The sequence below is a fragment of the Elephas maximus genome, chromosome 3 (assembly GCF_024166365.1).
Source record: "Elephas maximus indicus isolate mEleMax1 chromosome 3, mEleMax1 primary haplotype, whole genome shotgun sequence".
In the NCBI taxonomy this organism is placed as follows: Eukaryota; Metazoa; Chordata; class Mammalia; order Proboscidea; family Elephantidae; genus Elephas; species Elephas maximus.
In genome coordinates this window covers 138,137,791-138,209,879 of record NC_064821.1, presented here as the reverse complement: position 1 = coordinate 138,209,879, position 72,089 = coordinate 138,137,791, and the positions used below count along the sequence as shown (strand labels likewise).

Sequence of the window (72,089 nt, the reverse complement as noted above, 5' to 3'; positions counted from 1 at the left end):
GGATATCCAGTTATGCCAGCACCATTTGTTAAAAAGGCTATCTTTTCCCCAGTTAATTGACACTGGTCCTTTGTCAAATATCAGCTGCTCATACGTGGATGGATCTATGTCTGGGTTCTCAATTCTGTTCCATTGGTCTATGTGTCTGTTGTTGTACCAATACCAGCCTGTTTTGACTACTGTGGCTGTATAGTAGGTTCTGAAGTCAGGTAGGGTGAGGCCTCCCACTTTCTTCTTCTTTTTCAGTAGTGCTTTGCTTATCCGGGGCTTCTTTCCCTTCCATATGAAATTGGTGATTTGTTTCTCTATCCCCTTAAAATATGACATTGGAATTTGGATCGGAAGTGCGTTAAATGTATAGATGGCTTTTGGTAGAATAGACATTTTTACTATGTTAAGTCTTCCTATCCATGAGCAGGGTATGTTTTTCCACTTAAGTATGTCCTTTTGAATTTCTTGTAGTAGAGCTTTGTAGTTTTCTTTGTATAGGTCTTTTACATCCTTGGTAAGATTTATTCCTAAGTATCTTATCTTCTTGGGGGCTACTGTGAATGGTATTGATTTGGTTATTTCCTCTTCGGTGTTCTTTTTGTTGATGTAGAGGAATCCAAGTGATTTTTGTATGTTTATTTTATAAACTGAGACTCTGCCGAACTCTTCTATTAGTTTCAGTAGTTTTCTGGAGGATTCCTTAGGGTTTTCTGTGTATAAGATCATGTCATCTGCAAATAGTGATAACTTTACTTCTTCCTTGCCAATCCGGATACCTTTTATTTCTTTGTCTAGCCTAATTGCCCTGGCTAGGACTTCTAGCACAATGTTGAATAAGAGCGGTGATAAAGGGCATCCTTGTCTGGTTCCCGTTCTCAAGGGAAATGCTTTCAGGTTCTCTCCATTTAGAGTGATGTTGGCTGTTGGCTTTGCATAGATGCCCTTTATTATGTTGAGGAATTTTCCTTCAATTCCTATTTTGGTAAGAGTTTTTATCATGAATGGGTGTTGGACTTTGTCAAATGCCTTTTCTGCATCAATTGATAAGATCATGTGGTTTTTGTCTTTTGTTTTATTTATGTGATGGATTACATTAATGGTTTTTCTGATATTAAACCAGCCTTGCATACCTGGTATAAATCCCACTTGATCAGGGTGAATTATTTTTTTGATGTGTTGTTGGATTCTATTGGCTAGAATTTTGTTGAGGATTTTTGCATCAATGTTCATGAGGGATATAGGTCTATAATTTTCTTTTTTTGTAATGTCTTTACCTGGTTTTGGTATCAGGGAGATGGTGGGTTCATAGAATGAGTTGGGTAGTATTCCGTCATTTTCTATGCTTTGGAATACCTTTAGTAGTAGTGGTGTTAACTCTTCTCTGAAAGTTTGGTAGAACTCTGCAGTGAAGCCGTCCGGGCCAGGGCTTTTTTTTTGTTGGGAGTTTTTTGATTACCGTTTCAATCTCTTTTTTTGTTATGGGTCTATTTAGTTGTTCTACTTCTGAATGTGTTAGTTTAGGTAGGTAGTGTTTTTCCAGGAATTCATCCATTTCTTCTAGGTTTTCAAATTTGTTAGAGTACAATTTTTCATAATAATCTGAAATGATTCTTTTAATTTCATTTGGTTCTGTTGTGATGTGGTCCTTCTCATTTCTTATTCGGGTTATTTGTTTCCTTTCCTGTATTTCTTTAGTCAGTCTAGCCAATGGTTTATCAATTGTGTTAATTTTTTCAAAGAACCAGCTTTTGGCTTTGTTAATTCTTTCAATTGTTTTTCTGTTCTCTAATTCATTTAGTTCAGCTCTAATTTTTATTATTTGTTTTCTTCTGGTGCCTGATGGATTCTTTTGTTGCTCAGTTTCTATTTGTTCAAGTTGTAGGGACAGTTCTCTGATTTTGGCTCTTTCTTCTTTTTGTATGTGTGCATTTATTGATATAAATTGGCCTCTGAGCACTACTTTTGCTGTGTCCCAGAGGTTTTGATAGGAAGTATTTTCATTCTCGTTGCTTTCTATGAATTTCCTTATTCCCTCCTTTATGTCTTCTATAACCCAGTCTTTTTTCAGGAGGGTATTGTTCATTTTCCAAGTATTTGATTTCTTTTCCCTAGTTTTTCTGTTATTGATCTCTAGTTTTATTGCCTTGTGGTCTGAGAAGATGCTTTGTAATATTTCGATGTTTTGGACTCTGCAAAGGTTTGTTTTATGACCTAATATGTGGTCTATTCTAGAGAATGTTCCATGTGCGCTAGAAAAAAAAGTATATTTTGCAGCAGTTGGGTGGAGAGTTCTGTATAAGTCAATGAGGTCAAGTTGGTTGATTGTTGTAATTAGATCTTCCGTGTCTCTGTTGAGCTTCTTACTGGATGTCCTGTCCTTCTCCGAAAGTGGTGTGTTGAAGTCTCCTACTATAATTGTGGAGGTATCTATCTCGCTTTTCAATTCTGTTAAAATTTGATTTATGTATCTTGCAGCCCTGTCATTGGGTGCGTAAATATTTAATATGGTTATGTCTTCCTGATCAATTGTCCCTTTTATCATTATATAGTGTCCTTCTTTATCCTTTGTGGTGGATTTAAGTCTAAAGTCTATTTTGTCAGAAATTAATATTGCTACTCCTCTTCTTTTTTGCTTATTGTTTGCTTGATATACTTTTTTCCATCCTTTGAGTTTTAGTTTGTTTGTGTCTCTAAGTCTAAGGTGTGTCTCTTGTAGGCAGCATATAGATGGATCGTGTTTCTTTATCCAGTCTGTGACTCTCTGTCTCTTTATTGGTGCGTTTAGTCCATTTACATTCAGGATAATTATAGATAAATAAGTTTTTAGTGCTGTCATTTTGATGCCTTTTTATGTGTGTTGTTGACAATTTCATTTTTCCGCATACTTTTTTGTGCTGAGGCATTTTTCTTAGTAAATTGTGAGATCCTCATTTTCATAGTGCTTGACTTTATGTTAGTTGAGTCGTTACATTTTTCTTGGTTTTTATCTTGAGTGATAGAGTTGTTATACCTTTTTGTGGTTACCTTATTATTTACCCCTATTTTTCTAAGTAAAAACCTAACTTGTATTGTTCTATATCGCCTTGTATCACTCTCCATATGGCAGTTCAATGCCTCCTGTATTTAGTCCCTCTTTTTGATTATTGTGATCTTTTACCTATTGACTTCCATGATTCCCTGTTATGTGTATTTTTTTTTTTAATTAATCTTAATTTGTTTGTTTTTGTGATTTCCCTATTTGAGTTGATATCAGGACGTTCTGTTTTGTGACCTTGTGTTGTGCTGATATCTGATATTATTGGTTCTCTGACCAAACAATATCCTTTAGTATTTCTTGTAGCTTTGGTTTGGTTTTTGCAAATTCTCTAAACTTGTGTTTGTCTGTAAATATCTTAATTTCGCCTTCATATTTCAGAGAGAGTTTTGCTGGATATATGATCCTTGGCTGGCAGTTTTTCTCCTTCAGTGCTCTATATATGTCATCCCATTGCCTTCTTGCCTGCATGGTTTCTGCTGAGTAGTCAGAACATATTCTTATTGATTCTCCCTTGAAGGAAACCTTTCTTTTCTCCCTGGCTGCTTTTAAAATTTTCTGTTTATCTTTGGTTTTGGTGAGTTTGATGATAATATGTCTTGGTGTTTTTCTTTTTGGATCAATCTTAAATGGGGTTCGATGAGCATCTTGGATAGATATCCTTTCGTCTTTCATGATGTCAGGGAAGTTTTGTGTCAGGAGTTCTTCAACTATTTTCTCTGTGTTTTCTGTCCCCCCTCCCTGTTCTGGGACTCCAGTCACCCGCAGGTTATCCTTCTTGATAGAGTCCCACATAATTCTTAGGGTTTCTTCATTTTTTTAAATTCTTTTATCTGATTTTTTTTCAGCTATGTTGGAGTTGATTCCCTGGTCCTCCAGATGTCCCAGTCTGCATTCTAATTGCTCGAGTCTGCTCCTCTGACTTCCTAGTGCGTTGTCTAATTCTGTTATTTTATTGTTAATCTTTTGGATTTCTACATGTTGTCTCTCTATGGATTCTTGCAACTTATTAATTTTTCCAGTATGTTCTTGAATAATCTTTTTGAGTTCTTCAACAGTTTTATCAGTGTGTTCCTTGGCTTTTTCTGCAGTTATCCTAATTTCATTTGTGATATCATTAAGCATTCTGTAAAGTAGTTTTTTATATTCTGTATCTGATAATTCCAAGATTGTATCTTCATTTGGGAAAGATTTTGATTCTTTTGTTTGGGGGGTTGGAGAAGCTGTCATGGTCTGCTTCTTTAAGTGGTTTGATATGGATTGTTGTCTCCGAGCCATCACTGGGAAACTAGTTTTTCCAGAAAATCCACTAAAAAAAAAAATGCAGTCAGATCCCTATCAGAGTTCTCCCTCTGGCTCAGGCTATTCAGATGTTAATGAAGCTGCCTGGGGAGGGTGGGGGAGGGAACAGAGAGATAGGAGAGTAGCACCTCAGAATATAGCCAGAGTTGCTTGTCTTGCTTGTAATGACTATTATATCTGAGATTCCCACGGGCGCGTCACCTATGTGTGCTGGCTGTGTGGAGATTGCCCCCGGGGGGTCTGGCCCGCTGGAGTCACAGTCAGATCCTCCGCTTCCAGCCCCACGCCCAGGGTCAAGGCTCCCCTACTGGGACGGTGCACTCTCGACTCCAAAATCAGTCGCTGCCTCCTGGGGACTTCTCGTCCCTCCAGCCACGTGGCCGTACCGCCCCCGAGAACCAGTTGGGCCTCCTCCCGGGGTTAGTTCAGATGGGTGGAGCAGCTCCCCGTGCTTGTGCCGTGACCGAGTGTCCCGGCTGGGATGCTGTTCTCCCCTCTCCAATACCAGTCGCTGCCTCCCGGGGACTTCTCCTACCAGCTGCGTCCCACGCCGCCCGCGCGACCCGGCTGGGCCCCTTCCCAGGGTTAGTTCAGGGGGGTGGAGCAACTCTCCGTGTTTATGCCGTACCTGCGTCCAGTCCAAATCCCTGCAGGACGTTTCCCCCCCTCGGACGTTGCTCTTTCTGCTCCAAGACCAGTCACTGCCTCCCGGGGACTTCTCCTACCGGCTGCGTCCCACGCCGCCTGTGGAACCGGCTGGTCCCCCTCCCGGGGTTAGTTCAGGGGGGTGGAGCAGCTCTCTGTGCTTGTGCCGTACCTGACTGGTACGCTGGCTCCAGGCTCTGGAAACAATCGCTGCTTCCCCGTATTAGTTCGTTCTCCATCTCTAAATCTGTGTTTGTTGTTCAGGGTTCGTAGATTGTTATGTATGTGATCGATTCACTTGTTTTTCCGTGTCTTTGTTGTAAGAGGGATCCAAGGTAGCGTCTGCCTAGTCCGCCATCTTGGCTCCGCCTGCCTTTGGTAATGTTTTGTATTCTGTTTATGCCCTGTATTAGGGCTCCTAAGGTTGTCCCTATTTTTTCTTCCATGATCTTTATCGTTTTAGTCTTTATGTTTAGGTCTTTGATCCACTTGGAGTTAGTTTTTGTGTATGGTGTGAGGTATGGGTCCTGTTTCATTTTTTTGCAAATGGATATCCAGTTATGCCAGAACCATTTGTTAAAAAAAACTATCTTTTCCCCAATTAACTGACACTGGGCCTTTGTCAAATATCAGCTGCTCATACGTGGATGGATTTATATCTGGGTTCTCAATTCTGTTCCACTGGTCTATGTGTCTGTTGTTGTACCAGTACCAGGCTGTTTTGACTACTGTGGCTGTATAATAGGTTCTGAAATCAGGTAGAGTGAGGCCTCCCACTTTCTTCTTCTTTTTCAGTAATGCTTTGCTTATCTGAGGCTTCTTTCCCTTCCGTATGAAGTTGGTGATTTGTTTCTCTATCACATTAAACAATGTCATTGGAATTTGGATCGGAAGTGCATTGTATGTATAGATGGCTTTTGGTAGAATAGACATTTTTACTATGTTAAGTCTTCCTATCCATGAGCAAGGTATGTTTTTCCACTTAAGTATGTCTTTTTGAATTTCTTGTAGTAGAGCTTTGTAGTTTTCTTTGTATAGGTCTTTTACATCCTTGGTAAGATTTATTCCTAAGTATTTTATCTTCTTGGTGGCTACTGTGAATGGTATTGATTTGGTTATTTCCTCTTTGATGTTCTTTTTGTTGATGTAGAGGAATCCAAGTGATTTTTGTATGTTTATTTTATAACCTGAGACTCTTCCAAACTCTTCTCTTAGTTTCAGTAGTTTTCTGGAAGATTCCTTAGGGTTGTCTATGTATAAGATCATGTCATCTGCAAATAGAGATAATTTTACTTCCTCTTTGCCAATCCGGATGCCCTTTATTTCTTTGTCTAGCCTAATTGCTCTGGCTAGGACTTCCAGCACAATGTTGAATAAGAGCGGTGATAAAGGGCATCCTTGTCTGGTTCCCGTTCTCAAGGGAAATGCTTTCAGGCTCGCTCCATTTAGAGTGATGTTGGCTGTTGGCTTTGCATAGATGCCCTTTATTATGTTGAGGAATTTTCCTTCAATTCCTATTTTGGTAAGAGTTTTTATCATAAATGGGTGTTGGACTTTGTCAAATGCCTTTTCTGCATCAATTGATAAGATCATGTGGTTTTTGTCTTTTGTTTTATTTATATGGTGGATTACATTAATGGTTTTTCTAATATTAAACCAGCCTTGCATACCTGGTATAAATCCCACTTGGTCGTGGTGAATTATTTTTTTGATATGTTGTTGAATTCTATTGGCTAGAATTTTGTTGAGGATTTTTGCATCTATGTTCATGAGGGATATAGGTCTATAATTTTCTTTTTTTGTGATGTCTTTACCTGGTTTTGGTATCAGGGAGATGGTGGCTTCATAGAATGAGTTAGGTAGTATTCCGTCATTTTCTATGCTTTGAAATACCTTTAGTAGTAGTGGTGTTAACTCTTCCCTGAAAGTTTGGTAGAACTCTGCAGTAAAGCCATCCGGGCCAGGGCTTTTTTTTGTTGGGAGTTTTTGGATACCGTTTCAATCTCTTTTTTTGTTATGGGTCTATTTAGTTGTTCTACTTCTGATTGTGTTAGTTTAGGTAGGTAGTGTTTTTCCAGGAATTCATCCATTTCTTCTAGGTTTGCAAATTTGTTAGAGTGCAATTTTTTGTAATAATCTGATATGATTCTTTTAATTTTAGTTGGGTCTGTTGTGATGTGGCCCTTCTCGTTTCTTATTCAGGTTATTTGTTTCCTTTCCTGTATTTCTTTAGTCAGTCTAGCCAATGGTTTATCAATTTTGTTAATTTTTTTGAAGATCCAGCTTTTGGCTTTGTTAATTCTTTCAATTGTTTTTCTGTTCTCTAATTCATTTAGTTCAGCTCTAATTTTTATTATTTGTTTTCTTCTGGTGCCTGATGGATTCTTTTGTTGCTCACTTTCTATTTGTTCAAGTTTTAGGGACATTTCTCTGATTTTGGCTCTTTCTTCTTTTTGTATGTGCGCATTTATCGATACAAATTGGCCTCTGAGCACTGCTTTTGCTGTGTCCCAGAGGTTTTGATAGGAAGTATTTTCATTCTCGTTGCATTCTATGAATTTCCTTATTCCCTCCTTAATATCTTCTATAACCCAATACACTTTACTTTTAAGAGCAGTTTTAGGTTTACAGAAAAATTGTAATTGTACAGAAAGCACAGAATTTCCATAAGTCTCCCCACCCACATACACACAGTGTCTGTTATTATTAACATTTTTAATTAGTTTGGTGCATTTGTTACAATCGATGAACCAACATTGATATATTAACTCAAGTCCATAGTTTACATTAGGGTTCACTCTTTTTGTTGTACAGTTTTATGAGTTTTCACAAATGTATAATGTCATATATCCACCATTACAATATTATATGGAATAATTTCATTGCTCCAAAAATGCCCTGAATGTCACCTATTCATCCCTCTTCCCCTCCTGTTGAGCCTTTGGCAACCACTGATCTTTTTACTGTCTGTATTGTCTTATTTTTCTAAAAAGTCATATAGAATCATACAGTATGTAGCTTTTTTTCACTTAGCAATATGCATTTAAAGTTCCCCCAAACCTTTTTGTAGCTTGACAGCCCATTTATTTTCACTGATGAATAATACTTCATTGTATGAATGTATCACAGTTTCTTTCTGTGGTACATAGGGTCACTATAAGTCAGAACCGACTCCACAGCACCTAACAACAACATCACAGTTTGTTTATCCATTTGCCTATTGAAAGACATCTTGGTTACTTTTATTTTTGAAGGAGAAACTCTGTGACAATAATAGAGGCTACTTTAGGGATAGCCTGGTGTCAGGGATACCAAGTGGGAGCTATTGCAATTGTCTAGATGATCTGCTCCAGTAAAGATTACAGCCCAAGAAACCCTATGGGGGTTTGTCTACTTTGTCACATGGGCTGGCTATGAATCAAAATCAACTTGACATTACACAACAGCCAACAACAGGCAAGATATAATGGGTATTTGAATTAAGGCAATGGGAGTAGAAATAAAAGAACATGTTAAAGAGGTATTTGTTAGGTTTTGATTAGTCATAAATTTAATGACCTATGGTGCAATCTCTTAGGTGTCTCATTCCACTAATGATAAAATTCAGTATTCTTATGGCATATAAAGCCCTTAATTGCATCAGAGCATGGCATGCCTGCTCACCAACCTCATCTCCTACCAGTGTACCCCCATGCCCCTCTTCTACTGAGCAGTAACTGCAGTGACCTCATCTTCAAACACAATGCCATGGCCTCCTCAGAGTTTGCATTTACCATCCCCCCAGACCGAAATGCCCATTAGCCATATCTTCTCATGGCTGATTCCTTCTCATCATTGAAGTCTCAGTTCAAATTTCAACTCTTTTAAAAACTCTGTCCTAACTATATCCCTGCCTATCCACTGTGTATCACATTATCTCCTACCCCCTCCCCTGACACACACACAAAAACCAAACCCATTGCTGTTGAGTCGATTCTGACTCATAGCGACCCTATAGAACAGAGTAGAACTGAACTGCCCCATATGGTTTCCAAAGAGCCTCTGGTGGATTCAAACTGCTGACCTTTTGGTTTGCAGCAGAGCTCTTAACCACTGTGCCTGCAGGGTTTCCTAGTGCTGCCAAGACAAAAATGCCACAAGTGGATGGCTTTAAAGAACAGAAAATTTTCTTTTTTCAAATTTCTACAGGCTAAAAGTCCAAATCGGGGCCTTGGTTATGTCAGTCCCTTCTGTGAGCTTCTTTCCTAGTTTTTGATGTCTGCTAGTGATCTTTCACTTTCCTTGACTTGTAGATGATTCTCATATGGTGTCGCCTTCTGCCATGCATGTGTCTTTGTGTCCATTCTGCTCTTTTTACAATTCAGAAATGATTAGATTTAGAACCCACTCTATTCAAGTATGATCTAATTAACACAAAAAAAGAGCCATATTTCCAAACAAGATCATATTTACAGGTATGAGGCCAGGATTTCAATACATATTTTTTGGGACATAATTCAGTCCATAACACCCTTCTATTTTTTTGTTTACTTATTTATTGTCTGTCACTGTCATTGCAATGTAAATTTTATAGGAGTACTTTGGCCTCTTATTCCCCAGTATGATCCTAGTGTCCACAGTGCCAGGTACAGATATTTGTTGAATGAATAAATGGGGTTATGCTTATATCATATTTGAATGCTTCAGAAAGGTAAAGATCCTGAATGAGAAATCATCATAACACATGACCATAAAAATTTATAATTACATATGTATCACCTAATAATATATGTTACATTGTTTTAGAGTAATTTATAGGACTCTGTAAGAGTAACTCAAAGTAATATCTGAGAGGGTATATATCGTCAACTCCTTTATTATCACATTGCATTTCTCACTACTTAACATGTTTTTGCATCATTCATTCATTGAGAATCTTCAGCACTTATCGAGAGCCTTCGGGGCATATAAAGACGATGGCGTGCACAATTCTATAGGTACAAAATAAGATGCATGAGAAAAGTACTGTGAAAGTACAGAAATGGAAAAAATAATCTGTGCTTGAATGAAGAGTTGGGGAATAGGAAAATATTTCAGAAGGATTTGACATTTCACCTTGGTCTTAAAGAATACCAGAAGAATATGAACTAGAAAGAGAAGAAAGCTTTCCAACCTGAGAGAGAGGCAAGAGGTATAGAAGTTGAGGAAATCATCTGTGATGACTAAAAGTGTAGGGTATATTGGAGTGTGGTGGAAGATGATGTTGGGAAAATATGTTGAGATAATGAAAGGGCTTGAATGCCATGCCAAGAACTTTATCCTATAAGTAATTAAGAAAGCAGTGAAGGATTTTATTTAGGAATATGGCATGACCATATCTGTGATTTAAAAGATAATTCTTGTAGCACTGATGATGAGAGAACGAGCCCACAGGTAGGAAGATTAGTTGAAAGATCACTGAAAATTTTTAGACAAGAAATGAGAAAGTCCTAAATTAAGTCAGTGGAAGTATGGATAGGAAGGAAATGGCTAATTTTACTATTCGAATTGATGGGTCTTGGGGCCCACTGGCGAGTGTAGGAAAAGAGGAGATGGAGCTGACTCTGAGTTTCTGGTTGAAAGTCTTGCAGATGGGGTTGTAATTGATCCACTGTGACCTGCAACTGATTGGCCCTCCAGGTTTACCTCATTTTCTTCATTGACCTTTCTCCCAACCTTAGCTCCAGGACAAAGGTTTTCTACTTTGGACTCATTAAGACATCTGTTCATTCACCAGGTATAGAACCTGCTAGCTAATCAGTCTGCATGAGCAACCTTTCCTTTCCTGTGAGTCAGCAGCTGAGTATCTTACAGATTGGTTCAGTACGCTCGCAAACTCTGTCAAAACCCTTACAGGATACCTGGAGAGCTATTCCTCTGCTTGTAGATTTGCTCATCCACTAACAATGTGCTGTAATATTTTTTCTTATTAGCCCCTTGTATCCACTTATATCAATCCACTGATGATATCAACTCCATCCTCTATGGTCTCTAAAGGTTTGTTCTTAGTCCTCGTGTGAGATGTAGTTTTCTGACTGTAGATTCAGTACTGGAATGAGTACTGTGGGGAGAAAGACAGTGCATGAGGGGCAATTTCTTACTTTTCAGAGCCTACAATCTGTATAAAGAGATGAGACTTTTCATTCTTTCCTCTCTTCCTTGGTCCCTCTCTTCCTTCCTTCCTCAATTAAACTAAATTAAATTAAATACAACTACTGCGCCGGCAAGGAGTCAGGATGGCACAAACCATTAAGCACTTGACTACTAACCAAAAGGTTGATGGTTTGAACTCACTCAGAGGTGCCTAAGAAGAAAGGACTGGCAATCTGCTTCTAAAAAGTCAAAGCCTTGAAAGCCCTATGGAGCAGTTCTTTGCAACACACAGTGTTGCCGTGAGTTAGAATCAACTCAATGGCGACTGGTTTGATTTTTTTTTTAACTGTGCAGGCAGCAACAATACAAAGACAAATAAGATAGAAAGGCTTCTGATCAAACAACAGTCGATAATAAAGTGACGAACGTACAGCGCTAAGGGCTAGATGCAACAGAGAAGTAAGGGAAATGAGAACTTCAGAAGGGGATCGACAGATATTAAAAGCAAGATCATGTTCTAGGAGAGGAAAGCCACACAAAGAAAGGCATATAAGGAATAAACAGTAATAACAGTTTTTAATGAACAGTTGTGTTAGGCTTTTTTTTAAAATCCATTATCTCATTTAATTAACACTTTTTAAGTCAGTCAACACATATTAAGTATCAGGCACTGTATTAGGCTCAGAGATATAGTACTGAATAAAATAGATAAATTCCCAGTCCTAATGGAGTTAAAAGTTTATCAGGGACAAGATGTACTGTTATTATTTGCATTTTAAACATGAAGAAATGGAAGCAAACAGAGATTGAATAATTTTGCCCAACGTCATACAATGAGTAAATGGCAGAGCCAAGATTATTCTAAATTTAAACTACCAATTTATTTGGAAATATTTATGAAATTTCTATGGAGTCTACACATAGATGAAATTAGTGGAGGTGTTTTGAAATGCATTGTTAAACATGCAGGATGAACACTTAGGAAAGAATGTTATGGCCCTAAGGAGCCATCATGGGTTTGCTAAGAACAGTCATGCCAAACATACTCCTTTTGCTAAACTGGCTTACTAGATCATTGCAACTATGCCATATAAAACCCATGTGACCTTGGGCAAGTTGCTTAACATCTTTGAGCTGCAGGTTCTTTATTTGTTAACTGGTAATAAAAATCCTTTCCTTCTTACCTCAGCTTGATGAATTGAGGATTAAATGAAACAAGGTATATAAAAGCACATAATAAATTTAAGATATATATTTACACATTTAAGAAGTTAGCAGCAGTCGGCTTAGGAACTCTGATAAGCATAGAGTTTCTTGATTTTAGGAGAGTAACTAGTACAGAAAAATCAGAATATCCACATGAACAAGTTGAAAAGTGTGGGCTAGATGTTGATACAGTTAGCTGAATTCAGAGTTGATTTTTCAGGATATGAGAAAACTGGAATCATGCCAAAATGAATAGAGTTTTCTAGGGGTATGTGGTAGGGCTCCCTTTGACCCAGTCTTATTCATGAATGGTTAAATAAAAGTCATACAAAGCTGGTTTGTCAAGTTATAGTCAGTGAAACAGAGGTTATAGTTGATAACATGTTATTAAATGTTAGACATAAACATGGAAGTATAGAATTTCAGGATCAAAAATAACAAAATAGAACTGAATTTTGTTTTAAAAATAACACAGTGGTAGGTAGCATCAAGGCAGCTTTCCTTGACAGGAGATCCATGGAAAAGTTATTGGAGTTGTGGTTGTCCATGAGATCTGTGTGAACTCGGTGTGACGTTGCTGCTGAAACAGCTAATCAAATATTATTCTAAATCAGTAAAAAGAGATCATAGGGGTCAACCATCCCCCTGATGGGGGATGTCCACATCTAAAGTAGAAAGTTCAGTTCTGGTGTCTTAAGTGTAGAGGATCACACCCCCACTAGAATGCCACTCATGGTATTGCCCAAACTGTCACACAAGAAGTAGATAAAGATGTCTGTAAGAAAAATTACTGAAAACCTACTTCAAAAATTTGAAAGACCATGAAACAACAAATAGGTTTGCCCTTTCTTGATCCAGGATGCAGAAACAACAGCAAAGGTAAAAAAATTGGTGAGACAAATTTGGACTTAAACCACAGAAAGAATTTTCAATTGGTTGTACTCAGGGTCAGATTAAGGCATATTAGGGTCCTAAATACTGATAATCTGCGGTGTCCCCTCCTCTGTTTACTTACACTTTTGAATGGGATATGTGAGTTAGATATATATATATATATATATATCTCCCCACAACTGGACCAATAAGCAACATGATGATAAAAGGAGAAAAGAGTGAAGTTGTCAAAGACTTCATTTTACTTGGATTCACAATCAGTATCCACCGAAGCAGCAGTCAAGAAATCAAACAACGCATTGCATTGGGCAAATCTGGTCCAAAAGGCCTCTTTAGTGTGTTAAAAAACAAAGATGTCACTTTCAGGACTAAGGTGATTCTAACCCAACCCATGGTGTTTTCAATCACCTCATATGCATGTGAAAGCTGAACAATGAATAAGGAAGGATCAGTGCTTTTGAATTATGGTGTTGGCAAAGAATATTGAATATACCATGGACTGCCAGAAGAATGAACAGATCTGTCTTGGAAGAAGCATAACCAGAATGCTCCTTAGAAGCAAGGATGGCCAGACTTTGTCTCACGTATTTTGGACATGTTGTCAGGAGGAATCAGTCCCTAGAGAAGGAAATCATGCTTGTTAAAGTAGAGGGTCAGCACAAATGAGGAAGACCCTCGAGGAGATAGATTGACACAGTGGCTGCAGCAATGGTCTCAATCATGACAATGATCATGAGGATGGAGCAGCACAGGGCAGTGTTCTGTTCAGTTTTAAGAACCGACTCAAGGGCACCTAACAACAACAGCAATATATATACATGTCTGTGTGTCATAGCAATCCACAATGTAACGTCAACTGTGACTATGATAATAGTGATTGAATGAAAAAGTGGCCTATGCTGTTTTAGTGAAATTAGATGAACTGGATTATAAAATTTTTAGTGGATGCCCAGTACTAAGATTTTTGCTATGTAGCACATTTTCTACAAAAAGAATATTCCACAATAAAGAAAATGAGTCAGTGAATTAGTTGTTTCAACAATCAATGCAAAATTCTGTTGATCTTCCATAATGAAAAATTGACTTTCATCAGTTTTGCTTTAGGTGGCTTATACTTCAGTTTTGATGTTTGTTTCAGAATAAATGCTATACTTATAAGTGAACAAATGAAAAGATATCATGAAATAAAATTTAATCAACAGAAAACAAATTACTGTTTTATTTTTAGATATTTCTTTCATCTCTAGCATGTTATAATGAAAAACATTTCTTTCTATTCTTTGCTCTTACAAATTCTTCAATGATTTCGTCACAATTAAGCTGCTAAACAGTATCCACTTCCATAAGTAATAAGGATAATGAATTGAGTCTTTCTCGAATCATTGTTGTGTGCTTGCTTTTCCTTGTGTCCTGTCTGCTTGGCATCTATGGGTCTTTACTTTGGACAACTGGCGTTCCTTCTTTTTTTTTTTTTTTTTTGATGCCTTAAGCACATGCTTACATTGCTTACTGGGTAATTCATCCCTGGTTATGCTGCAAACAACATCGTGTCCACAATAAATGCCCTTTCACTAAGAGTGTTCAGACAAAGTTAAAATAGATGACCACTTTTCAGAGATGATTAAATGAATTTCTGCATAGGTGAAAAGTTAGATGATATGTTCTATAAGGATTCTTTCAAGGTTGAGTTCAACACGGTTTTCTTTTTTGCATTTTCTCTTGGTGAAGTAAGTTGCACAAAATGCTGATTGAAATAATAATAGAATTATGGGGAATGGGAGTTGTTGGAAGAATGTTGAATATTCTCAGTGTATTGTAAAAAATCTTTTTTTCTTCTTCCTAAAAACAAGGCAAATTTCACTTGACATTACGGAAGTTATTTTGAATTGATTTAAGCCAAGAATCAAGCTATTTACTTCATTTTAGGAGCACAGTAAAACAGAACCAGCACTATAGTCCATACACCATTTTGAAATAGTTAATTGTCATATTGCCCATTGAGGAAAGGATAAAAAACGTCTAGTTGTCAGGCTTCCTGTAAGACGTTTTATTCTGCAAATAATAATGCTTAGCACACATGGGGCACTTTATATTGGCCAAGTGCTTTTTTAAGAGTTACTACTTTGTCCTCACAACAACCATGGGAGAGAAATAAACCTACATCTCCATTTAGCAGATGAAAAAAATAAGGCCACACACATGCAGAGTCATCAAGTCTATTGTTTGTTAAGAGACCACATTTTACTGGGCTGACTTGATATTATATTTCCAGACAGTGAATCCAAGTAGTTGATGCAATTCATTCATTAACATGGTCCTAAATATCAAGTTGCTTCTTTTTTCTTGGTTTCACTCTTTGAGCTTAGCTGACAATTTCATAGTTATTATGTTGTTGTTGTTGAGTGCCGTTGAGTCAATTCTGACTCATAGTGACCCTATAGGACAGTGTAGAACTGTCCCATAGGGTTTCCTAGGCTGTAATCTTTATGAAAGCAAACTGCCACATCTTTCTCCCTTAGAGTGGCTGGTGGGCTTGAACCGCTGACCTTTCTGTTAGCAGCAGAGCACTTAACCATTGTGGCGCCAGGGCTCCTTCATAGTTACTATAGTAATGATGTATGTTTTCTTAATTTGTAAATCATTTCTGCAGTCTATAAAGAAGTTTAAATTATTAAATCTTATTTAACAGGCAAAATTTAAATATATGTTCTTAACTATACTACATGCTACAAACATTTGTTTTTATAAATCCAAAGAAAAAAGTCCATGGAAACCTATTGTTTGTCATTGACTGAATAAAGCCGAAGTTCAGGCTACATAGTTCTTATAATCTATTACTTGGCACACAGAATTATTCTAAATTACTGCATTAGCACTGACTCACCCAGAATAGCATCTGCTGGACGATCACCAGCAGAATCCCGGGGACTGAATGTAGTCATTACAATGACAATAAACACCAAATTGGCAACCTCTGGGGCTGGCATTTTTATTGAACACATTTTATTTTTTCAAAACTTCGGCAAAATCTACACCAAAGATCTCAACTTAAAAAGATTTTACATGTCACTATTGCTTGCTTCCTTTTACTATCTATAAACCAATAACCACATAGCATTTATATTTGCAAATGATTTAATTTTAGGTTGCTTGAGAAGAATTTGTTAATTTTGTTGTATCATTATTATGAAACTTGAATTGGAAATTACTGGGGCTAAACCATTATTATTTAAAAAATATAAACAATGATCTTACTCCCAGAAACATGGTTGCTAAATCCAAAGCAATGAAGATTATGCAATTATTTGGAGAAGTTTGGCAACCAAGATAATGAAAAATTCAAGCCTCATATTTTTTGTTTTTGACATCTCTTTTAACTGAATTATTGAACTGTTGCATCTCCTCTTACTTTTCTCTCCAGCTAATCTTAATTATTTTATATATTATAAACCCTATGGAGCAGATCTACTCTGTCCTATAGGGTTGCTATGAGTAGGAATCAACTTGGTAGCAATGGGTTTTATGGGTTTATATATTCTGGATATAATATATGGGGATGCCTCTCTCCCTGTCTCTCTATCTCTGTCTATCTCTCTTTCTCTAGCTAGCTAGCTAACTGTCTAAGGAGCCCTGATGTCACAGTGGTTCAAGTACTCAGCTGCTAACCAAAAAAGGTCAGTGGTTCTAACCCGCCAGCCACTCCACGGGGGAAAGATGTGGCAGTCTGTGTTGGAATTGGCTTGATGGCAGTGGGTATGTATCTACCTAATCTCCCTAAGTGATGCGTTGTCTAATTGTGCTTGTTTTTGAGATTTATAAAAAATAGTATAATTTTCAGCCTTTTGCAACTTGCTTTCTTTTGCTTTTAACGTCACGATCCTTAGATTCATCAATATACTTGTAGTTCATTCATTTTCACTTCGTGGTTCTTGTGTGAATCAACCACGATGCATTTACCTATTCTCTTGTTGACAGGCACTTGGGTTGATTCTGGTTTGTTTTGATATTATAAACAAGGTTGTAATATACATTATTTTACATGTCTCCTGGTGCCCATGTTCAAGAGTTTCTCTAAGGCATAGATTAGGAGTAGAATAGCAGGGCCTAAAGAATGCTAAATTATTTTTCTAAAATGGTTGTATCAGTTTACACTCTTACTGATTGGGTAACTGTTAACTTTGTCCCACATCCTTACCAACTCTGACTTTTTTTTTTTCTGGTCAAATGGAAATCAAATTACATCATTTTGCATTCTTAATTTGTCTTTCATTGATTACTAATGTGAATGATCATCTCTTCAAATATTGATTCATCATTTTTGTGTTCTTTATTGTGAAATACCTATTTGTGTGTTTTGTCCATTTTTCTATTAGCTTATTTGTCCTTTATTGATTTGTTGGACTTAAAAAATATATAATGGATAGTAATTTTTATAAAAAAAATTTTTTTTATATATGTTACCAATGCTTTTTCTAAGTATTTCCTTTATAAATATATATATAACTTTTTTTTAAAATAATTTTTATTGTGCTTTAAGTGAAAGTTTACAAATCAAGTTAGTTATATATAGCTTTTTTTAATGAAATCTTTCACTAGCCACTTCTTAATAGCAACGGAGGTAAATTTATTAGCTTTGCCTTCTATAGTTAGTCATTTTTATTCTTGCTTAAGAAATCCTTCTCTACTGAGGTGATAAGGATATCCTCTTATATTTCCTTTAAAATTTTAAGGTTTTACTTTTCACATATATGTCTTTAATCTTCCTAGAATATAGTTTTGTGTATGATTTACAGTTCCATTTTTATGTTTTCCAGATGGATAATCAATTTTCCTAATCCCATTTGCTGACTTGTTTGTTCTTTCTTCAGTAAACTGCAATGCCACTGTTACATATGAGCTCTGTTTCTGGGGCTTTATTATGACTCTTTAATCGTTTTTTTCTGTATTTTTGCAAATACATCACTGTTTTCATTACTATAGCTGAATAACAGCTCTTGATTTATGGTAGGAACACCCCATCTACCTTGTTTTTAATTTTTTGGAAATATCTTGGCTGTTCTCATCACTTTACCCAAATACATTTTAGAATCAATTTGCCAAATTTCTCAAATATTCAATTTGGATTTTGAGTAGAATTTCATTGAATCTGAGATCAATTTGGAGGAAAACTGTAAACTTAACTAAATGAAGTTATCTTATCTACAAACAGGGTATCTTTCTCAAATTATTTAGGAATTTAAAAAATATATTTCAATTCCCTCTGGAATCATTTCTTTCTGCCATGAAGATTACTCTTTTTGTAGTAAGATGAGGTCTAAATTAATTGTTCGTCTTAAAATGTCTTTAGCTTTAATTTTTGAGGACTGTTTTCCTTGGGTAATGAAGTTATTTTCTTTTGACATTTTGAAAAATTATTCCATTGTCTTCTGGCACTGACTTTTTCTGTGGGGGTTAGCTGTCAGTCTTATTAAGGAGGGTCTTTTTTTTTCCCCACCTCTGGCTGGTTATACTACTATGTGGTATACTTAGGTGTTGTATTTTTGAATATTTATCTTGCTTAAAGTTTGTAGTGCTTTTTGAAAATATGGCCTAATGTCACTCAACAATTTTGAAAAATTATGCCATTATCTCCTTAAATAATACTTCTTTGTTCTTTCCTTATCTCTTTTGGGACTTAAGTTACACATGTATTAAATCTTTAATTTTGTATTTTTCTTACATTCTTTCCTGTTTTTCACCTCATCACTTTTCCTTTGTATGCTTCATTATGTATATTTTCTACTGATCTACATTCCAGATCACTAATTTTCTCTTTAGCTGTGTTTATCTTGTTGTTAAACCCAGCTGTGGAGTTCTTAATTTTGGTATTTATATTTTTAGTTCTATGATTTCTATTTTTTTATAGTTTTCAGTTCTCTGCTAAAATTCCCAACCTTGTCTTTTATTTCCTTGAACATATTAAGCATACTTTTAATTTCATAGCTAATAACTCCATTATCTGAATTCATGGTGGATCTGTTTTTATGTTCTGCTATTTCTCTTAGGTTTTCATTATATTTTCTTGCTTACTTATATTCCTGGTTATTTTTTGTTGAGTGCTAAACACCCTATAAGAAAACCAAAAACCCATTGCCGTCGAGTCAATTATGACTCATAGCGACCCTATAGGACAGAGTAGAACTGCCCCATATGGTTTCCAAGGAGTGCCTCATGGGTTAGAACTGCCAAACTTTTGGTTAGCAGCCAAACTCTTAACCAAAAGTTTCAGTGATAATTTGAGGCTTAGAGTGACGTTATCTTTCTCCAGAAGGAATTTATGCTTATTTCTGACAGGTGATTAAGGGCACTAATAATCAAAGCTTGATTTAATCCAAATAAATCTTTACGTCCTTTTAGGCTGGTTTATATTTTCTTTACCCTTATTCCAAAGCTTAAGAGATATACTAGAGCTTTCCGCCTTGGTGGGCTCTGAATTTGAATTTCTGTTCCCCTGCCCTCATGAGTTTATTAAAAGCTTTGCTTAGTGTCTCAGCTCTCACCTCTTTCTTCTGAAATATTTAGAATCCTATAGAGAAAGCTAGCTTCAAATGTAGGTTGATTTCTCTGGTGTTTTTCTTCTGAATTTTGGCTTATAATTTGTTACTTCCTTTTTAAATTTCCAGTGCATTCAAACAGATTTTCAAAAGCATTTTGCCCACTTTATTAATTGTTATAAGCCGGAAGGTTTATTAAAATATCCACTCTACCACTATTGGAAGCAGAACTTCCTCCCTCAGATTTCTAAAAATCCAATAAGTGTGTGTGTGTATTACCTCAAAAGATTTTATTTATTTTTTATCCAAATATGATTGGTCACATTTGATCCTTTATATTTTGCATTTAATAACCAATATTTTTTAAATTCTAAAGGTTTAGATGTATAAACCTGTGATTTGTTTCTGTTCAATTTCACAAATGGTGGAGGATTTTTTCATGTGTTTAGTATTTACTATTGAGTTCATGTTTCAATGAACTTTTTGCTGTGGGAATCTTGAGGGCCTAAAGTAGGGATATTTTCCTCCAGAAATAATACGTACTTGCTCCTAATGTGTACTACTGGATGCTAACAAGTTTGAAGCATGGTAGTATAATCTAAGCTTCAAGTTTCTCTGGCTGCAGGGATCATGTATATTTGAAATTGTGACCTAAATGATAGATAAATGGGGCTCATTCTCAGGGGAGACTATTATTGTTGTTGTTGTTTTACACATAGTGTCCTAATAAAGACAGATAGGTTTCTGATAGGCTGCCATTGCTAGTAGACAGATGTCTTTAACACCATTTTTATAGCCTCTTTAAACCCCCAAATTAAGGAAGTTCATATCTTATGGGTCTTTGTAGTTGTAGATACATGTCCTAGGTATGCTGGATGAAGAAAACAAACAAAAAAAGTCTACACACTCAAGAACAGATGAAATAGTACATTAAGAGATATAACATTATTCTCTAAACCAGGGACAATGCTTCAGGGATCAGGCAGGTGATGTAATGACATCAAGTTTCTAACAAAAATATAATAAGTAGTGGTGGGTACTTTGTCTGAAAGATTGAAATGCAACTTTTAAAAAGATGGCCGAGAAAATACCTCCAAAAGTACTAGGCCCAGGGGCTGCCAGTTTTTTTTTTTTTTTACCTCTGCCTAAACCCAAGTACCTTGATCACGTTTTGAGCAGAGTTGAATATGTGCTAATATTTCCCGTTATACTTTAACAACATCCAATTTTCTGTTTAGAGTAAGCTATAACAATACAAGGAGTACCTGGGTGGTGCAAACAGTGAACATGCTTGGTCGCTACCTGAAAGGTTGGTGGTTCAAGTCCAGTAGAAGTGCCTTAGAAGAAAGTCCTGGTGATATGTTTCCAAAAAACTAGCCAATGAAAACTCTGTGGAGCACACTTCTACTCTGACATGCAGGGTGTCGCCATGAGTCAAAGTTGACTTGATGGCAACTGGCATAACAATATGACTTGCATATGCTCATGTATCTTAAGCCACATGCTTTGTTCTATGTACTGCATTTTTCTTTTCTTTTTTTTAAGATGCAGAAATATCTTTAGCATGCATTGAAAATAATGGTCACGGAGCTAGGATTTCCTAATCACAGTAAATTGAAGGAGTTTGGATAAAGGATCAGTTCTGTAAATTAGGGATTCTAAAGGCTAAAATTAGCAGTATTCATGATTTAGAGAACAAAAGTTACTATTAAAACATTGTCCATAAAATGCTCCCATCACTAATCCATATTATATGATGATGAGAGAAATGAGGTGAAATAGAAGATTAATGAAAATCAATGGTAATTTCTGTCTTCTTACTAAATAAGAGTCGAATTGTATCATCACTATTAGCATCTAAGTATAAACGGGAATAAGATCAGGTCTACAGGGAAAAGTTGCACTGAATTTTATGGCTCAACATAGGCAAAAATATAGTGCTAATTCCATAGCTTTCCATATTGTTTTTTTCCATATCCAGACTAGATATTCAGCAAACTCTTTCTATATATTAAGAAAAAAATGCTACAGAAATAAATTTCTTATTTAATTTCTACTATTCTTTTAAATGGCATTTTGCAGAATGCATCTGGGTGTACAGCAAATGACCCATGAGCAATAAGCAACTGTTTAAGTAAAATGCACTATGAAAAAGCTTTTACCAAACAGCATTTTAATATTTTAAATAGATTTTCCATTGCAGGCTCTTTGTAACTGGATTAGTTCTCTGATGTGTTCTGACAGAGCTGTGGTTAGGGATACTCCATTAACTTTGTCTGTCATCTTATTTTCCCTAGTATCCGGCAGAACACCCTTATATTTCATAATTTGTATTGCTATCAGTGCTGATTTGTAAATGTGCAAATTATAATTAACAGTGGCTACTACTTCTATTAAATATTAAATCATTCTTGCAGCTTATATTTTCCACAGCAGATGGAGCCCTGTGGTATGCAAATAGGCTTTCCTTACATTGTCAGCAATTTTTACCTATATTTTACCTTAAAGAATACATTTTCCTTGTTTGCTTTATGTTTTCTATAGCATTTAGGCTAATATTTATTTACTGCAGATTCCCTTTCTACCAATAAGAATTTCATGGACTATTACATCCCAGCACTGTGGTTTTGTTTCCTTTCATTAATAGCTCCTTAATCATCTAGCTTGCTTGTAAGTACAAGAGCTTATTATTTGTATCGATGCTGTAGTATTGCATAAGAAGCATTTAGTAATATTTTAATATGTACAGCAGAAGCAAAAACGTTGGGTATACCATCGTAGGTTTTAATTTGAAATCCAATCTATGTGCACATTTTTCCCCCAGAATAAGCAAAAGCACTTAAGGTTTTATATTGTATCTTAAACATCCTATTAAATGTCATCAGCCGATTCAGGAAAATGTATTGCAAAAATATTAGAGAAGTATAAAATGTGTAAATGTAATAGCTGCTTGGGACATGGAGAGGAATGTAAAAGTCCGACATTTATCAGGTAGCCATAAACCACTAAGAAACATTGATAGAAAGCAACATTCTTATGATATATAGTATCTTAAGCATGAACTTTTATTTCTGGTATTTATTGCAGTGCTGTTGTATTAAAAAAAAACACTAATCCAGAATTATTGCAACCTTTCCTCACCATGAATTCCTACAGTATGAATATTTTGGTTGAGGTACAAGTTCTAACTTTCTTAACAATGGAAGGAGATATACTCTTTAAAGCTGGCTGGAATCCGAAGCTTGTGTTTCATTGACAGGTTTTGAAATGGCAAGTTAAGACTGGCGGAGAAACTGTAGAACGCAAAGGCATTAACTGAAAAATTAAGCAAAGAGTAATGAAAACTTCGATGTGTTTGAATCATCATTCACTGAACTGTAACTGCCTTAGCAGCACCAAATGAAATTGTAACAAGTAAGGGTCTTGACACTTCCCTCAATTTCTAAAAGAAGTTTCTGCATGCCACAGAGGATAAACAGCAGTCACATGAAATACTGGATGTCAGTTCTTTGAATTAATTTATTTTATTTTTTTTTCTAGAAAAAAAAACACTCAAAAACCAAACCCACTGCTGTTGAGTCGATTCTGACTCATAGAGACCCTGTAGGACAGAGCAGAACTACCCCAAAAGGTTTCCAAGGCTGTAAAGCTTTATGGGGACAGACTGACACATCTTTCTCCAGTGGAGTGGCTGGTGAGTTTGAACCACTGACCTTTCGGTTAGCAGCCTAGTGCTTTAACCACTGTGCCACCAGGGCTTCTCCATTATACAATAAGACAAACCAGGTTATTATAACAGCCTGCCTTTTGGATCTATAACAATGAAAAATTTTGGTCTGTAGCAGACGATACAATTATAAGCAGGGTCACATTCAAGGTATAGGATCTGTTGGTTTATGAAAAAATTAGAAATGTCTTGCCAATGATGTGATCTCTTCCTACCCTTGCATCCTGAGGGAGGATGAATGATCAGGAATATGCAGGAATAATTGTTTAGGTTTTGCCTTTATGCATGTCATTTGTGGGTCCAAGTGCCAACATGTTAGTGTGTGACTGGCGAAGGATTCTCCAGCTAGCATGTTTCTTTTCCCTTCAAGAGATAAAATATCTGAGATTTTTGTTGTCGTTGTTGATGTTTTGATTTCTAAATGGTACACGTACCAGACAGTAGAAAGCGTATAGGGTATCTCTATTTACCTGTTTACATGCCCTAGAGTCAAAGCAGAGAAGCTTTATAAAACAAAATTTTGGATTAATTGAAAAATATAGCTATGGAATCCACAAGAACAGTCTGAACAACCTCTCTGTGAGCTTTAGAGATTGTGAATTTCCCACCAGATAATGCCTTGGCTTTGGGTGGGAAGCTGTGATGAACGTTTGAGTGAGAAAATATGTGTCTGAGTTAGAGCATCTGCTTTCATTACTTAGTTTTCAAGAGGACATTGCGAGTCAAGGAAATGAGTGGGATTTATCCTGGAAAAGATCCAGAAGAAACTAGATCTTCTTAAGAAGACAAAGGAAGAGCAGCTTTCTGTAGCTCTGAGAGAGGAGCTGTGGGCGAGACTGAGTGGAGCGAGGACCCTGTTGATGGATGGTGAGCTCCACTTACCTGGAGGCAGTGTATACACCCTATGCAGCATCAAGACTCCATCATGGTTCAGTGGTTACCAGTTTAAAAGCCTCCCATTAAAATGTTCCAGGATGAGATGCCCTAAGAGAATGCCTTTGCCTCAGATAGCTGTGCTAATCATGAATTGCCTAGAGATAAGGCCTCCACAGAACATGGGTAAAATCTTTGTACAAGGGGCATAGTGGGAACATAGAGAGCAAAAAGTAATGAGACTCCACGTTTAGGATTTCATATTTAAAATTTAGTAAACAGTCAATAAGGAGACTAAATCTCAGTCGAATAATTTCATTAATGATTCATAAACTATGTTCAGGAAGAGAGGAGGAAATTTATGTACTATTCAAATAGTCTATATAATTTTGGAGCTTGAAAAAATCAAATTTAGAACCTATCATAGTGCTGACGATTAAAGAAAGATAATTTGATAGATAGATGCCTTTGAGTAGACTCTGACTCATGGAGACTTTATGTACAACAGAATAAAGCATTATCAAGTCCTGAGTTATCTTCAGGATGGTCAGTATGATTGAGTCCATTGTTATGCCTATTGTGCCAATTAACCTCTCCAAGCGTCTCCGTAGCCCTTGCTGGCCCTCTGTATCACCAAACATGAAGTACTTCTCCAGCAATTATCCCACTTGATGCTGTATCAAAAGCAAGTGATTTGAACTATGTTCTGATGTGATCCATAACACCTTTATTGGTTCATTTTGGAAGTAATATGCCAGATATTTCTTCCTAGTCTGTCTTAGGGTATGTGTTAATATTTATATTAATATTTATATAAAACTCTGTCACAGCAAAGGAGAAAATCAGGCTAATTTCTATTTTTTTTTTTTATTCATTCAGCGCTAAGGCTAAGGATGGAGAGGTGATGTGGGGTAGAGTGAGAAAAGAGGGAAAAATGGAACACTTTGATGAACCAGATAAAAAACTTGTTTTGTTTTCACTTTGAATGCCAATGTCATGGTCTGGAGGTCCCATATATAGTGGATTTAAATAGTGTCATTCAAAAAGGTATGTCCAAGTCTTAACCTCCAGTGCCTATGAATGTGACCTTATTTGAAAATAGGGTCTTTCCAGATATAATTAAGTTAAGCATCTTGGGATGAGATCATTTTGGGTTTAGAGTGGGCCCTAAATCTAATGACTGGTGTCCTTATAAGAGAAAAAGAGGAGGTTTGACACATAGAGACACAGAGAGAAGGCCAGGTGAAGATGGAGCCAGAGAGTGGAGGAATGCATATACAAGCCAAGGAATGCCAAGGATTTCTGACACCCACCAGAAGAGAGAAAGAAGCAGGGAATGGATTCTCCCAGAGCCTCCAAAAAGAACCAGTTTTGCTGACACCTTGATTTCAAACATATATCCTCCAGAACTGTAAGAGAATACATTTCTGTTGTGTTTATTCATCAAGTGTGTGGTAATTTGCTATGGCGACCCTAGGAAACCAACATACCATGCTGTCAGTAACTTTGCTTACTAAAGCCAGTGTCCGTTCTGGTCATTATTTCCTTCCCTGTGTGACTTTGTATCTTTGGCCGGCAATATGTACAAAACCAGATTTAGGTCTGCTGGCTTTCTAGAAAATCAAAACTCTAATACCCAAGACCTGTCCTCAACATTAACATGAGGCGATATGGTTCTCCTAGAATCTCCTTCGGAGACCCCAATTACAGCTGTCCTCCTCTGACATACCTCAATCCCAGTCTTTCTTTTCTCAGCTTCATTAAAATGTGTAAATTCTATGGCCTATGCCTTCATACCTCCTTGGGTTCATTTCATCTCACCAGATGAATAAAATAAAGTAGTATAATGTTAAAGATTGAATTTTGCCCTAAAATATATGATAGAATTCTAACTCCTGTGCCTGTGGATATAACCCTATTTGGGAATAAGGTATTCTTTGTTATGTTAATGAGATCATATCAGTGTAGGGTGTGTCCTAAACCTAATCACTTCTGAGTAATAAGGAGCAGCATAAACACAAGAGAAGATAGATATCATGCCAGGTGATATCATGCCACCAAGGAATGCTGGAAAAGATAAAGGTATTCCCCCAGAGTCAACAGAGAAAGACAAAGAGACTTTCTCTAAACTGGTGCCCTGAATTAAGACTTCTAACCTCCTAAAAGGTTGACTCTGTGGGAGAAAGGATCTGGTTATCTGCTCCTGTAAAGATTAAAAAACAAAACAAAACAAAACAAATCCGTTGCTGTTGGGTTAATTCCTACTCATAAAGACTCTATAGGACAGAACAGAACTGACCCAAGGAGCAGCTGGTGGATTTTAACTGTTGACCTTTTGGTTAGCAGCTGAGCTCTTAACCGCTGCACCACTGGGGCTCCCCTGTAAAGATTACAGCCTACTTTGGGGCAGTTCTACTCAGTTCTATAGTGTTGCTATGAGTTGGAATCGACTCGACAGCACACAACAACAAAAACAACAAACTGCGAGAAAATAAATTTGTGTTCTTTTAAGATAACCACTTGTGGTATTTGTATTATAGCAGCACTAAGAAATTAAGACTACAGCTTTCAGTATGACTTATACCTCAACATAAAAAAAAAAATTTTCACTAAAATTTTTACAACTGGACTAATAAGCAACATCATGATAAATGGAGAAAAGATTGAATTTGTCAAGGATTTCATTTTACTTGAATCTGCGATCAACCCCCCTGGAAAGAGCAATCAAGAAATCAAATAATGCATTTCACTGGGCGAATCTACTGCAAAAGGCCTCTTTAAAGGGTTAAAAAGCAAAGATGTCACTTTAAGGACTAAGGTGCATCTGACCCAAGCCATGACGTTTTCAATTGCCTCCTATGCATGCAAAAGCTGGGCAATGAATAAGGAAGACCGAAGAAGAACTGATGCCTTTGAATTACGGTGTTGGCAAAAAAGAATATTGACTGTGTCATGGACTGCCAGAAGAACAAATGAACCTGTCTTGGAAGAAGAACAGCCAGAATGCTCCTTAGACACGAGGATGGCGAAACTTCTCCTCAGGTACTTTGAACTTGTTATCAGGAGGGACCAGTCTCTGGAGAAGGACATCATGTTTCGTAAAGTAGAGATCAGGGAAAAAGAAGAAGACCTTCAATGAGATGAATTGACATGGTGGTTGCAACAATAGGCTCAAATATAGCAACTTGTGAGGATGGTGCAGGACCGGGCAGCGTTTCATTCTGTTGTACATAGGGTCACTATGACTCGGAACCCACTCAATGGCACATAACAACAGCAACAAGAAACTAAGACAGATGTTATTCACTGATAAAGGTCTTTGGATAACATTTGTCTTTTGATAGAGACTTCATTCACATGGGTCAAAGGGGAATGTCATAGACTCTGAGGTAAAAGCAGTGGGGTAGGGACATTATTCTCCTCTCATCGCTGGTTTAGTTGCTTCGTCTATGAGAAGATTTGGACTTCTTCCTAAAATCCATGAGGTTGTGTAAGCCTTCAAACCAATGTCGTCTTTTGAAAAAACACTGAAGTAAAAATTAGTCTTTAACCACATCCTCCAAAATAACTCTTGTCCAAGGATCTGCAGGATTACACAAATCTAGTATTAAACTTAATAGAAAGTAAATGGTGAATCTAAGTAAAATTAATCTGAAAGGCATCCAACTTTAAAAAAAAAGGCATGAACTCTCCTCAACTTCTTTTTCTTCATGTTCCTGGTATTTTAGTTTTTTTATAAATTCTGCTTTTGAAGACTCTAAGTATATTTGCTATAGATAAGTATGTTCTCTGAAAAATTTGAGAGAAGCTCCATATAAAATTTTTTTTCTTGCATGATTCAATTGATTTGCAAAATGGTACAGACAGTATTTAAATTTGAAGATTTGTAATGCACATTAGTGTATTAAAGGCTCTGAAAAAGTCCGGTAGTGAAAAAGCCTGTTTGACTTTGTTTAACTCAGCATTTCCGAAGTGTGTAATTCTTCTGCGCATAACATTTTGGGGAACTAGTTTTTCAATTAACACAATCGTAGAGGATGGAGGGGGGGCATGCTGCTATAGACATCTGCCTGTGTGCTAATTACTTTAGTAGAAAACAAGGGAGAAAATCCTGTGCTTCATGCCAGGGTAGCAGTACCAACAAGCATGCCCATTTTTTTCATTCAGTCACTTATTCATTACAAACTTACTCAACATCAACCATGTAAAAAAGACTGATTCAGGAGTTGGGAAGTACAAAAAAAAAAAACCCAAACCCAGACCAGATATAATCCTTGTTTTGAGGAGGTTGTAGGCTTGTTGGGAAACAGGTAATAAAAGCACTGAGACTGTGCATGTGCGGCTGAATCAATGGTCAATGGTGAGAAGCTATTTTCCAGTAGTTGAATCCTGACTTCCTGGGATTTGAAGGTGGTGCTGGATGTTGATAACCACTGTCTCTTCTCAGCCACGTTCTATGCAGATGTCCAAGACACAGTAAACAAGCAAACAAAACACACTGCAAAGATCTTTCTTTTTTTAAAGCTCTGAGCTGGAAGTCACATTTCCCTTCTCTGATACTGAGGAGAGAGCACGGGACTTGGAACCAGAGGTCTTGATCTGAATCCTGCCTCCATGCTTCATAGTCTTGCGATCTTGGATAAATCCCTTAACCTTGCTGAGACTCAGACACTGAGAATCCAGATATTTCTGTTTTCCTGGAGCAATGGGAGGACCTAATTAAAACAATGAGTGTCCAGGACAATTCTGCTCTGTCCTATAGGGTTGCTATGAGTTGGAATTGACTCGACAGCAATGGGCTTTTATGGGTGAGTCCTTTACAAAATGTAAAATTCTGTACAAATGTTAGGCGTTATTTCTATTATTATTGCTTTTATTATTCTTTAACTATGACAAACATTGAATCAATATGCCAGACATTGTCTTAAATGCTTATCATTTGTTTTCTCCCTTTATACAACGACCCTAAGAGTTAGTTACTATAATTACTCTACTTTGCAGATGAAAAAAACAGAGGCTTAGAGGATTTAAATCACAGGTTTAAATCAAACATCTGAGACTCTTCAGTATGCTAGCTTTCTGCCATGTTCGGCAACTTTGGAATCCATTCGTTCACTCAACTAACATTGCTAAGCACATACTATGTGCCATGTATCATTCCAAATTCTGGGTCTATAGCAGTGAACAAAATGGATTAAAATTTCTGTCCTTTGGAAGTTTAAATCCTAGTGAAGAAGAGAGATAATAAAATAATAAGTATGTGGCCGGCAGTTCAAATTCACCGAGAGCTCCTTGGAAACTCTATGGGGCAGTTCTACTCTGACCTATAGTGTCACTATGAGGTGGAATCAACTCGACAGCAAGGGACTTGAGCTTGGATACAAAATGATGAGTGATATGAAGGAGAAATAGAACAGGACTAGGGGTATTCAGAGTGAAGGGTGTTAAGGAGAATTTTAAATAGGCTAGATGAGTTTGGCCAATGGAGATGGTGATTGTTGAGCAAAGATATGAAGGAGATGAGGGAATGAATATTGGGGAGAATAGTATTCTAGTCAGACAGGATAGTGCAAAAGTCCTGAAGTGTGAATGTGCTGGGCCCGTATGAGAAACAGTGTGACCATTGGAGCTGGAGTAAATTTAGTGAGGGGAGGGTAAGAGTTAGGTCAGAAAGGCCAGGTTGGGTAGGGCCTGTAGACCCCAGCCCGGGGTCTGGCTTGTGTACCCTTTGTGAAAAGAGAATCTCATGGGAGGGTTTCAAACAGAAAAGTGTCATGGTCTGACATATTTTTAAAAAAGATCACTCTGGTTATTCTTTTCAGAATGGATTGTAGGAGTTAAGGGTGAAAGCAAGAAGATCAAAAACTGCTCATTCCTGGTACAGAATGAAGTGAATTAGAACATGCTTCCAAATCTCATTTGGTGTACATTAAACTTGGTTAGTTCATTTTCCATATAGCAAAATGAGTAAGCTGGGGAGGCCTGTTTGAACACCTATTTATCTTGGCCAAATACTTTCTCCTAGCATCTTGAAGTCATTTATTTGGCCATGTTGGTGCTATAACCAAAATGAGTTTTTCTATAATAGTGACATAAATCCTGGAATTCCAATAGAACATTGGATTAAATAGGACCTCTTTTTTTTTGGAGGGTGGTGTATTCCAAACACTTCTTATCAAAACCAGTATAATTTTCAGCATAGGCTGGGTAGCGATTTGAAAACACCATCTATTCAGGTTCCATCTGGAGGTAGAATATGGATTAATAGTGGAATATCATTAGAAGTCATATCTTACTATGCAGACATTAGGATTAGAACCATGATCTTTTGAAAGAAATACATAGGAAAGGACACAATGGAAATTTGAATTCTTTCTGAAGACATTTTAATCCTTGGAATTATTATCTAATCCCCAGCTCTCAGCCCCAAACGAAGCTGGATGAGAAATTTGATGCTGTTGTTCCTTTGAGCTGATGGAACAGGAAATCACATAAACTGGTTGTAAGCTCACTTATGGATATTCGAGCAACTTTATGGACCATGCTTGGGTTAATGATAGTGCAGAAATGCTATTAAAGCAGAATACTATCAGTTAATCCACTGGTGGCATGCATTAGTGATACTTGAAAAGTTATACAGTAGTGAGGAATTGCGTGGTTTTTAGTTCATCCCCCGTTAAGATTTGTGGATATTTTATATGAACTTATGATTCTCCCATTCACCCTCAGCAAATGACTCAGATCTCTTTAACCTTCTGAGAGACGTGCTCGAGAAGGCTTGCTGTTAATGGAACATGACTGCCCTGTTTTCTTTCAAAATGCAATGCAGTTACTTTGAAATTACAAGTCTACTCTGACCAGGGAGCACCCTCAGTTGAAATACAGATTGCACAGTTTATTGGAAATGGGAATCATATTTTCTTTATTTACTCAAGGGTTCATTAATACATGATGATTTGGGGATAGAAGTGCAATGAAGAGAAAGCCTGTTCAAGAAAGTATTGGATTAATCTAAGGGTCTTCCCTTCATATTTGATTTATCTTTAGCCGAGAATCGACCAATGCCTCCATAGTGGATATGTTCAGAAAATGACAGTCAATTGCCTGTTTGAAATACTTGACTTTGGCCAAAGGGACAGGTGAGGCAGAAAAGTATCCCATCTCTTGAGACTATGGTCAGGAATTTCACAAGAAATTGAAAATACAAACACTTTGTTAAGCATATGTGTAGTTACCTGAAATTCAGCATCATTTTAAAACCAAGTGCTTGAGAGGGTATAATGTTAGTATTCCATTGCCATCTCTGCCACCACAAATCTACAGCCTACTATTTTCCTACCATACATTTCCTAATGATGCTTCTGTTGATAGAAAGCCCCAGTCATTTTTTATTAATGGATGCTGTGACTTCTTCCCACTTTCTTTCCATTGGCACAGCATTTACTGATTAAGGATGCTGGGTGAGTCAGAATATTCCTTGCATAATGATTGGTTACTTGGAATGGGTACCGGCTCTTTCTTTGTGATAAAGAACAGTGTATATAAATAAGGGTAAGAGATTTTCTTGATGTTCAAGGTCTTTGGTCTCTGAGTTACAGACTATAAATTTCTTAGGCCACATTCTAGAAGCAGAACTTTCACTGATTCACCTAGAAGTTTTATAAAACAAAATTAATGGCAGAAGAATGCACCATTATTATTTCTTTTTGACTGCTCTGAAGATAATTTGATACATGACGTATTGAAGTTTTGAGTTTTTCCAATGATTCATTTTCAGGTAAATGTTTATCACATTTCTGGCTTTGTTTTCCTCTATCATATGTTTCTCCATCTTCCATGGGTAAATCGACATCTTCATCCATATTGCACTTTGAGCGGCTGTGAATTCAGCCTGTATTCTCATTAAATGTTACGAATATGTGATTTTCATTTATGATTTTAGCTGGTGTTTCTGAAATTTCTATGGCAGCATCTGGCCAGGAAAGTGTGTCTGTGAATCAGAATCACCTCACTTAATTTTATTGTTCTTCTGTGTGTTCACTTCTCCAATCCTCTCGTAGCAAACAGGAGGCAATTTGGAGTCCTTTCTATTCTAATTCTCAGAGACCCTACCTTGTGTACAGACTTTTGGTTTGATTTTACTTTTCCTGGTTCACATGGTTCCGGGAACAGTGGAAACAAATCCTGTGCTCCTCCCCATCCTCATAGCCACCATTCGACTCTAAGTGAAAGCCTTGGTTTGATCAGGCTAGCGAAAGAGCCTCCTAAGGGTTTTTCCACTCTTCTCAACTTCTGTCGCTTCCAGTTTCTCAATGCTGCTGTTAGAATGATCTTTTTATAATGCAGATATGATCCTGCCTCTTCCTTCTTAAAACCCTTCTTTTTATCCTTGGAATAAAGATCAAATTCCTGAATATAGTTCACAGAGCTCTCTACATACTACTTGTCTCTTCAGATAATCCTTGCGTCCTCTCCCTCCTCTGTGCTCTAGCCACAGTGATCTGCCTTCAGGTCCCCAAATCATCACTTCCACTCGTCTCCAGGTCTTTATGCACACTCTTCTCTTTGCCTGAATCACCAGTCCATCCACATGCTTCTGAATGTATCTGACTCATCCTTCAAGTCTCACCTTGAACTCCCCGCTTTTGCCAGGCTGCTTCTACTGCCATTCCCTGCCACCCACTTACTCTGTAGTCCCATAGTATCCTACACTTGGCCTTTTCTCATAGTTGGACTTTTAAAATAGCCTCCACACCTGTAACTTTTTATTTAATGTCCATCTTCCCCACTAGATACTGTCTTTGTGAGGCCAATATGCATATCTGTGTTGCTGATTGCTCTATCCCCAGCACCTTGCACAAAGTAGGTATTTGGGCACATAGTAGCCATGTAATACATGTTTATTGACCTCAGTATAGTCTTAATTCCACTGTTTTCAGTCACTCTTTTCCACTCATATCATCAGATGTGCATTTGTCTCTTTCCAAGGTGATCATGCAAGGCTTTTCTTTTGAGGATGCAGTTACTTATCTTCCTTCATCCTTCCTCTTTGGAGACACTTTCTGAAGCTAATTTTTACCCTAAGTGCAAACTCTTTTTTGTAATGACTGAATCACCCATATGTGAGTGGAATTATCACTAGCCCAGGAGTGGAAGGCTTGAGTTTGGGCTCTCCTATGGCATTAGCTGGACTTTTAACCCTAGTCCAATCGCATAATCTCTCTAATCATTATTCCCCTCGGCCAAAACGTGAGCTAGCCATATTAGGCTAAATCTATGGGCTTCTCTGTGATGCTAAGAAGCCTTTTTGTGCCCTTTCAGAATGGGCTAGCCTCCTGTCCTGGAGTACAAAAGAGGAAATGATAGATAGGTGGACAGATAGAAATTCAGCATGTCATCCCAGAGTGAATATTAGATTTTGATTGGGGATGACTAAGGATAGGCTATCTCTTTCCTTCAGCATGTGCCCTCCCTGTCCCCATTCCTCTCTGAGTGACATCATGCCCTAGGTAGCTGTGGCTCAGAGAGAAAGCTGATGATGGGCAAACATTAAACATTCTTCCTGATGTGGATTAGTGACAAGCCAGGAAACTGTACAGCCACACGGTGCAGATTGTGTGTGTGTTGGGGGGGGGGGCATGATTATTATTGCCTGCCATCTAATCATATTGTCTTTATTTATTTAATAGCCATATTTCTTAAGAGTGTGTAATGTATAATAAGTACAAGAGCATAAGATTTCAAATTTGACTGACTGGGGTTCAAGTTATAACTCCATCACTTTGTAGTGTGTGTATGTGTGTATTTGTGTGTGGCAGTGGGGGAGAGACAGAGAGAAGGAGACAGATAGAAGAAGAGAGAGAGGAGAGAGAGAGATTGAAGGCCAATTATTTGATTTTTATGAGTCTCAATTTTCTCCTATGCACTTAACATAGTAGTAACCACTTCATGGTGTCGTTCAAGGGTTTTAAGAAGATAATACTTATAAGACAGGAGCCCTGGTGGGTTAAGCATTTGTCTGCTAACTGAGAGGTTGGTGGCTTAAAGCCACCAGCCCCTCCACAGGGAGAAAGTGTGGCAGTCAGTTTCCATATAGATTACAGCTTTGGAAACTCTATGGGGCAGTTCTACTCTGTCCTATAGGGTCTCTATGAGTCGGAATCAAATTGACTTGATGGCAACAGGTTTCCCATTTCATTCCATGATGCCGTTCTCCTTTGTAGAGGAAATGTTCCTTCCTGCTTAGATCATGTCTATGATCTACAAAAACCTGAACCAAACCCATTGCTGTTGAGTGGATTCTGACTCATAGTCACCCTGTAGGACAGAGTAGAACTGTCTTATTGGCTTACCAAGCAGCTGCTGGTGGATTCAAACTACCGACCTTTTGGTTAGCCACCTGAGCTCTTAACCACTGTGCCACCAGGGCTCTCTACTATGTATAAAAAAAAAATTTTTTTTCTTATATAGGGGCTGCCAATCATTGTTACTCTACAGCAACCCACCTCTACTCTCCCCAAAGCAAGGGGCATGTAGATGAACTAAGCCAGACCAATCAGGGTATAGCACTGGATCTTTGAAATTCAGACTGGGATGAGGCTTTCTGGTGGTGAAGCTGAGAAATGCAACCCTGGGAGCTTCTGGCAACGAGGTTCTGACTGTTCAGGAACTGCTAATTTGCAGTAGAAGAATGGACAGAGGCAAAGGTGAAGAGAGAGGAGGGAACAACCCAGTAGCATCAAATCTTTGGATCTAGTCATTCCCCATTATACCCACATGAGCCGACAAATTTCCCTTGGCCCAGCTAACTCATGTTGCATGCCTATAACACGTATCAGAGAGCTAGGACTAATAGAGTAGGAACCTATAGGTCCTCAGGAAACTTTCGTTCTTACTACGTTCTTACTTTGTGTTTCCTCTTAGAACAGGCCAGGCACCATGAATTGGAAAATCAATTATATTCTGAATTCCAAGTTTTTAATAAATCAGTGATCTTTCCTTTTACTTTTTTCCCCACAGATTTAATTACTAATCCTGACAATATTTTTATATTTTGAGGGCTTAAGAATATAACAGGTGTAGGTACTTAATTATGCTAATATGTACTATTGCCAGAGTGTAAAACTGGCACAATATTTCTAAGTGGTGATTTTGTAATAAGTTTCAGAAACTTTTCTTTTTATCCTTTTACTCACCAATTCCACTTCAAGTATTCTACCCTCAGGAAATGAACCTGGATGTTGAACAATGATATATGCTCAAATTTATTTACTGTAGCTTAATTTGTAAGGGTGAAAAATGAAACAACTCAAGTGAATGTCCAAACCTTGCTGTTGTTGTTAGTTGCCATCAAGTTGATTCTGACTCACGGCAACCCCATATGCTACAGAGTAGAACTGCTCCACTGGGTTCTTTTGGCTGTAATCTTAATGGAAGCAGATTGCCAGTCCTTTTTTTTCTGAAGTAGAATTGGATATGTTCAAACTGCCAACTTTTAGGTTAGCAGTGGAGTGTAAACTATTTGTGCCACCTAGAGACTTTGCCCAAACTTGTGAATTATTTAAATTCCATGCAGCCTCTTAAATAATTTTTTGGTGACATGAGAAAACTCCAATGATGTATTTTTTAGTGAAAAATAAAAAGATCATAAAACAGTATATGCAATACAAATCCTCATTTCCTTCCCTGGGCAACGGGATTGTTGGCGTATAGAAAACATTGTTATTGACTCCTCAGCATTCCTGTCACTATCCTCCTTACCTGACATCATCTGTAAAGCCATGGAATTGTGTGAGATTGATCTCCACCTTGAGCTGTTGTCATTTGTTGCAATCAAGTTGATGCTAACTCATGGCAACCCCATATGCTACAGAGTAGAACTGCTCTATGGAGTTTTCTTGGCTGTAATCTTAATGGAGGACTTGAGTTAATGGGTGGTTCATCACTGGCTCAAGTCAATCAGCATGATCCTCTTCCTGTAGCTATGGTTTAGCTCAGAGGTAGACACATAACCCAAGCCCAGTGGTGCATGGCACTGTGTTGGCCTTCATGTCTGGTTCAGAGTCAGGCATATAATTTCTTTTTGTCCAATCAGAGGGAAGAGAAAGACTTTTGTTCAATGGTTGGGTGGGATTCATCCACTCCGAACATGGACAAGGATGCTTGTAGTCCTAGGTGATATTGAAAGATGTTTTATGACCATAAGGGGAAGCTAGCCTTAGGACGCACTGACATCACAGAAGGCAGAGCTGAGAGGTAGAATGAGACCTTGTATCTGCTGCCATTATCATGTCTTGGAATCAAAACTGTACTAAAACTTGCTCTCATTTTGGGGTGAAATAACACATTATCCAATCCTTTAAGCTAGCTGGTGTTTAGGTTCTTTCACTACATGAAAATAAAACAGAGAAAATTTAAACAAAGTGGTTTTTGTTTTAGTCTTTATCTTTTCCAGTATTTTTAAGATGTTCTGTAGTAACACACATTGCTTTTACATTAGAAAAGATTATTCATTACAAAAAGTTGTTATTAGCTAAAAACTGGCAAAGGGCCATTAGGTCAGCACATCTTGGTCTTCCCCTACTCGCTCTTCCCTTTCTCCTCATCCCTCTTCAGTCCTATCCCCCAAAATCCCTAAGACCCAGAGATGCCAACAAAATGTCAAAATTTTGTCACTCCATTAATTAGGAGATTTGAATTGGGTGAGGCACAACCTACATTCTGTGAAATTGATTGGCAAGTGACTGGCAGAGTTACTCTGTAGCTAAGGGGGCAGTGACAGAGATAGAATCGATACCACCGTTTATCACTGTGTGCCTCCGTCTAAACATATAGAAACCTGGGAGAATTTATAGAGGCACTGGTTATCTTGCATAGACAGGAGATGCTCCAAAGTCAAGATCTAGAACTCTCTTGCCTAATTTGGCAGTGTAATCAGTGTGATCAAAGGAAGAAACTCCATAAGCAATGTGGATCCCAAAAGCCAGAAGTAAATTTACACTAGGCATATATTCACATCTAATGAGTTAGAGTCATGTCACATTGGTTAGGAGGCAGGGATGAGCCTGTTTAATCAGTGAGGTGTTTTCTGAGGGAGGTAGGCCTGAGGCAAATGGTGACTGTGAAGAGAGAAGTAGTCCAGAATTCTAGAGAGATGTCAATTCTAAAGTGGAACTGGAGGGGAGCAAAGGAGACAATAGCCAAGTGACAGCACTTTTAACATGCCATGTGGATGACTATTATAAATACTGCCATGGGGAAGAAGAATCCTGGCAGTATGTGTCTAATGATGGTACCCCATCTCTATTTCCCACCACCCCATTGCTCTCTGATTCTGGATTATATGCGATACGGGGCTGTCATCTACTTAGCCAGCCACCTAACCACTGTGTCCTTGAGTTTCCTCATCTGTACAAGGGCTAAGGGTTAGACCAGAGGACTTCTAAGGAACATCCTAGTTGCCATAGAGTCGGTTGGACTCATGGTGACCCAATGTGTGTCAGAATAGAACTGTGCTCCACAGGGATTTCGATGGCTGATTTTTCAAAAATCGATCTTCAGGCCTTTCTTCCAAGGTACCTCTGAGTGGTCTTGAACTCCTGACCTTTTGGTTAGCAGCCAAGGAAGTTAACTATTTGTGCCACCCAGGGACTCCCTAAGGATCCTGTTGTTGTTTTGGACCATTAAGTTGATTCCGACACATAGCAACCCTGTATAGAGTAGAGCTGCCCCATAGGGTTTCTTTAGAGAAGCAGATAGCCAGGTCTTTTCTCCCAGGGAGCTGCTGGTAAGTTCTAGCCCTAAACCAAACAAACAAACCCATTGCTGTCCACTCCGTTCCGACCCATAGTGACCCTATATTACAGAGCAGAACAGCCACATAGGGTTTCCAATGAGTGGCTGGTAGATTTCAACTACCAACCTCTTGGCACCTGAGCCAAAATACTAGCTTTCCACAATTGGTCCATCCACCTGTCTGTCTGCACAAATCAGCCAATGAGGAGAGCCTTGGAAGTTTAGGCCTTCTGGAGCGCAGTTCTGATTTTCTTTTTGGGGAAAAGGCATGCTCCCAAAGAGGTGCTCTCGGGGAGGCAGGGGGCCTTTGAAGTCAACAGGGCTTTGGTTGCAGCTGCTCTGTGGAGGAAGAAACAAAACAAAACAAAACCTGAGTTTTTAAAGAAGCAAATGGTTGTTTTTTTTAACAAAATTAACTCACAGCTGCAAGCAGCAGAATGAAAGCAAATTTTAAAATAATCAGCTGCTTTGGGGGCCTCCTCCTGCTTCCAGAACAACTTCAGTCCCAACCTCTGCGGGCTGCCTTTCAAGGCCTCAGCCTCAAGTGCCGACTGTCCAGGGGTGAAGCGGAGCCTCAAGCTGCTGGTTTCAGTAAAGAGCCAGAAGGTTTTATGATCTCGGGGACCCTAAAGGCCTCGGCTGTTTGTTTTGTTTTTTCTGTTATAATTAGGACGGATTACATATTTTTGAAAGGCACCTGACAGTGGGTTGTTTTTAAAGGGTCATTTCATTAAACTTTTTTTTTTTTTTATTGTTCAGTGATCTTTTGGATTCCATTTAATCAACTAATTGTTATTTTACAACAGTAATAAAATGTAAGCCCATACAGTCACTGAAAGGTGCTGGGGATGACCAAGGCCAGAAATTATACTAGTGTTTGAATTTCCACCTACACTTGGTACACTGATTTTTAGATGAGGATACTGTATATTTAGAGGGTTGTTTAAAATTCCCTGTTTACTCCATCACTGATGTATTGGCATGTGAATTTCTGCATGTTAGTGAGGTTGCTGAGATGGGCCTTAAAAGAAAAAGATAGAATGAATTTCAATATTTTGAGGAAAGCCTAACTAAAATAATTAACACATTAAAGGGGCCAACTTTATCTAAAAGAATTAAGTTTCTTCATCATGAGGGGCAGAAGGCTGAGAGTTACCTTGATCACTCAGGACTCAGGGACTCACAGTCAAGTGACCTCAGGATGAATCCCTCTGGACCATCTGTTGATGGTGTGACTGTAAGCAGAGATAATAATCCCCACGCTATCTAGTGTCATGAGGACCAAATGGAGGCCTGTTTATGGAAGAGTACCTAGTGTAGTGTTTGCTCTAGTAGGAGTCTAGCTTGGCAAACATTGATTGAACATCTACTATGTGATCAACAAATATTTTCTTTATTTCAAAGCACAGATTTAGCCAACAAATCTCAGGAGACTGAATGAGTTTGACATCTGAGGACTGATGGGACAGACCTAGGACAGATGAAAAGCAGTACTGCTTTACGTTGTGGGTAGAAAAAAAAAGTGTGTGGGGGGGTGCTTTTTACCTGTTTTAATTACCTCGTGCTGCTGTCACAGAAGTTCCACGAGTGGGTGGCTTTAAGACAAGCAATTTATCTTCTCACAGCTCAGGAGGCTAGAAATCTGAATTCAGGATGTGGCTCTAGGGGGAGGTCCTTTTTTATCTATTTCAGCTTCTAGTACCTGCAAACCTTAGAGTTCTGGCCTTCATCATTGTGAGATACTGCCTGTCTTCGCCCTGTGTCTGTGTGCCTGTGTCTAATCTGCTCTTTTTATCACTCAGCAGTGATTAGGTTTAGGCTTTACCCTACACTGGTACAGTAAAACTTGCAAAAACAGGAACCTGTGTAAGCTGGAAACCTGTCAGAGAAGGAAAATGCAAATATTTTCCACTAATAGAGAGCGATAGAAAAATGGTAAGACTGCACCCTGTCAAAGGCAGAAAACGTACAAGACCCAGAAAAACAAGGCAGTCCAGTTGAGTTCCCGCTCTCACAGGTTTCACTGTGTAACCTCAACTGATCGATTGGCTATACTACATTAGGTAGCATTATAGAAGATGGTTAAATTAGATTGGATCCCATTCACAGGACCAACAGGAAGGTGCTTCTCAGTGCAAGGCAAAAGTGTACAGGTTAGTCGGCAACAGAAAGACATGTCACTCATTAGGTCAAAAGACCTAATAGTTTGGAGGAATAAGAAAGACCTTACCAAAACCGAATTTGTGGGGAAATCTAGAATCCTGATTATAGAGAAAGGAGAGTTGGCATGAGGGTAAAAAAAAACAGCAGCAATGCTGCTATTGGGACATACATAGACAGGCATCTAGGAGCCAGTGAGAGTGGCAGGAGGGCTAAATGCCCGTGCTTGAAGAGAGAATGAAAAAGAAAGGGACAGTATCACTTGGAAAAGATGGCAAAATGTAACAAAATAGGTGGTATGAGCTACTTAACTCTTTTTTACCTCCTTTTCCACGTAGAAAGACCAAGGAAACTGAAGAGGTTAAGGCAGCCATTATGTAGGAATAGCTTGGATTCTAACATATATTTTGGTGGGACACAATTCAACCTATAACATATCCCAAGACTGAAAATATTACTAAGTTCAAAAAAGTTTTTATATAAATTAAGGGATGCTCTATAGTTTTGTTTTTTTTTAATAGGAAGACTAGAAAAATATTTTGAAACTGGTCTAACCTCTTGGGATTGCTGTTCTCAAAGTCAACCATGTCTTCTCATCAGAGCCAAAAACCAGTTATGACTGAAAGGTAATTCCTTTATTCTCAGTATAGTTAATAATGATGATAGTATTTTATATTGGGATTTGAAGATTCCCAGAGTGTTTTGGTCATAACCAACCACATCCTGTTAAATCCTAAGCCTGTTTGCTCTAGGGTAGGGCTTTTCTCTAACCTGACGATTTTAACAATAACGATAATAATAAGGCCAAATACGCTTCTAAGTTTTGTACATATAATGACTCATTAATATTCATAACAAACCTTGTGGTAGGTCTTATTCCTAGTCCCCTTTTTAAAATGAGGAAGCTGAGACAAAGAGGATAAATGACTTACCCAGGATCACTCAGCTAGTTAATGGTAGAGTCAGAATTTGAAGACAGGTAGTTGGCTCCATAATCAGCACCCTTAACCCACTTATCTGTACTGCCTATTTTATACAATCATTTTCTTAACTTTGAGTAAAGTGTTGTCTAAGGTCATCTTGAAACATGATATGCCATTTTAAACAGCTAAAATCTGTTTTACATATTATTATAGTTTGGAACAAATATTTGCCTTGAAGTTTGTGGTATTGTTTGTAACTGGCATCTAGAGGAAGGTATATTTAGGAATTTAATATATTCTTCCATAAGCATATGTGCTTTCAGGCACAGTATTTTTTATTCTGATGTAGCTGTTGGTTTCTTTGTAAGTTGAAGTAAAGTCTATCATTTCACAACATGTCAACATGCCAGTCAAAAATCCTTATCCGTGAATATGCCTGTTACATTGTGGGCACTGTACAAGGCGCAACTTCAAGAGAAGAACAAGAATTTTTCTTTGACAAACATTCATTGCTGCGTTCCAAAGGTTTATGGGCTAATGAGTCAGATCACATAAAAACCAAGGGAACAAAGAGAAATTGGAGATTGGCAAAAATATGCTTATATATGCCATCAGTATAATTCATTAAGCCATTCTATCCCTGAGTGTCTTTCAAATCCATCTCCATTACCCAGCCCCTGGCTGTCACTTCCCCAGTTCTGACTCAGATCCTTGTCACCTGCTCCTGCAGCATTGCAAGAGTCTCCTTTTTGGTGTCTTTTCCTTCAGTGTCTTCCTTTCCATGCCATTTTACGCACCCTCTCTAGGGTGACCTTGTTGAAAGAGAGCTGTCCCCCTCACTGTTCTGCTTAGAACCCTCCACCGATTCTCCATCACCACGTAATAAAGGATGAACTCCTTAGGATAACATATAATGCTCCCCACAAATGCCCTGCCTAGTTTTCCAGCCTCTTCTCTGGTGCACTATGCCCTGCATGCTTTGCTCTTTCAAGCATGCATGAAGCTTTTTCTGCTCTCGTCTGCCTGGAAAAATCCAGTGAATTCTTTCAGACTGAATTTAACCATTACCTCATTGGAGAATCCTTCCTTGACCACCTCCCTCCTCAGCCCTTAGTCAGAAACAATTTCCCTCACCTCTGTGTTCCCCTAACATTTTATACAAACCTTTGTTATAGCCCTTTTCTTGGTGTTTGGTAATTCTTTGCCTTCAGGTCAATCTTCCTCACCAGAAGATGGCTCCACAGGGTATTTGCATCCTTGTATTTGCAGGACATTACATGGTGTCTGGCATAGAGTAGATGTGTAATAAATGGTTCTGGACTGAATGAATGAATGAATGAACAAACAGTGGAACAAATCACATTGCTGAAGTGAAAGACAGATTTTGGAAGTTTTTTCTAAGTTTCTTTAATGAATTCACTTAAATGTCATTCCAGTTGGTGTAGAGACTGCAACATGAACTAGATGGCCAAAAATCAGGGCTTTAGTTCCAGACTGTCACTATATTAGTCTCCTAAAAAAAAAATTATTATATTAGTCTCCTAGGGCTGCCATAACAAAGTACCCCAAACCGGGGGGCTGTTAAGAACAGAAGTTTATTGCCTCACAGTTCTGAAGGCTAGAAGTCAGAAATCAAGATGCTGGCCATGTCCATGCCTCCTGAGGGATCTGAAGGAGAATCCGTTCCATGTCTGTCTCCTACTGTTTGGCGATGGCTGGTGATCCTTGGCATTCCTTGGCATCACTCCAAATATCTGCTTCAGTCTTCACATGGCCATTTTTCCTCTGTGTCTCTCTTTCAGTCTCTTTTTCTCTTTTCTAAGAACACCACACATATTGAATTAGGACTCACCCTACTGCGGTCTGATCTCATGTTAACTGATAACATCTTCAGACTCTATTCCCAAACCAGGTCACATTCACAGATACATGGGCTCAGACTTCAAAATACCTTTTTGGGGGACACAGTTCAATGCATAAGAGTCACTAATTAGCCCTGGGACCTCGAACAGACCACTTACCTCTCTGTGCCACAGCATCTTCATCCAGAAGATGAGGACACAGATATCTAAAATTCCTAACATTGCCATTACCAAAACTAAAACCAAATCCATTGCCATCAAGTTGATTCCAGCTCATAGTAACCCTATAGGACAGAGTAGAACAGCCCTATAGGGTTTCCAAGGAATAGCTGCTAGGTTTGAACTGCCAACCTTTTGGTTAGCAGCCAAGCTCTTAACCACTACACCACCAGGTCTGCAAGTTGCCATTAAGATTAAATAAAAATAATTCCCAGTGAAAATGCTTCTGAAAAGTACAAATATAAAACGTTCACCAAAGATTCTCATGACCAGCCCTCTCATGTGTAATTCCATGCCAGAGAGGCATAACATATATATTTCTTCCTGCTTCTTAGTATCTTGTGGGCCTCTGCTTGTCTTCCCTATAATTGTTTTGGGTTGTTTAAAAGGCTCAAGGGGCTTATTTTTAGCAGGTCAGTATGTTCACGAGAAGGCCCTAGAACTGCAAAGAGGTTCTTAGAAAATATAGTACACATTCAGTACAAAAAGAGTGTGCCGGTATTAGACCATCAAAAGTCAAAGGCATAATTTGAAATGATGAACGTATCCATTTTAAGTTACACATTACTTTGCATAGTTAATATCACTGTAATTAGTCATAGTTCCTATAATTTATTGAAAAAGATGCTCATCCCCTCTAGTGTACTACAGTGATGAATGTTGGGAGTGCAACTTTGGGAGACGGAATCAAGAAAATGAGTAACAGTTGGAGAATTAGTATGTAAATCAATAAGACACTCTCTTCTTCGTTTTGAAACCAGGATTTCCTTGACACACAGCAAAACCAGAGAGCTCCCACAAGTTCGAACTGTCTTCATACCCGACAGAACTAGGCAGGCCACATCTACTGTAGGAAATATTTAAAATCCTCTCAAACATTTGAGTAAACCTCTAGTAAATATTTAAACTCTGTATAACTAGTCACAAATAAATTAAGCTGATTTTATGCAGTCTCTCTAATTAGAAGGGCACAGCATTTGTTGAAACGTGATTAGTATTATTCATTAAGCAAAAAATTCTCATTTGTATCTTATTATCACTATTCTGCATAAACCAACACAATTTGTCATGAACTCCCTCATTTGCTGTATCTTCAAAAAGCAGATTATGCTTATTTTTCATTTGGACAGTGGAAAATCAAGCCAGGTGTTTGGCAGCACCAGAGTGTTCAGGTGTAACTGTGCCAGTGATGGCAATTACTAGCAGCGTGGATGAAGAATGAGGCATGGAGAATCTTGGGACTGAGGTGCCTGGAGGCCCATCCCTTCAGAGTGCCCCTGCTGATGAGACAGGTGTTGTACTGGGCTGGTGGGAGCGGAGGGGGAACCAGGAAAGAAACTTTTCTGTAAAGTCAGATCTTTCCCCTTCCATCAGAGTCTGAAAATGCTTGCTTCAATTTCTGCTGCATCCAAGCTGCAGGCATGTGCGATGTGAAACCTCCGCAGCAATACCTTTGTTTAAAAGACTTCCAAAGCATAAAAATTCAGCCCCACGATTTGTCTAGAACTGCCTGTCTGCCTAGACACATAATCACTGTACGTATTTAGCTTTTCAGACTTACAGATATTTCTGCATAAGAGAAAGGCTATGTCATATTACCTGGACAAACAGGGACTGTCTACTGCTTTCCCCCCTCTTCAATTTAGTCTTTTTTTCTTTTAAAATTTTCTTTGTTCTCTAGCTCAGGTTAGAGACTCCATTAGGACTGTGACTGTGGTTGCTTTATGATTCTAGCAGAAATAGGGACGTGAGTGCTGCAGGGTCTATAAAACAGCGCAGTGATGATAGGAAATTATTATTATTATTTTAACATAGCAGTCAGGGGCAGATTAACCAGTAAGCAAGGTATGCACAGGTTAATTATGCTTACTTACTAATCTGTAGGGCACAATTTCACATGGTTGCACCACATCTTTGATGTAAAAAACAGGCAAAATTGTGCCCTACAGATTAGTAAGTAAGCACAAATAAGCCTTTGTGTACCTTGCTTATTGGGTAACCTGTCCCTGGTAACCATGCTTTCAAATATACTACTTCAAATCCTGTCTATTCTTTTTGAATTTTAAAGCTATAAAGGATTGGCTACTATTTGGCCCCCAGGAGTGTTCATTTCTCTTTTTGTCTCTCTCTTCCTCTTTGCTACTTCACTATCACCTCTTGTTTTTGTAAATATTCTGCCTTTCTCAGGTCTTTCTCCCCACTGTTCCTGATGTGGAAACCCTGGTGGCATAGTGGTTAAGTGCTACAGCTGCTAACCAAAGGGCTGGCAGTTTGAATCCACCAGGTGCTCCTTGGAAACTCTACGGGGCAGTTCCACTCTGACCTATAGAGTCTCTATGAGTCGGAATCAACTCGATGGCACTGGGTTTGTTTTTGGTTTATTCTTGATGTGGTTAATTTTCTGAGAGACCAATCAAGTGGAATGGTGTGGAAACAATATCCAGTAAGATGAAAGAGAATGGCAATATTTACCTAAAAATACACAGTGCAGGGGCGGGGTATGATAGTGGTCTTCAAATGTTGACAGGATACTCAGATTAGCACTACGCAGTGGCTATGTGTTGTTGGCTGCCATCAAGTTGGCCCCCGACTCATGGCGACCCCAAGCACAAAGGAATGAAAAACTGCCTGCTCTTGTGCCATCCCCATGATGGGTTGTGGATCAGACCACTGTGACCCATAGAGTTTTCGTCGGCTGATTTTTGGAAGTGGATTGACAGGTTTTTCTTCCTACTCTGTCTTAGTCTGGAAGCTCCACTGAAACCTGTTCAGTATCATAGCAACACACAGGCCTCCACTGACTCATGGGCGGTGGCTGTGTATGACGTGCATTATCTGAAATTGAACTCAGATCTCCTTCATAGAAGGTGGAAATTCTACTACTGAGCCAAGTGATTGCATGATAGCACTAAAGCCAGCAGGAGGAAGAGAGAGTGAGGCAGATTATGGCTCAACCTAAGAGAGCACTGTCTAACAAAGTGTTCCAAACACAGGCTAGGCTGTCTTGTGAAGTAGTGAGCTCCCATCGCTGGAGACAGTATGATAGAGTTTGAACTGGGAACTTTAAGTGGATGAGTTCTAGTTCCCTTCCATCACTAATATTTGATGGTTCTGTTTCTTGAAAAGACTGTGCTCAGCTGTCTCCACGGGGCAAGCTGAGAAGATTCCCATGATGATAGAATATCAAATTTTTCAGGAATTGCAAGCCCCCATTCCTCTCTGTCTCACGTTTTTAAAGCCTGAAAAACAGGCACGTTACCTTTTAACACCTGGGGTGGCTGGTCATACTGAGAGACCAATATAACGCATAGCACTTACAACTCCAGCTTTGGGATACCCTTGTCAAAATTTCAGAGCAAATGATGATTAATAGACTGAGGGATCCTGTTTACTGTGTTGTGGCCAATGTATAGCTAAAAAAAGGTTCTGGCCCATCCAGAAGTCATTATCCTTTGACTTTACAACATTTTCCTTGTCTTCACAATGAATGAGGATTTGTCCAAACACAGGCAGTGGGTATTACATTTGGGGTATAAATAGTTTATCCACTATGAAGAATTTTATAAAGTTGAAAAGACATCCAAGAGTCCCCAGGTAAGGACTCTCAGTGTGATACAGAATTAATGACAAATTAAAGGGGCAAATATATTACTTCCCTAAGTAGGAAACTAGTTATGAACCTAGTTACTTGGACAGGTAGAATGCCAAGCATGAAACTTGAGAAGGTTTCTCAAATTAAGGTCGGGAACCACTTACTTGTTGAAATACAGATTCCAAGGCCTGATCCCAAATCTACTGTGTTAGTTTTTTATTGCCGTGTAACAAATTACCACAAATTTAACAGCATAGAAGAACGTCTATTTATTATCTTATAGTCCTGAAGTTCAGAAATCTGGATAGGCTGAGTTGAGTTCTCCATTTAAGGTTTCAAAAGGTGGAAATGAGAGTCTCAAAAGGCTAGGTGCTTATCTGTAGGCTCTGGGGGAAAATCCAATTCCAAGCTCATTTAGATTGTTGGTAAAACTCAATGCCTTGGTGTCTGTCAACTGGAGGCTGCTCTCTGCTCATAGAGACCACTTCCATTCCTTCTTACAGGACCCCATCCACCTTCAAACCAGCAAGGGCACATTGAGTCCTTTTCATGCTTGGAATCTCTCTGCCTTCCTCTTCTGTTACATGTCAGGGAAAACTCTGTTTCTAAAAGATGCATGTGATTGTATTAGAACACCCAGATAGACCTGAGACTTTAATTACATTTGCAAAATCTCTTCTCAACAGTACCTAGATTAGTGTTTGATTGGATAAACCAGAGAACAGAATCTTTGTGGACTTATCTTTAGAATGCTACCAACCACACCTGCTAAGTCTGAGTCTCTTCAGTAGAACTAGTGGAATCTTTTCAACGACACTACAAATTATTATGATAAATAATAAAGATTGAAAACCATGGGTTTAGAAGGGTAATAAGAAAAGCAGTCAATGTTAGGTGTCAGGTGAGTGATGCAGGAAATAAGGACTATAGGAGTTCCAAATGAGAGCCCGCTCAAGACTGAAGATGCCAATAACTGTAGCGATGTTCATGGAGAAACTAGAGCTTGAGCTGCGTCTTGAAGGAAAGAAGAAAAGAAGACATTCAGAAAGGAACAGCACAAGGTTTCCAGGCAGGCAGAAGACACAAGCAGAGATTTGAAAATGAGAGAACATATGATAGGCCTTTCAGAGTACAATGAAATTGAGTCTGATTGGAGTGGAGGTGTATAGTTGTGATTTGATGGAGAAGGTGTAAGGTTGGGGTTTTGTTGTGTAGGATCTTGATTGCCAGGCCAAGCAGTTTGAATAAAGACAAGCCATTGAAGGTTTTTAAGAATTATTATGTTTAAAAACCAAAGTAGTTTTACTCAGCTCATCCCATTTATAGTCACCGAATTCCTCTGCAGTTGACAAAAGTGTTGTGTTTTGATTCTCTTTCAGCCAAGTCAAGGTCTTGATTGGTACCAAAAGCATTTTTTTGAATTATTTTCACTCATGGGGTTGCAGATAGAAGGGAGATGGCAAGTTGTAAGAAATGAAGTAGCATATGGGAAAGGGTAATATGACCCAGGGCTCAGACTCTGGTTGAGGGAAAGGGAGAACAACAATCTCAGTCTCTTTTAGAAGCATCTTTCTACATGTTCTGACTCCTAAAGCATTCTTCATTCTCCATCCACCGAAGCATAAATGCACTCCAAAGATACCAGATCCTTACTGAAGGGTAGGGAGGCGGAAGGACTACTAGACACTGTATAGTTATTAGAATTGAAAGCTGAGAGTCAATTTTGTAGCCTGGAACAGAAGGTGGACTACCTTGGAGGCAGGTTCAATAGCTTTGAATACTAGATGAAGATTGCAGATACAGAAGAATATCATTTGAAAAGTGTCTTAAACAGATGGATGACAGAGTGGGTGGAGAGTGTTGTTAATTTAATGACTCCAGAGATTGTTTCTTTAAAATTGAAAGTGAATCATTGGGAAGCAGCCAGCAGAGCTGGTACCTGTGGCTTTCTGGCCTCTGTAGACCTAGATGGAGAGGGGGAGAGGGGCATTTGTTGTTCTAAGTTCTGAGAATCTCAAATTGCCTCTCAAAAGAGGCAGTATTTGTGGCTTTTCTCGGTGGAATTTATGAGGTTTCAATTAAAATTATTTATCAAGAAAAGTGGAGGCTCACTTTATTTTAGTGACAGCATTAAATCTTATGTTGAAATTATTAAATGAGTCAAAGAAAAGACTACCTGGTTCTTACTTCCCCACCACCAATGTGGGGGAATGCTCCTGAATTTCTGTATCACTTACCATCTGAAACACATAATTTCACATTTATTATGCTTTAAAATTATGATTTTTAGAATCATAGAATATTGACCCTCAGGATTCCAAGCCATTTAAAGTTTATCTAACCCCATCACCTTTCTAATTCATTATTTTATCCACTCATTCAATCATCAAGAAAACTGTATCTCACTTTGTGAGGTTCTAGAGGTATAAAAATGAACCAAACACATCCCTGTCTTCAAAAAATTCACATTCTACCCTAAAAAAAAAAACAAAGATTCAAAGAAATAAACAACAACAACAAAGTACTATATAATATGGTTAGGACTTTGAATGCATAAGGTATTTTGAGAATATATAATAGGAATTCTTTAACAGAGGAAAAGTCTTCCCAGAAGAGTAATGCCTCAGCCTAGTCCTGAAGAGGAATAGGAGTTTCCTTGATTCTGGGCCGAGCATGAAGCACCTGCAACGGCCTCAAGGCAAGAAAATAATGACATACTCAGGGAAGTATTCAAAGTGGAGAGAAATGACAAGGGATGGTCAAGAAGTATACAGTTTACATTATTGAGTTCTCTTCATTTGACAGGTGATGTGCTAAGTGTTTTATCTGGTATTATTCATCTAACTGTCAAAACAAACTCATCAGGTTGGTATAATTATCTTCTCTAGTTTTACAGATGAGAAAACTTAGAGAAGTACAGATCATAGATTTTGTAAATGATGGAAGCCAAGATTGAAAGTCAGCTTAATTCTACAATCCAGGCTCTTAATCACTACGTTACATAGTTTCCTTAATAGCAGCTATGTAATAAAAAGGCCTTAAACACCATATCAAGGAGTTTCTAGATCATGAGAACAATAGGAAACTATTGAAGAGTTTTAAGTATGTAGCGCAATAAGCATAAGGTGAAAAGTAGAAGGCAGACTGTCTAGACACCTTAGGATTTTAGGAATGAATGACAGAGCCATGATTCCCTGGGTTTCCTTATTGCCTCCCACATATCCTGAACACGGTGTTGCATAAACTGCCAACCCAGGACTGCCAAGAAGCAGAGATCAAAGAAGCGCTAAGAGAAGTCTACTTTCTTGGCCAAGGGACCAGGGAAAGGGTAGCTAACAAAACAGACTTTTTTTCTGGCAATACCTGCCGTACTCCAGCCAAACACCAAAGAAAAACTGTCTAGCTTCCTTCCTTCCTACAGTTTCAGTGGAAAAGAGTGGGAAGTTGAATTTATACCCCACCCCCTCACCCAAAGAATCAGTTGACAGTACTTTGATTCTTGCACCCAGTGATGTGAACAGCACCAGTGTCAGTGGGGTGAAGCTGGCAGCTGGTCTTCTATCTCTTCTCTAGTAGAAGCAGGCAGTGATCCTCTTCCCCTGCCAGAGTAATGTTGGTGGAACTGTGCAGGGAACTGATCTTCCATCTACTGCTTAGTGGAAGCTCTAATTCTCCCGCCAGAATAATAACAGTGAGGTCCAACAGCAAGCTGAGCCTCCACCTTCACCCAGCAATGAGACTTAGATGGTGAGAGGAGGGGCTAGTCAACATATCATTTTACTCCTTACCCAGTATCAGCAGAGCCTAGGGGGAAGAATGGGGATCCACCTGCATCTGTTGTCAATGAGACTGAATAAGGTGGTCATCCCTATACTTCCTCCCTCCCTGGTATTAGTGGGGCAGAATGTGGAGGTCAGCTAAGATTACAGCCCCACTGAAAAGCAAAAACATATTGCAGGATGGTACCTCACTTTAACAGGAAAGGTGTCTTAGTGGCTAACCCTAAGCCGAAATCCACCCAAGCCATCAGCAATGAGTCAGTGTGAATGAGTGCTTCACTTCTGCCTGAGTGGCATCAGTAGGGCCCAGTGAGAAGATGGACATACACACTTACCTGGCCCTCACACTATAGCTCAGTAGAGGGACTAGCTACAAAAAGACGATCAGGTAAGATCGAGTCCATTAATGTAATATCCAAAATGTCCGTGCTACAGTAAACAAAACAAAACAAAACAAAACACTTTTCTTACCAAGAACCAAGAAAAAAGCAACTTGACTAAGAAAAAGCAATCAACAGAAACCAACACCAAGATGAATCATACATTGGGATTATCTGACAAGAATTTCAAAGCAGCTATAGCTCAGCTGCTAACCAAAAGGTTGGTGATTCGAACCCACCAGTTGTTCCATGGGAGAAAGATGTGGCAGTCTGCTTCTGTAAAGATTACAGTCTTGGAAAACCTATGGGGAAGTTCTAGTCTGCCCTGTAGGGTCGCTATGAGTCAGAATCGACTCAACAGCAATGGGTATGGTATGGGTTTCACAAAAATCATTCAACATGCAATTACAGATTCTATCTCTATTTTTTTTAATTTTTATTGTGCCTTAAGTGAAAGTTTACAAATCAAATAGGACTCTCAAACAAAAACTTATAAACACATTGCTATTAGGATAAAAAAAATTACTCCTAATTGCTCTCCCCCAATGAGACAGCACACTCTTTCCCTCCACCCTCTTTTTGTGTCCATTCAGCTAGCTTCTGACCCCCTCAGCCTCTCACCTCCCCTTCAGACAGGAGATGCCAACATACTCTCATATGTCTACCTGATCCAAAAAGCTCATCCTTCACCAGTATCATTGTCTATCCCATAGTCCTGTCCAATCCCTTTCTGAAGAATTGGCTTTGGGAATGGTTCCTGTCTTGGCTAACAGAAGGCCTGGAGACCATGACCTCCAGGGTCATTCTAGTCTCAGTCAGACCATTAAGTCTGGTCTTTTTATGAGAATTTGGGGTCTGCATCCCACTGTTCTCCTGCTCCCTCAGGGGTTCTCTGTTGTGTTCCCTGTCAGGGCAGTCATCAGTTGTGGCCGGGCACCATCTAGTTCTTCTGGTCTCAGGATGATGCAGTCTCTAGTTCATGTAGCCCTTTCTGTCTCTTGGGCTCATAATTACCTTGTGAGCTTGGTGTTCTTCATTCTCCTTTGATCCAGGTGTGTTGAGACTCATGGATGCATCTTAGATGGCTGCTTGCTAGCATTTAAGACCCCAGATGCCACACTTCAAAGGGGGATGCAGAATGTTTTCTTAATAGATTTTATTTTGCCAATCGACTTAGATATCCCCTGAAGCCATAGTCCCCAAAACCCTGCCCCTGCTTTGCTGACCTTCGAAGCATTCAGTTTATTCAGGAAACTTTTTTGCTTTTGGTTTAGTCCAGTTGTGCTGACCTCCCCTGTATTGAGTGTTGCCCTTCCCTTCACCTAAAGTAGGTCTTATCTGCTATCTAATCAGTAAATAACCCTCTTCCACCCTCCCTCCCTGCTCTCATAACCACAAAAGAATGTGTTCTCAGTTTAAGCTATTTCTCAAGATCTTATAATAGTGTTCTTATACAATATTTGTCCTTTTGCAACTGGCTAATTTCACTCAGCATAATGCCTTCCAGGTTCCTCCATGTTATGAAATGTTTCACAGATTCCTCACTGTTCTTTATGGATGCATAGTATTCCATTGTGTGAATATACCATAATTTATTTATCCATTCATCCATTGATGGACACCTTGGTTTCTTGCAGCTTTTTGCTATTGTAAACAGTGCTGCAATAAACATGGGTGTGCATATATCTGTTCATGTAAAAGCTCTTATTTCTCTAGGATATATTCCGAGGAGTGGGATTGCTGGTTTGTATGGTAGTTCTATTTTTAGCTTTTTAAGGAAATGCCAAATTGATTTCCAAAGTGGTTGTACCATTTTACATTCCCACCAGCAGTGTATAAGTAAGTGTTCCAATCTCTCCACATCCTCTCCAACATTTATTATTTTGTGTTTTTTGGATTAATGCCAGCCTTGTTGGAGTAAGATGGAATCTCATCATAGTTTTAATTTGCATTTCTCTAATGGCTAATGATCAAGAGCATTTCTTCACGTATCTGTTAACCGCCTGAATGTCTTCTTTAGTGAAGTGCCTGTTCATATCCTTTGCCCAATTTCTAATTGGGTTGTTTGTCTTTTTGTGGTTGAGTTTTAGCAGGATCATGTAGATTTTAGAGATCAGGTGCTGGTTGGAGATGTCACAGGGTCATAGAGATGTCATAGATGTCATAGAGATGTCATAGATGTCAGAGAGATGTCATAGATGTCATAGAGATGTCAAAGAGTAAAAAGACCACCTAGAGACTGGGAAAAACTGTAGGTGGTCTTTTTACTCTTTTGGTGAAGTCTTTAGATGAGCATAGGTGTTTCATTTTTAGGAGCTCCGAGTTATCTGGTTTCTCTTAGTCATTTTTAGTAATGTTTGTATTCCGTTTATGCCTTGTATCAGTGCTCCTAACCTTGTCCCAATTTTTTCTTCCATGATCTTTATCATTTTAGACTTTATGTTTAGATCTTTGATCCATTTGCAGTTAATTTTTGTGCATGGTGTGAGGTATGGGTCCTGTTTCATTTTTTTGCAGATGGATATCCAGTTATGACAGCATCATTTGTTAAAAAGACTATCTTTTCCCCAATTAACTGACACTGGCCTTTGTCAAATATCAACTGCTCATATGTGGATGGATTTATACCTGAGTTCTCAATTCTGTTCTATTGGTCTATGTGCCTGTTGTTGTACCAGTACCAGGCTGTTTTGACTACTGTGGCTGTATAATAGGTTCTGAAATCAGGTAGAGTGAGGCCTCCCACTTTCTTCTTCTTTTTCAGTAATGCTTTACTTATCCGGGGCTTCTTTCCCTTTCATATGAAGTTTGTGATTTGTTTCTCCATCTCATTAAAAAATATCGTTGGGATTTGGATTGGAAGTGCATTGTATATATAGATGGCTTTCGGTATAACAGACATTTTTATAATGTTAAGTCTTCCTATCCATGAGCAAGGTATGTTTTTCCACTTATGTAGGTCCCTTTTATTTTCTTGCAGTAGTACCTTGTAGTTTTCTTTGTACAGGTCTTTTACATCTTTGGTAAGATTTATTCCTAAGTATTTTATCTTCTTGGGGACAACTGTGAATGGTATTGATTTGGTGATTTCCTCTTCAATGTTCTTTTTGTTGATGTAGACGAATCCAAGTGATTTTTGTATGTTTATCTTGTAACCTGAAACTCTGCTGAACTCTTCTATTACTTTCAGTAGTTTTCTTGAGGATTCCTTAGGGTTTTCTGTGTATAAGATCATTTTGTCTGCAAATAGAGATAATTTGACTTCTTCCTTGCCAATCCAGATGCCCTTTATTTCTTTGTCTAGCCTAATTGCTCTGGCTAGGACTTCCAGCACAATGTTGAATAAGAGCGGTGATAAAGGGCATCCTTGTCTTGTTCCTGTTCTCAGGGAAAATGCTTTCAGGCTCTCTCCATTTAGGATGATGTTGGCTGTTGGCTTTGCATAAATGACCTTTATTATGTCGAGGGATTTTCCTTCTATTTTTATTTTGCTGAGAGTTTTTAATCATGACTGGGTGTTGGACTTTGTCAAATGCGTTTTCTGCATCAAATGATAAGATCATGTGGTTTTTGTCTTTTGTTTTACTTATGTGGTGGATTACAATAATTGTTTTTCTAATATTGAACCAACCTTGCATACCTAGTATAAATCCCACTTGGCCATGGTGGATTTTTTTTTTTTTTTTTTTGATATTTTGTTGAATTCTATTGGCTAGAATTTTGTTGAGGATTTTTGCATCTATGTTCATGAGGGATATAGGTCAGTAATTTTCTTTTTTTGTGGTGTCTTCACCTGATTTTGGTATCAGGGATATGCTGGCTTCATAGAATGACTTAGGTAGTATTCCATCCTTTTCTATGCTTTGAAATGCCTTTAGTACTACTGGTGTTAGCTCTTCTCTGAAAGTTTGGTAGAACTCTGCAGTGAAGCCATCTGGGTCAGGGCTTTTTTTGTTTGTTGTTTTTTGATTACCCTTTCAATCTCTGTTTTTGTTATGGGTCTATTTAGTTGTTCTACTTCTGATTGTGTTAATTTAGGTAGGTAGTGTTTTTCTAGGAATTCATCCATTTCTTCTAGGTTTTCAAATTTGTTAGAGTACAATTTTTCATAGTAATCTGATTTTATTCTTTTAATTTCAGTTGGGTCTGTTGTGATATGGCCCACCTCATTTCTTATTCGGGTTATTTGTTTCCTTTCCTGTATTTCTTTAGTCAGTCTGGCCAATGGTTTATCAATTTTGTTAATTTTTTAAAAGAACCAGCTTTTGCCTTTGTTAATTCTTTCAATTGTTTTTCTGTTCTCTTCTCTAATTCATTTAGTTCAGCTCTAATTATTATTATTTGTTTTTTTCTGGTTCCTGATGGATTCTTTTGTTGCTCGCTTTCTATTTGTTCAAGTTGTAGGGACAGTTCCCTGATTTTGGCTCTTTTTTCTTTAGGTATGTGTGCATTTATTGATATAAATTGACCTCTGAGCACTGCTTTCATTGTGTCCTAGAGGTTTTGATAGGAAGTGTTTTCAGTCTCATTGCATTCTATGAATTTCTTTATTCCCTCCTTAATGTCTTCTATGACCTAGTCTTTTTTGAGCAGGGTATTGTTCAGTTTCCAAGTATTTGATTTCTGTTCCCTGCTTTTTCTGTTATTGATTTCTACTTTTATGGTCTTATGGTCTGAGAAGATGCTTTGTAGTATTTCGATGTTTTGGATTCTGCAAACGTTTGTTTTATGACCTAATAGTGATCTATTCTAGAGAATGTTCCATGTGTACTAGAAAAAAAGTACACTTTGCAGCTGTTGGGTGGAGTGTTCTGTATAAGTCAGTGAGGTCAAGTTGGTTTTGTAGCAATTAGATCTTCCACGTCTCTATTGAGCTTCTTACTGGAAGTCCTATTCTTCACCGAAAGTGGTGTTTTGAAGTTTCCTAATATAATTGTGGAGGTGTCTATCTCAGTTTTCCATTCTGTTAACGTTTGTTTTGTGTATCTGCAGCCCTGTCATTGGGTACATAGATATTTAATATGGTTATATCTTCCTGGTAAATTGTCCCTTTAATCACTATGTAGTGTCCTTCTTTACCCTTTGTGGTGGATTTAACTTTAAAGTCTATTTTTCCAGAAATTAATATTGCCATTCCTGCTCTTTTTTGCTTGTTGTTTACTTGATATATTTTTTTCCCATCCTTTGAGTTTTAGTTTGTTTGTGTCTCTAAGTTTAAGATGTGTCTCTTGTAGGCAGCGTATAGACAAATTGTGTTTTTTTATCCAGTCTGAGACTCTCTGTCTCTTTATTGGTGCATTTAGTCCATTTACATTCAGCAGAATGATAGATAAGTATGAATTTAGTGCTGTCATTTTGATGTCTTTTTTGTGTTGTTGTTGACAATTTTATTTTTCCACTTACCTTTTTTGTGCTGAGGAGTTTTTCTTTGTAAATTGTGTTTCTCATTTTCATAGAAGTTGAATTTAGTTTTGCTGAGTCATTATGTTTATCTTGGTTTTTATTTTGAAGAATGGAATTGTTAGACCTCTTTGTGGTTTCCTTAATATTTGCCCCTATTTTTCTAAGTAAAAACTTAACTTGTATCATCCTATATCACCTTGTTTTCCTGTCAATATGGAAGATCTATTCCTCCTGTATTTATTCCCTCTTTTTTGATTATTGTAATCTTATACATAATGACTTCAATGATTCCCTGTTTTGAGCATTTTTTTCTTTTTTAAATCAATCTTATTTTGTTTTTGTGATTTCCTTATTTGAGTTGATATCAGGATGTTCTGTTCTGTGACCTTGTCTTGTGTTGGTATCTGATATTATTGATTTTCTGACCAAACAATTTCCTTTAGTAATTCTTATAGCTTCGATTTGGTTTTTGCAAGTTCTCTAAGCTTGTGGTTATCTGTAAATGTTTTAATTTCACCTCCATATTTGAAAGAGAGTTTTGCTGGATATATGATTCTTGGCTGGCAGTTTTTCTCCTTCAGTGTTCTATATATGTCATCCCATTGCCTTCTTGCCTGCATGGTTTCTGGCAAGTAGTCTGAACTTATTCTTATTGATTCTCCTTTGTAGGTGACTTTGCATTTATCCCTGGCTGCTTTTAAAATTTTCTCTTTATCTTTGATTTTGGTAAGTTTGATGATAATGTGCCTTGGTGATTTTCTTTTGGGATCTATTTTGTATGGTGTTTGATGAGCATCTTGGATAGATATCCTTTCATCTTTCACGATGCCAAGAAAGTTTTCTGCCAGCAGATCTTCGACTATTCTCTCTGTATTTTCTGTTATCCCTCCCTGTTCTGAAGCTCCAATCACAAGCAAGTTATTCTTCTTGATAGAGTCCCACATGATTCTTAGAGTTTCTCCATTTTTTCAAATTCTTTTATCTGATTTTTCTTCAACTATATTGGTGTCAATTGCCTTATCCTCTAACTCCCCCACTCTGCATTCCAATTCCGTGTTTCTGCTCCTCTGACTTCCTACTGCGTTGTCTAATTCTGTAATTTTATTGCTAATCTTTTGGATTTCTGAATGTTGTCTCTCTACGGATTCTTGCAGCTTATTAATTTTTCCACTATGTTCTTGAATAATTTTCAACTGCCTTATCAGTGTGTTCCTTAGCTTTTTCTGTTGATTGCCTTATTTCATTTCTGAGGTCATCCCTGATGTCTTGAAGCATTCTGTATATTAGTTTTTTATATTCTACATCTGGCAATTCTAGGATTGTATCTTCATTTGGGAAAGATTTCGATTCTTTAATTTGGGGATTTGTAGAAGCAATCATGGTCTTATGTAATTTGGTATTGACTGCAGTCTTTGAGCCATCTCTAAGGTATTGTAATGATTTATTTTATATTTGCTCACTGAGTCTTATCCTCTTGTTTTGTTTTGTTTTAATATACCCAGATGGGCTACTAGATTGTGCTATCTTCATTGTTGTAGCCTTTGAATCACTTATATCCTATTACCAGCTGGTTTGAACTATTACCAGATATATGAGCCTATGAGTCCATTCACTATTCTTGAGTAGAATCAGCTTAGGTGTGCTGATTGTGGGTCACCTAGTGTGTGGTGTAGGCTGTCACCTATTAACTTAGAGGAGTAGTGGTGATGGTTGTATTTGCCAGATTCTAGTAGTGGCAGGGGGCTACACTCTGAGTAGGGCAGGATGCTGACAGCCTTCCACCATGTGCCATTGAGTTAGTAGTGTCTCTATTCCCAGAGCACTTTGGTGAGTGGGCTCTGCTGCTGTTCCTTAGGCACCCAATGCTTGTACCTCTAAAGATTGGTAGGCTTCACTATCCTCAGAACCTTTTAGCAGGTGGCTAGGTAGTGTGGGTGGAGCTTTAGCCCTCAGTTCCCTGCTGTGGATCAGTGAGGGCTCTGTTTAATAGTAGAGAGGTATCAGATCTCCAAAACTTGTCTTTCCACTGCTTTGCTAAAACAATTACAGTCAGATCTCTATCAGAATTGCCTTTGCATTATAATAGCCTTCTGGTTCCCTGTAGGGATGAAAGCCAGAGACTGTGGATCTCTTTTTCTTGGGTGAAGCTGGTTGTGTATTATTATTCCAGTTTAGGGAAGTCGGGGAAGGATTTTCCTCTCCTGGATTGTTAATTGCTGCTTCTCTCAGGCCAGGAGAATGGGTTAGAAAAAAAAAAACCCTGCAAAGCACTTCACTCTCTGGCCCAGGAAATTCCAATGTTAATGAAGCCTCCTGGGGCAGGGAGGAGAGGGATCAGATAGATAGGAGAGAGTAGCATGGCAATATAGATAAAGTTACTTATCTTGTTTGGTGAAGGCTGTTTTATCTGAGATTTCAGAGGGGCGTGAAGCCTGTGTGTGCTGGCTGGGTCGAGATCACCCCCCGAGGGTCAGACCTGCATCCCATCCTGTGCTTGCACCATCTCAGGAAGCCATGATCAGCTCCTCCGCTCCTAGTGCAAAACCCAATGCTAAGGTTTTCTGGCTGGGATGCTGTGGTCCAGGATCCAAAACCAGTCATTGCTTCCCCGTGATTTCTCCTTCTCCTGTCAGCCGCTTTGGTGTGCAGCCTGTGTGTGGTGGGTGGGTTTATGGCTGAAGTTACTCCAGGGATGCTTCCTGTGCTCGCACCATCTCAGGAAGCCATGATCTGTTCCTCAGTGCTTAGTCCAAAGTCCAGCACTGAGGTCTTCTGACTGGAACGCTGGCTCCAGGCTCCAAAAACAGTTGCTGCTTCCAAGTGGGTTCTCGTTCTCCTGTCAGCCTCGTCAGTGTGCAGCCTGCTTGCACTGGCTGAGTCTCTGCTGAGGTTACTCTAGGGGTTTAGGGGATAGGGCTGAGTCCTGTGCTTGCCCCATCTCAGTAAGCCATGATCAGCCGAACCACTCTAGCACCAGGGAACCATGAGAGTGCAAGGCTGTGGCGGGGGACACCAGTTCTAGAAGCGGTTGCTGCTTCACCACGTGGCTTTTCGCTCCCCTGTCACTCAGGTCAACTCCTTAGTTCTGTGTTTGATAGTCAGGGTTCATAGATTGTCATGCATGTGATTGATTCACTTGTTTTTCCAACTGTTTGTGGAAGAGGGATCTGCGGTAGCTTTTACCTAGTCAGCCATCTTGTCCCCGCCTCCCTACAGAGTCTCTTGAAACAGAAGTAAAAATTTTAAATCTCAGCAAAGAAATAGAATAAAAAATAATTAAGTGGAAATTATAGGACTGAAAATCATTAAATGGAAAATAATAATAGTAATTAGAAAAAAAAAAAAACTTTCTCAGGGTCATGGAGGCTCCATGGATATACCTAAACTCCCTGAGGGACCAGATTACTGGGCTGAGGGCTGTGGGGCCACGGTTTTTGGGGAACATCTAGCTCAATTGGAATAACATAGTTTATAAAGAAAATGTTCTACGTTCTACTTTGGTGAGTAGCGTCTGGGGTCTTAAAACCTTGTGAGTGGACATCTAAGATACTTCACTGGTCTCACCCCATCAGGATCAAGGGAGAATGAAGAAAATCAAAGGCACAAGGGAAAGATTAGTCTTAAAGACTAATGAACCACAACTACCACAGCCTCCACCAGACTGAGTTCAGCACAACTAGATGGTGCCCGGCTACCACCACTGACTGCTCTGACAGAGATCACAGTAGAGGGTCTGGACAGAGCTGGAGAAAAATGTAGAACAAAATTCTAACTCACAAAAAAAAGACCAGACTTACGGGCCTGACAGAAGCTGGAGAAACGCCAAGAGTATGGCCCCCAGACTCCCTTTTAGCTCAGTAATGAAGTCACTCCTGAGTTTACCCTTCATCCAAAGATAAGACAGGCCCATAAAATAAAACAAGTCTAAAGGGACACACTAGCCCGGAGACAAGGACTAGAGGGCAGGAGGGGACAGGATAGCTGGTAATAGGGAACCCAAGGTCGAGAAGGGAGAGTGTTGACATGTCATGGGATTGGTAACCAATGTCAAAAACAATATGTGTAATAATTGTTGAATGAGAAGCTAGTCTGTTCTGTAAAGCTTCATCTAAAGTATAATAATAAAAATAAAATAAAAACTTGCTAAAATGGCTCAGTAATAGATGGAGATGACAGGATAGAATCATTGAACTTAAGGAGGGGTCATTAGAATTTGTGCAATCTGAAAAACAGAAAATAAACTGGAAAAGGAGAGAAGTGGAACTGAAAAAAACATTTGAAGAATAACATCTAAAAACTTCTGAAATTTGCTGGAAGACATAAGCCTACAGATTCAAGAAGCTGAATGAACCCCAAAGATATCCAAGTCAGGACAGATTATAATTAAATTTCTGAAAACTAAGTACAAAGGAAAAAATCTTAAAAGCAGCCAGAAGGAAATGACACAATATTTATAGAGAAACATAAATTTGAATAACAGTGAATTTTTCATCTGAAACCAAGGAGGCAAGAAAGAGATAGCACAACATTTTTCAAGTGCTGAAAGAAAAGAACTGTCAACCCAGAATTTTATATCCAGCGAAAATATTCTTTATGAATGAAGAACACTCTAAGGAGAGAAGGCTGAGATCCTAAATCCAGTATAGGTACCCAGTGACTCCAATTCCTGAGTGCAATATAAAAAACAGTGTCTGGGCAAATATGCATTAATTTAGGCTTTGACACTGATATCTGCCTTGTCCTGTGCTTATAAACTGGACTAGACTACATATGGGCTCTGAGAACTCTTTTTACCTTTCTAACAAAGTCCCTTTTCCCAAGCCCCATGTGCTGATAATGATTCTCAGGAACTTATCATTTTCAGAGTAAGAGAAGGATGAACAGAGCTGGTTTAAGAATTGTTCCATTTCCCTAGGTATCAACCTGGTCTTGCTGGGCTGAGAGTAACGTTGGAGAAAGGTAGTAAAGAGCAGAGTAGCCTGAAGCCACCTAAATAGGAACTCACAAGGTATGGCAGGGTAGCGCTTTGCTTTTTTCTGCTACTAACCTTGGTATCAACCCTGGTGGTGTAGTGGCTGCTAACCAAAAGGTCAGTAGTTTGAATCCACCAGGTGCTCCTTGGAAAGTGTAAGAACAGTTCTAGTCTGTCGTGTAGCATTGCTATGAGTCAGAATAGACTTGAAGGCAATGAGTTTGGGTTTTGGTTTGTAGCCTAGGTATCAGGACCCAGATAAGCATCTATGAGGACTTAATTACGCCTTTGAATTGCCCTTCTTCGAGGAGTGAAACGAGATGTGAGGGGCTTTAAGTTCTCCTGCAGACGTGGTTTTCAACTTCAGCTGTGCTTTGTTCTGGATGCTCTGTTCGGCACAAGTCAATGCGACTGACTTTTCTTCAAAGAACTCTTACATAAATAAAACAAATTAGTAGCTGCTCTGCTTGAAATGGGTGTGGGGACCTCATATTTCTAACTTGTCAGACTCCTCCTCCTCAGGGATCCCATTAAGCACCTTGGAACTCTAGGCCTCCACAGGATATAGCTGGAAACCACTGACATAGAGATAAGACTACATGGTGAGCACAGAGGCCTGGGCTTCTGCCTTCTTATCCTGATGACCATGCCAGCTCCCCAGGTACAGTCCTTCTCAGGATAATATTACCATCTAGCTCATGTAAGGACTGTTCTCCACTTACTTTTGCCAAGCAGCTATTGACTGGAGTTCTGCTCCCAGTAACTGATCACTTGAGGGCTTATAGCTATTTCTTTATAGGTAAAGACCTACCTGCCTTGGAGAGGAAACCCTGGTGGCACAGTGGTTAAGAGCTACAGCTACTAACCAAAAGGTCACCGGTTCAAATCTACCAGGTGCTCCTTGGAAACCCTATGAGGTAGTTCTACTTTGTCCTATAGGGTCGCTATGAGTCAGAATCCACTTGACGGCAACTAGTTTTGGTTTTACCTTGGAGAGAAGCCCTGGTGGTGCAGAGGTTAAGTGTTCAGCCATGGTCAGCAGATCAAATCTACCAGCCGCTCCTTGGAAACCCTATAAGGCAGTTCTACTCTGTCCTGTTGGATCTCTATGAGTCAGAAGCGACTTGATGGCAATGGGTTTGGTTTTGGTTTACTTTGGAGAATTGTCTATGTTGTATTTCTGCTGCAGTGTTCACCATCCTCAGGTCTGAGTAAGCATTTTGAATCCTTAAGTTCTCAGTCCTACAGTCTCGTCAGTTTCTACAGATCCAGCAGGTGCCAGTGTCATTCTCTGCTAGGAACAGTCTAAGAATGGTTTCTGTGTTTGAAGCCAACACTTGTTATGATAACCCATCTCTTCTATGGATGCTGCTGAATTAGCAGTTTATTTCTAATATTAAGGCATAACTTATATGTCAGTGGTCTTAATTCTTCTCCTGGGGGTATCCTGAAACAAGATTAGTTTCTCTCCTACTTAACAGTTCTTCAGGTATCTCTCTTCATTGAGCCTTCTCTTGGTGTGCTATGTATTCTCTTTCAGAATGCATTTATAATTTTATTTTTTAATATTAAGTAGTAAAACTTGCTTTTACGATCACCTGCAGAAATGATGGCTTCCCTGCTTTTTTAAAAAAGAGTCTCTAAGAATCAGAACTTCAGAGTGAGATGAATTTTCTCTGTGCTATTGTCTTTTGCAGAAACCCCGGTGGTGTGGTGGTTAAGTGCTACGGCTGCTAACCAAAAGGTCGGCAGTTAGAATCTGCCAGGCACTCTTTGGAAACTGTATGGGGGCAGTTCTACTCTGTCCTATAAGGTTGCTATGAGTCGGAATTGACTTTACGGCACTGGGTTCGGTTTGGTTTTTTGATTGTCTTTTGCTTCCTCATTCAGCTACTATTTTGGGCATGTTGCAGTGATTGACAGGGAGGGATGTTTCTGATTCCTGAGGGACTAAATACAGTGGCTACATGAAACAGGAAGGGCCAGGTGGTAGTTACCTGCACAGTGTCTGAAATGACCCTTCTGCCAATCCTACCCCCACCACTGAACTGTGCTGATGGCTGCTGCCATCATGGCTGGGCTACTGGAAGGAACATATATGTTTGTCCATCCATTGTCACCATGTGAGCACATATTCTTCCAAATGAAATCTCTCTTTTGTAGTGCCTAGCACAGTGTTTTTTTTAGCACAGCGTTTAATATAAAATAGGCACTCAGTAAATAGTTGGTGGTTGAGTGAGTATGTAAATGAAATGTGGAAAAGCTCCAAAGCCATTCTCTCTTCTTTGTCTTCCTCCAACCACACATCCCTAGGAAGGCCCAATTACGTCCAAGGCCATATACTAATTCTTCACTCAGCAGTTTAGGGTCTTAGTACCAGGTCACCTTGGCTGTTGATTTCCCGACAGTGGATGCTGATTGCAGGACCTAAGCTCTCCTGCTGTGACATATAGCTATTTACCTACTTACCTACCTTGGAGAATTGCCTATGGTATATCCATTTTTTCCACTTGCAATAACTGCTTTCAGTCTTCTGCCTCTCTTCCTCAGTTTGCCCCTCAATTACATACCTAGTAGCCAATTTGTGGTTTGCGTGCCCTTAGCCTACAGTTGAATATCCCTAGTCCTCTGTTCATTGTGTCATCTTTCATTCATTCACAGGACAAACATTTACGGTATGCCTACTTTATGGATGGGAAAACAACAGTGAGCGAAGCACTGGTACTTATTCAAGAAGCGTAGATTCTAATGGAATCCCAATCTCCTACAAAAACCTTCATCCATTGTCTGCTGCTGGGATTGCCCTTAGAGGCTCACCTGGCTCCTTCTGAGCCTGTCCATTCTCTAGGTCCTGGCCCCATCATGTTTCCCTTTACCACCAACTCACTGCTGCTGGCTAGGTCTTGTGCCTGACCCCGGTGAGCTCACCTTGGAAGCCTCTGTTCACTAAAGTCAGCAGTATGCTTCCATGCCTGCCTATGACACTATGGGGACATCACCATATGCCACATAACTGATAAGTTTCCCACAACATACATACACACACACACACATGAGCATACACATTTATTGCTTTCTCTGTTGTACTCCACTAGAAAAGAGGATTTTAGTTATATTAGTTTCTTTTTTGATTCTAGGCTGGCTGTTACATGTCCCTGAACATTTATACTGGCATTGGATGCGGTGACTGGGGGACTCTGATAGGCTTTCTTGGAAGTTATGGTGGTAAGTACCTAAGGTGTCAAGCTTAGCTCACTGGTTCTGGATCTGAATATAAATGGTGTGTGGTAACAAGGACATAATTTTTCTTTTTTCCCTAATTCCACATTCTGGCATTGAACATATCAGGGTGCATATTCACTGCTTAGCCTCCTGGGTTGAAATGTGGTATACATGTATAATCAGATAAGGAGAATGGGCCCCATCCTCAAACTGAAACTCAATGCACCTGGAACAAAGAACCTCTGATTCTGCTTACCATCTGCTGGGGGAAGAGAAGGCCTCCCACTACCTCCTTCATCGCACTTAATTCCGAGGCACATTCCCAGTGGTGAGAGCTTGGATCCACAGCCTGGGTGTGGATTTCACCCTCAAATGCCCCAGACCAAGTTATGTGGGAGTTCTCTGATTTACCACATTTGGGAGTAGAGTGAAATTTAATTTCTGAGTAGGAGAACTAGTAAGAAAGAGTCAATGTTCTGTAAACCATAGAATAAAAGACAGAGACAAAAAGACAGATAATAAGTATATGTTTTATTTAATAATGTTCCCAGTCGTTTCAGTCATTTTTCTGTAATTTTCATGATGAATGCAGTGATACTTTTCTGCATATCCTTAGATTTGAGAAAACAGGCTGGGGAAATAATTTTTTTAGTCAAATATGAAACTGTACATGATTCTAATACCTTGGAGGAGATTTCCTTCTACTTTCCATTGTTCTGTAAATGAAAAGTAAATTATGCTTTGTTAAAAAACTTTCCGTTGAATAGTTTTATGGCAAATGTTTCATTCACTTCAATAAATAAATGTACAATATTTTTTGTAAATTGAGACTCAGACTTTGTAAAATTTAACAACTCTACTAAATTAGTCTTTATGGTTCTTATTCTGTAAGAGAAAATTACACTTTTTAACTTTTAGTTAAGTAGCATTTAAATAAAATGTCTAATTCACTTCCCAGAAGCGTTAGGCCTGTGATACATGGGGGTAGTTAAGGTTAGAAAGCTAAGGGATTTTTAATAATCGTGCTCCATCCTGAAGAGAGGTGCCGTTTTAATGAGAGGCAGCATGGTTGAGTGGATAGAGCCGTGCTTTAGAAACTAGGCTTTTTGAGGCCTGTTCAGAGAACTTCCAATGTGTAACCCTGTGGCTCTTTGCGCATGCCTTAACCTCTCTGGACATTTGCTTTTCCTGCTGTAAAATGGAAATAATAAACTCTGGTGTCCACAAACCTCTCAGAGATCCTTGAGGAGAACAGCTTTTTATGTGCAAATGATGTGGGAGATCATGGTGGGCTTACCAAAAACCTACGAGGGGCCCTGTAGGTTTTAGTGTGAGACCATTAATCCAAGTCAGAATCATTTTAGATTGTAGGTTAATGTCTTTCTTTTTTGTTTGTAGTATTGCCATTTTGGTTGATTTTGGGGAATAAGGGTGAGGGGCGGAAGAAGCACTGAATATGTTGAAACAATTATTTTTGCTTCTAAATGTAGGATTGTATTTTAATCAAAACAATAAGTTGAATGCATGCACTGCCATTCGTGCTATACTGTAAGGGGTCCAGAAACTTCACAAAGCCTTGAGTTTGGATTCAAGCTTAGAAAACAAAATATGTGTATGGGGGAGGGTTTATGCTTGCTACTTGATGGGTTTTTTTTTTTTTGACATTTTATAAACACCCTCTGTGTTCTTTTTTTTTTCCCTAAATTCTAATTATTTTGTTGTTGTTGTTGAGACTATATACAGCAAAACATACACAAATTCAACAGTTTCTGTTTAGTGAGATTGATTACATTCTTCGAGTTGTGCAACCATTCTCATCCTTCTTTTCTGAGTTACTCCTCCTTCATTAATATAAACTTGCTGCCCCCAACTGAGTTGCTATTGTCAATTTGATTCCATATAGATAGTTCTTAAAAGTACAGTCATTCTTTACTAGTTAAGCTAAGCTGTTACTTGGTTTTAAGAAGAATTGAGGGAATATTTTTGGTTTAAAGTTTAAAGATAATCTCAGGGCAATAGTTTCAAGGGTTCACCCACCCTCTATGGCTTCAGAAAGTCTGGAGTCCATGAGAATGTAAAATTTTGTTCTGTATTTTCCCCCTTTTGATCAGGATTCTTCTATGGATTCTTTGATCAAAATGTTCAGTAATAGTGCCAGACACCATGCAGTTCTTCTGGTCTCATGGCAAAAGAGGCTGTTGTTCAGGGAGACAATTAGCCACACATTCCATATCCTCCTCTAATTCCGGACTTTCCTTCTTTCTCTGTTGCTTCAGGTGAAAAGATACCAATTGTGCCTTGGAGGGCTGCTTGCAAGACTTTAAGACCCCAGGCACTGTGCAGTGAACTAGGAGATAGAATAAAAGTACTAAACATATCATTAGGCCAGTTAACAGGAATGTCCCATGAAACCATTACCCTAAACCTCCAAACCAAAGAACCAAATCCCATGAGGAATTTGGTCGTACATAAGCATCCTCAGCAGCTACTTCTTTTTTTGTTTGTTTTTTAATTTTTATTGTTGTAAATATATCTATCACACAACTTTTGCCAATTGAACTTTTTATAGGCATAGAACTTATTGACAGCAATTGCAATAATCTATGGTGCAACCCTACACTTAAAGTGATTTTTTGACCACCATTTACCCTCCTTTTCCCCCTCCCTCCTACCACTGATATTCTTAGAAGAAAATGCAGGAGCAATACTGTCAGGCCTTGCTTTTAACAATGGATTGTCTAATATGATAACAAAAGCACAAATAGCAAAAGACAAAATAAATAAATGGAACCTCATAAAAATGAAAAACTTTTGTGCTTCAGAAGATTTTACAAAAAAAGTGAAAAGATAAACTACTGACTGGGAGAGTATCTTTGAAAACCATACATCTAATCAGAATCTAATTACCAAAATATATATAAAACTTTGACTACTTAATAACATAAGGACAAATAATCCACTCATAAAATGGGCAAAGGACTTGAACAGACATTTCACCAAAGAGGACATTCAAATGGCCACCAAACACATGAAAAGATGCTCATCATCATTAGCCATCAGAGAGATGCAAATCAAACCACAGTGAGGTACCATTTCACTCCCACTAGGATGGCTAAGATTTAAAAAAAAAAAAAGAAAGAAACAGAAAATAACACGTTTGTGAGGGTGTGGGAAATTGGAACCCTTACCCATTGCTGGTAGGCATGCAAAATGGCACAGCTGTTGTGGAAAACAGTGTGGTAGTTCCTCAAAAAACTAAAAATACAACTACCACATGACTCAGCAATTCTGCTCCTAGGCATATACACAAAAGACTTGAAAGCAGAGACTCAAACAGAGGCTTATACACCAATGTTCATTGTAGCATAGCACTATGAACAATAGCCAAAACGTGGAAACAACTTAAATGCCTATCAACAGATAAATGAATAAACAAAATGTTGTGCATAGATACAACGGAATAGTACTCAGCCAGTAGCAGAAATGAAGTCTTGATACATGCTACAATATGGGTGGAGCCTGAAGACATTATGCTGAGTGAAATAAGTTAATCACAAAAGGACAAATATTATATGACCTCACTTTTATAAAAAGAGAAGAAAAGGCAAATGCATAGAGACCAAAGTTTATTAGTGGTTACCCTCTGTATTCTTGATTCTTATATGGCAGTGAAGAAGGGAGGAGGGTAGTGTTATCTTAAAAATCATGACCCTCCCAAACCATACGATCACAGTTGGTCAACTATGACGAGTTAGCTAGCTGGTGATGAAGCTGGGATTGGCACTAGATTTGCTTACCCACAGGGGCAGGAGCTGGGAGAGCTGCATTCTGGCAGGACGGATGTCCCAAGGATATGGCTATGTCAGGCAAATAGTCTATCATGGTGGCTAGAAGAGGTGGAAGAAAGCGGTGACAATCGTGGGGAACTTGGACTATTGATTATTGGAAGGTGAGGCATGTTGGAAGAGACGGGTACTATCAGTGAGAGCTGAAAGTAAGTATCCTAAGCCCAGTGTTGGGCCTTAGAGTCAGGACTGAGTTTCTTGGAGAAAAAAGAATAGGTTGTGGAGTCAACAGGCATAGCCCAAATCCTTGCTATGTCATTTACTTGTCTGTGTGATATGGGAAATACTTTTGTAACCTCTTAGGTCCTCAGTTTCTGCTTCTATAAAATGGCTTTAATAATACTTTGCTGGATTATTGTGTGCATTCAAACAAATAATTTTTGTAAAGAACTAAGCATTAGTATTGGAAGTCATGCTGAGTTCAGCCCGAGGAAGACTGATAGCCACCACTGAATGTTCAGTCACTTTTGCATCTGGTCAGAATTGATCCTGAGAACAAAAAAAGGGTGGAGATGATAGATAGATCTGAGCATGGAGGTGGGTTCAAGACCCCAGCTGTGGGGAGGGCAGCTGAGCCCGGGAATCAGACTAAGGCTGACTGTATAATCTTTGTCACGCACAAATGGCCAGTTTCACCTTTATCTCAACAGTGGGTCCAGGTCTTATTCATTTTTGCATTCCCTGTACCCAGGATAGGACCTGACAGAGTATATACATGATTATAAAATAAAATCAAATAGAACAAAAATTTGGTGTCTTAATTGGGGCTTTGTGTGTCTTCTAAGAAAAGGCAGAGTCAGAAAAAGAACTCTGGTGTTCCTGATTTCTGTCTTAAAAAAGAAACTTAGTTAATCATTTGGCCCTGCTTTCTGACATGTAGATCTAACTTTGATTTTACATGTTTATGAGACTTTCAGATCAAGAAACAGTCCCCAGAGTAGCTCTCAAATACATGAGGACATTATATGGGGTCCTACGGAATAAACTTGTAGTGGAACACTAGCTTGTAGACAATAAGTTATTCCAGAGGAATAAAGGCTAATCTATCTCTTATCGCACAGCCCTAGAAGTGAGGCACCTTTTATGTTTCCCTATAACTGTTAGAACTAAATTTATAAACAAAATTATTCATGTAGTTATGTGATTTCTTCCAGTATCTTTTACACGTCCATTTTGAATGCATTACTCACTTGATTCATTGGGCTGGGTTTATCAGAGACATACTAGGAGACTTTGGAAGTGTTTGCATAGAACCCAGCCTGCAGGGAGTTTAGCAAATCTTTCATTGGGCTGCAGACAGAATGGGTTTGCATCCCAAGTGTTTCTTGGAGAGTCAGACCAAACAAATCAAGTTGCGCAAAGAGATAGTATTTTTTTTTTCCCAATTAAATCCAAATCAGAAGACATTGTCAGGTGTTGCATGGTTTCTGGATGAAAGTGTAAATCTCTGGTCAGGAGGGTTGTGCATTGATTCACAATTTCTCTCAGGAACACCCAGAATTTGGCTCAGATTTTTCTAAAGTTATACAAAGTTCAACAAAACTGGATTGCTCTTGAACAAAATTCCTAAACGGACAAATTTTGCCTGGCCTAGAGATGCAATGGGAAACTTTGTTAATTAAATATGATTCTGGTCTTAGATAACATATTTAACTCACAGATAACTCACAGACCAGAGTCAAGTGTTCATTGTAGCGTGTTGGTGAACAGGCCAGCAGCAGAATTGGTTGTGCTGTTTTTGTTGCCTATTAGTTTTCATTTGTTCTTTTGAAACAATGAAGGCCTTGAGTGTAGGAGTATCTATACAACTAGAGAATCATCTAAAGCATTTTATAGCTTTGGGGTGGAAAGCAATACTTTCCTGCTTTCATAGATGGGTCCGGAGAAGTTTCTGTCTCCACAACTGCTTTGTCATGACCAGTTTCAACACATTTCAGAGACCAGATGTGGTTGGATAGTCACAGCACATTTTTGCCCAATGCCTAGCTTAGGCCTGAGACTTAGAAGACACTCAGTGAGGTTTATTGAACAGTCAATCAGTGCCTTCCACTCTGGCTTTTGTGCTGCTTTTCTATCAAGGTTGTTGCTGCTTGAGAAGCGTGGCTTACATAGCTGTCCCCAGTTCTGGGTCTTGGCTACCCATTGCATTAGTTTGCTAGGGCTGCCATAACAAATAAAAAAAAAATAGCCACAGCTAAATAAAACAACAAAAATTTATTCTCTTGCAGTTCTGTACACTAGGAGTCCAAAATCAAGGTGTTGGCAGAATTGATTCTTTCTGGAGGCTCTGAGGGAGAATCTTTTCTGTCCCTCTCTCCTGGTTTCTGGTGGTTGCTGGCAGTCTGTGGCATTCCTTGGCTTGTGGATGGATCACTCCAATTGCTACCTTTACCGTCACATGGTGTGCTCCCTGTGTATCTCCATGTCCCTGTGTCTTTACATGGCCTTTTTGTAAAACCAGTCATGGGATTTAGGGCCTACCCTAATCCAGTAGGGGCTCATCTTAACTTGTTTACATCTTCAAAGACCCTATTTTCAAATAAGGTCACATTCATAGATACCAGAGGTTAGGACTCCAGTGTATTTTTTTTTTTTTTGGAGGACAGAATTCAACTCACAACACTTGTTAAATAACCAATAGGTGACAGCTTCAATTCAATAACTATTCAGGCTCCCTAAACAGGTACCCTGAAGACATCTGAAAGATGCAATTCAAAGGACCATGTTAGGGTCCCTAGGAAATAATAATAAAAAAAGCCATTGATACTATCCATGTCCTAGAAAAACTTACAGTCTTATGGAAGGGAAAAGGCAAATTTGAGGAGCATTAAATTATAATATTGAATATTCAATAAAATGAATAAATCATGTAGCACAGCAAATGTTATTGGAAATCACAGAAAGGGGAGGAGGAGACGGTTTCAGGGAGGGGTCTGGATAAAGGGAAAGGAGTAGCATAATGTATAGAAAGATGTAGCTCATCTTCAGAGACCTTGGTGTGGACTTCTGACCTTTTCACTATGGAGGAACTATCAGGCTGTAGTACCCTAGAAATATCCCAAAGTTGATGGAATCATTTGTGTGAGACTTTCCATGAAGACTGGAGAGAAAGAAGTCATTTGCAGTCCTGCTGGCAGTGTCATGAAGGAGCCCTGGTGGTGCAGTGGTTAAAAGTGCTCAATTGCTAACCAAAAAGTCAGCAGTTCGCAACTACCAGTGGCTCCGAGGGAGAAAGATGTGGCAACCCGCTTCCATGGAGATTTATAGCCTTGGAAACCCTATGGGGTTGCTGTGCGTTGGAATCCACTCAGCAGCAGTGGGTAGGTAGGTGGCAGTGTGGTAGTGAGGAGCCAAAGGCAAGCAGCCTTCACAAGTTCCCCAGCTTTCATGGATAGAACTGGGGCTCTTCATTCCCCATTTCAGCTGTGTTGTTAAGACTGCTTAATCTCCCTGCAGGGTCTGGTGCATTGCTCCCATCATTTCCATTCACATTACTTGGCTGTGAAACAATTAATTCTAAAATTCTGATTTTTTTTCCTGTGGGAAAGGCAATAGAATTTCCAAAGGAGCATCTTTTGCTTGGCTATTTGGTCATACACACATAAACCTGAAGAGACTTAAG

The 72,089-nt window shown here is 38.7% G+C and overlaps 1 long non-coding RNA gene across 1 annotated transcript; it reads left to right on the top strand.

Moving 5' to 3' along the window:
* The first annotated feature begins 23,262 nt into the window (after window positions 1-23,262).
* LOC126073250 (uncharacterized) lies at window positions 23,263-64,637 on the top strand. The gene is made up of 3 exons (XR_007516691.1): window positions 23,263-23,410; window positions 24,145-24,310; window positions 64,538-64,637. It is a non-coding gene; the product is annotated as an uncharacterized LOC126073250 (long non-coding RNA).
* The last annotated feature ends 7,452 nt before the right edge of the window (window positions 64,638-72,089 follow it).